Raw genomic sequence first — 72089 nt, 5'->3', positions numbered from 1 at the left:
GATACAGACTGCGGTCGAGCAGCTCCAGGAGGAAGCTGAGGAGAAGAGAAGGAAGGCAACTATAGATGCTTTTCAGCAAGTGCCAAGGAGTTAGAGGTCAGCTGCAGTGCCAGTATCAGATACAAGAGCCACTTCATCTGCACTAGCAACAACTTCAGTGCCACCTCCAGCACCTACTCCACCAGCTCCAACATCATCCACTGATGCCTTCATCCTTGGAGTTCTATATACACCACCTCCCGAAGACCAAGCCAGAGAGACGCATAGCACTATGCATTTTCGAACTTTTTGGTAACTTGTTGCCAAAGGGGGAGAAATGTATAGATCATAGGCTTCGGAAGAGAGTGTTTTTCTGCTTTGTCTCTCTTGCTTTCCTGCTTTTTAGTTGAACTTGTGTGTGTGCTCGTTTGATACTTTATGTCTGTGTGAGATACTTGTATGATCATGTGTTTGATCATACCATACTTTAACGTTTGCTTGGATGACATTATCCTTTATATCCTTATATGATCATTCACTTTGCTTGGTGATGACTGCATGTTTTAATTCATATCATTTTGAGTGCTCCACCAAGATGTATGTGACATGGAAGAGTGACCCATGATCCTAATCGATTGTGCATTTGCATTCAAAAGCAAATCTTAAATAGTGCACAAATTTAGGGGGAGCTCTTCCTTATCACATACTTCTCAAAGTGATGATGTATTAAAATCTTATTATCATTTGTCGAAGCTTTGATCTATATGCTGTCATCAATTACCAAAAAGGGGGAGATTGAAAGTGCAACTATCCTTGGGTGGTTATGGCAATTACTAACAACATATAGCTCATTGAACTAATACCATATCAAGATGATCGTTTCAGAAAGTTCAATGATTGGCATGGCATGGATTAAGAATGTGGATCCCACAAAATGCTAAGGACACACATTGGCTCAAGCTCAAGACTCTACATTTTCATTTTAGTTATCCAAGATCACATTGAGTCCATGGCAAAAGCCAATACTATTAAAAGGGGATGATGTGTTACTTAATGACTTGCTCAAAATGCTTAGTTATGTGTTCCAAAAACACTCAACCACTTTCTCATATCCACATATGTCCCAAACCAAAAGTCAAACTCGGCCCCACCGAAATGTTCAATCCGGCGCCACCGAGTTCACTTGACATAGCCACTGCCAGAAACCCTAGTCATATCGGTCTCACCGATAGGGATCTTGGTCTCACTGAGATGGGATTGTGAACTCTTTGTTTCCCTTTGTAATGTTTTGGTTCAACCGAGATGAGTGATCGGTCCCACCGAGTTCGCAATGCAAACTCTGTGTTTCCCTTTCATAACGTTTTGCTCTCACCGAAATGAGCGATTCGGTCCCACTGAGTTTGCCTGACCAACTCTCTGCTTAGCTTATTACCAAAATCGGTCCCACTGAGTTTGTGTAATCGGTCTCACCAAGATTACATTATGCCCTAACCCTAATAGAATCGGTCCCACCGAGTTGACATGTCAGTCCACCGAAAAGCCTAACATTCACATTTTGAACTAAATCGGTTTGACCGAGTTTTCTAATTCGGTCCCACGGAGTATGGTGAATTGTGTGTAACGGTTAGATTTTGTGTGGAGGCTATATATACCCCTCCACCCTTCCTTCATTAGTAAGGAGAGCGATCAGAACGTGCCTACATTTCAGCATTCATTTTCTGAGAGACAACCACCTACTCATGTGTTGAGACCAAGATATTCCATTCCAACCATATGAATCTTGATCTCAAGCCTTCCCCAAGATGCTTTCTACTCAAATCATCTTTCCACCAAATCCAAATCAGTGAGAGAGAGAGTTGAGTGTTGGGGAGACTATCATTTGAAGCACAAGAGCAAGGAGTTCATCATCAACACACCATTTATTGCCTTTTGGAGAGTGGTGTCTCCTAGATTGGTTAGGTGTCACTTGGGAGCGTCCGAAAAGATTGTGGAGTTGAACCAAGGAGTTTGTACGGGCAAGGTGATCGCTTACTTCATGAAGATATACCCTAGTGAGGCAAGTCCTTTGTGGGCAATGGCCATGGTGGGATAGACAAGGTTGCTTCTTCATGGACCTTTCGTGGAGCCCTCCGTGGACTCGCGCAATTGTTACCCTTCGTGGCTTGAAGTCTCCTTCAACGTGGATGTACGATAGCAACACCTATCGGAACCACGCCAAAAATCTCCGTGTCTACATTGTGTTTGCTCCCTCCAAACTCCTCTCTTTACCTTCATATGAAAATGTTTTACATTCCGCTGCTATACTCTTAGAATTGCATGTGTAGGTTGATTGCTTGACTTGTGCTAAGTTGCTAAAATCTGCCAAGACTTCAAATTGGGAAAAGGATGATTTTTATTTGGTCAAGTAGTGTAATCACCCCCTCTAGACATACTTTTGATCCTACACCAACCATCCTTGCCGGGACCTTGTTCACAGCAGGCTCAACAACCTTTGATCTCTTGCTAGTCGAACTTTCTGGCAAGTCATCGACAGGCGCAGCGCACTCCAGAGAAGCACGCTTCCCAGATTCCTTGCTGGTATCCTTGCTAGCGTTTCTCCCTTGTTTGTTTTTCTTGGCGGGGATTGCAGCTTCCGCAGCCTCGGCAGTGGCCACCTCCCGGGACATCTTATCCACGCGTATAAATGCGCCTTTCTTGTCTGACGGGATAGAAATGACGCCCATTTGTACTGGCATCTTCAAAGTGTTGTAGGCATAGTGGGATGTTGGCATGAAATTTGCCAGGGCAGGTCGCCCGACTATCCCATTGTACAACAACGGAAGCTTGACCACGTCGAACACAATTGATACGTCTACAACATATCTATAATTTTTTATTGTTCCATGCTATTATATTATCTTTCTTTGATGTTTTATGGGCTTTAATATACCTTTTTATATTATTTTTGGGACTAACCTATTAACTGAAAGCACAGTGCAAATTGTGATTTTTTTGCCTATTTCAGTGTTTCATACAAATGGAATATCAAACGGAATCCAAACGGAATGAAATCTTCACGGGGATCTTTTTTCGAACAAACGTGATCCAGGAGACTTGGAGTGGACGTTAAGGAAGCAGCGAGGCGGCCACGAGGTAGGATGGAGCGCTCCCCACCCTCGTGGGCCCCTCGCAGCTCCACCGACCTATTTCTTTCGCCTATATATACTCTTATACCCTGAAACCTTCGGGGCAAGCCATGAAACACCTTTTCCACCGCCGCAACCTTCTGTACCCATGAGATCCCATCTTGGGGCCTTTTCCGGCAATCTGCCGGAGGGGGATTCGATCACGGATGGATTCTACATCAACACCATGGCCTCTCCGATGATTTGTGAGTAGTTTACCACAGACCTTCAGGTCCATAGTTATTAGCTAGATGGCTTCTTCTCTCTCTTTGGATGTCAATACAAAGTTCTCCCCGATCTTCTTGGAGATCTATTCGATGTAACTCTTTTTGCGGTGTGTTTGCCAAGATCCGATGAATTGTGGGTTTATGAACTTGATTATCTATGAATATTATTTGATTCTTCTCTGAATTCTTATATGCATGATTTCATATCTTTGCTAGTATCTTCGAATTATCAGTTTGGTTTGCCCTACTAGATTGGTATTTCTTGCAATGGGAGAAGTGCTTAGCTTTGGGTTCAATCTTGCGGTGCTCGATCCCAGTGACAGAAAGGGAACCAACACTTATTGTATTGTTGCCATCGAGGATAAAAAGATGGGGTTTATATCATATTTCTTTAGTTTATCCCTCTACATCATGTCATCTTTCCTAATGCGTTACTCTGTTCTTATGAACTTAATACTCTAGATGCATGCTGGATAGCGGTCGATGTGTGGAGTAATAGTAGTAGATGCAGAATCGTTTCGGTCTACTTGACACGGACGTGATGCCTATAATCATGATCATTGCCTTAGATATCATCATATCTATGCGCTTTTCTATCAATTGCTCGGCAGTAATTTGTTCACCCACCATAATACATGCTATATTGAGAGAAGCTACTAGTGAAACCTATGGCCCTCGGGTCTACTTTACATCATATAAGTTTCCAATCTACAATTCTAGTTTACTATCTATGGCCCTCGGGTCTACTAGATTATCTTTCTGAGGTGTTTTCTTGAAATTCATGAATCTAAAAATTGTGATGAAGTGTTGAAAGAGGAAAGTTATAAAATGATTCGCGATAGATCTTTGAATAAGAAGCATGATTGCAATGATGTTATTATAAATTCTATTAATGCCAATTGTGTTAATGATATGCAAAACCCTAAGCTTGGGGATGCTAATTTTGCTATGTCTACTACTTGTTGCAATGATCATGATTGGGGTGATTTTTCTTATGATCTTGAAAATTTATTTAAGCCCCATGATGAATATGAGATTGATAATAATGTTTCCAATAATATTGAAAGTGGGTTTGGAAGAGTGTCAACTTTAGACCCCACATATTTGATTAATGTTCAATCTTATGAAGTTTTTGATAAAAGTGGGTTTGCAGAGGTCATGACTTTAGTTAATGTTAATCCCACTATTTTGGAAGAGTGTCAACTTTGCATGCATGTGGATCGTGTTGAAAATATTTTATGTGATAGCTATTTTGTTGAATTCTCTTATGACCCCACATGTAATTATTATGAGAGAGTAAAATATGATTGTATAAATTTTCATGTTACTAAATTACCTCTCGTTATGTTGAGATTGCTATTGTTTCTTTCTGCTTCCTTGCCTATGCTAGTTTTTGCTTGTTATGATAATTTGTTTACCTATAAGATGCCTATGCATAGGAAGTATGTCAGACTTAGATGTTGTCACGTGTTTCATGATGCTCTCTTTGTTCTTCAATTCTTGTCTTTCATGTGAGCATCATTGAAATTATCAATGCCTAGCTAGGGGCATTAAACGGTCGCGCTTCTTGGGAGATAACCCAATTTTATTTTTGTTCTTTACTTTTTGTTCCTGTTTAGTAATAAATAAATCATCTATCCTCTGTTATGACTGTGTTTTCTTATGTTTTAATTAGTGTTTGTGCCAAGTAAAGCCTTTAGGATCTTCTTGGGTGATTGTTATTTGATCTTGCTGAAAAAAACTGAAAGTATGCGCTCACGAGAATAATTTTCATTTTTTTACCAGAGAGCGATAAAATACGTATTCCAACTGGAGAAGATCAATATAAAAATTAGTTAGGTCATCCTCATTTGGTAGAATTTTTGGAGTTACAGAAGTATTCGAAAGCTACATATTACTACAGACTGTTCTATTTTTGACAGATTCTGTTTTTCGTGTGTTGTTTGCTTATTTTGATGAATCTATTGCTAGTATCAGGGGGTATGAACCATAGAGAAGTTGGAACATAGTAGTCTTAACACCAATATAAATAAAGAATGAGTTCATTACAGTACCTTAAATGGTGATTTGTTTTCTTATACTAACGGAGCTCATGAGATTTTCTGTTGAGTTTGTGTTGTGAAGTTTTCAAGTGTTTCGGTAAAGATTTGATGGATTTTGGAACAAGGAGTGGCAAGAGCCTAAGCTTGGGGATTCCCAAGGCACCCCAAGGTAAAATCCAAGGATAACCCAAAGCGTAAGCTTGGGGATGCCCTGGAAGGCATTACCTCTTTCGTCTTCGTCTATCGATAACTTTACTTGAGGCTATATTTTTTATTCACCACATGATATGTGTTTTGCTTGGAGCGTCTTGCATGATTTGAGTCTTTTCTTTTTAGTTTACCACAATCATCCTTGTTATACACACCCTTTTGGGAGAGACACACATGAATTGGAATTTATTAGAATACTCTATGTGCTTCACTTATATCTTTGGTGGTAGATAATTTCGCTCTAGTGCTTCACTTATATTTTCTTAGATCACGGTGGTGGTTTTATTTTGTAGAAATTATTGATGTATCATGCTTCACTTATATTATTTTGAGAGTCTTTTAGAACAGCATGGTAATTTGCTTTGGTTATGAAATTAGTCCTAATATGATAGGCATTCAAGATGGGTGTGATAAAAACATTCATATCAAGTGCATTGAATACTATGAGAACTCTGATTCTTTATGATTGTTTTGAGATATGAAGATGGTGATTGTCAGGGGAAACTGATCCACGAACAACTATGGGGCCGGCGGACCGGGCCCCTTTTGGTTCGGCGGGGGGCGGAGATCGCACGAAGAGCAGATCGAGGCGAAGCACACGAGCAGTTTACCCAGCTTCGGAGCTCTCCGGAGAGATAAAACTCCTACTGCTACTTGTTTGATTATCTTGTGTTCTTGCTCCAGAGAGATAGAGCGTAGTGTTTTTCTGGGTTACGAATGAGTCGAACTTCGCGAACCAGTCGAACCGAAGCCCAGGTAGGGGACAAGGGCATTAAATGCCCGTCTGAGTCGCCCAAATAGTGCAGAAAAGGACCGTTAGGGGCGCCACCGTTCGCCACGATGGCGATCTTGTCAGCTTCGCATGCCACTGCGCACCGCTGGCTGCACAGCCTCCCGCCACGCGCGCCTGGAGAGGCCCCCAGAGCGACACGTTGGAGGATGCGCTGGAGCGTGGGCACAGAGTGGCCGCCTGCCGCGGCAAGCGCCTTGCCGCTGCTGTTATCTTGTCGGGTCCGGAGGCTTGTTGCTCACCGGGCCTCGAGGTACCTTGGTTGGTCTTCCCGGCAAGCTCCTCTTGTCGGGGCCTTGTTGCTTTGCCGGAGAGCGTGGCGCGTCGCGGCAAGTTCCTTGGAGTGCCTCGGTTGCCCTTCCCGGCAAGCTCCTCTTGCCGGGGCCTTGTCTCCTGAGCTTAAATACTTTGTTCTTGAATGGCTGCAAGGGAACCACGGAGGATCTTGGTGTTAGCCCGGCAAGCCTTGCCGCAGTGTGCTGCAACTGCCTGTGCACAAGTTCGGGGTACTAGGGTACCCCTATTCTAGTACACCGACAGGAGCCCCCGGGCCTGGGCCAGACACGGTGCCGAGCGCTGTTGGGCCAGGCCCAAGACAGGGCACGGGCACATGTGGACTGGGCCACGCCGAATCTCGCTCCGTATCCATCGCGCTCTCCCCTAACGGCACGCGTTGAATGTGGCATCGTGGGAGAGATCGTGGGTGGTTCTTTATTCGGAAGGGCGAAACGTCCGCCCCATCCCTCTTTATAAGCAGAGGAAACAGGGGCATTTCGTTCCCCCTCGCTGGTTGCTACTACTCCATCTTCATGAACCTCCGCCGCCCCCCCCCTTCTTCTCGAAGCCGAGAGAGCAGCACTCCACCCCCCATTGCCACCAGCATCACCAATGCCGTCGACCTCCCCCACCACCTCCGCCATGGCTCCGAAAGCCGACAAGGGAAAGGGCGTGAAGTCGGCCGAGGCGCAGCGGCTCGCGGTGCTGCGGAAGGAGCAGGTGATCTTCTCCCCCCAGCTCGGCGTTGGGAGTACTTCTACCTATTTTGGGCGACGGAGACGCGGGCGCATCCGCGCACGAGGGTACTCCCGGCCGCTGCTTCAGAACTGGCTCCAAACGGGTACCCATTCTTCGCGTTGTTCTTCTATTGCGGGCTCTTCCTACCCTTCTCGGAGTTCTTCTGCGATATCATGAACACCTACGGCTTCCGCCTCCTTGACTTCACCCCCAACGCCGTTCTGACCATGGCAGTTTTCGCACATTTGTGTGAAAACTTTGTCGGAGCCCACCCCAATATTGCCCTTTTCCGCCACTTCTTCATACCTCGGGTAGAGAGAGGAGAGGCGCTTGCCGGAGGGATCGCCTGGATCTCGAGAGTCGGCAAGAAGGAGGCGTACTTGGAGGGTGAGCTCCGCAGCAAGTGGGAGGAGTGGAGAACGGAGTGGTGCTGGATCGTCGAGGAGAATCCGCAGCCCTTCACCGCCGTGCGAAAGCTCCAATAGTGCGCGGCAATGACTGGAGCAACGTGGCCCCGGAAGACGAGAGGCTGAAGATCGCCATTACTAGGATCCTTCACCTCAGGCTTGCCGGGCTCACTGTAGGCGTTGTAGGCGCAGATTTCCTCCGCCGCCGCATCGCCCCCTGCAGGAGAGGGGGAGGCCCGCCTGGGAATTCAAGAACTCGGCGGACATCATGAGGCTGCGACCGGGCCTCAACTACAACTTCACCGTCTTGGAGCTGGATGCAATGCTCCTGGAGTTGTTCAAACGTGACCCCCAGCACCCATTCACGCTGCCGAGGGGGGTCGTTCCATTGTGCAACAATTCTTCGCTTGACCGGATCCGCGCCATGATGCCGTTGTGCGATTCACATGGAATCGTTCCAACTTGGCAAGAGCCTGCGGATGACGTTGTGCAAGCGTTCTTCGACAACTTGGAAGAAGTGCCGGTCCACACTGACGAGCAGAAGAGCCTCCCCCGTGACACCACCGACGAGGAGCTGCAGCGCATCGCCACTAGGGCGGAAGAGGTTGCGGCCGCAGCTGCCACAGGCGCGTTCGGGTTCACTGTGGAGGAGGCGGAGGCTGCAGAGGCGGCAAACCTCGCCGAGCGCGCGGAGTTCATTGGCGAGGAAGAGCCTGCCGGTTCTGAAGCTGAGCCGAGCGAGGCCCGCGAGGAAGAGCCCGAGCCTTCAGAAGGCTTGCCGCAGGCGGAGCCCCCGGCCCCGCCAAGAAGGCGTCTTCGCAGGGCCGCGGACGTAGCGGGGCGGCAGCCGGGTCAACAGCCGCCAAACCATGCGACATGCTCTACCACGGCAAGCAATGTTGCCGCGGGAGCGCCCCACGCAGCAGCGGCAACTGGAGCGGGATCTTCCCGGGCCACCGCCACCGCCCCCGCCAAGCGGGCAAGGGATCCTACTCCTTCGTCTCGCCGCACCGGAAGAAGAGTAAGTTTCCTTGGTGCTCTTGTAGTTCTTCAATCTTGCTATTTTTATCTTGTATCTGACTTGCTTCAATCTGGACTCCTTTCTTTTCAGGACGCTGGCCCAGAGAGCGGCGAAGAGGGCCAAGGCCGCGGTGATTGTCATCGATGATGACCCCACCGTGTCAGCAGGGGGTGGGTCCGAGACCACCTTGACGGACCCGGCAACCACTCCTCAAAACAGCCCCCAGCGCAGCCCCCAGCGTAAGTTCATAGTTAGCTTTCTGCTGTCAGGCGCGCATGAGTGCTTTTTCCTTTGTTGATATCTTGCTTGTTGATTTGTGTAGGAGCAGAGCAGCCATATCAGGAGCGCCCGGAAGCTGGTCCCGAAGTGCCATCTGCTTCGACTACGCCGCTAAGGGAGGAGTTCCCGGTAAGGGAGCGCTCTCCGGCAAGGGAGAATTCTCCGGCAAGGGGCAGCACCGTCGATCCTGCGGCGGCCGAGACCGCAACTGCAGATCTTGGCATAGGTAATTCACTTGCCCAAAAACTTTCCCTTGGGTTCTTCTTCTTCTGATTTTCTTCTCTTGGATTTTTGATTCATTTTTCTCCCTTCTTCGTTCTTCAGACCCATCTACTGCTGAGCCAATGGAGACAGAGGGCACCGGCGAGGAAGGGGCCGGTGCTGATGAGACTGCCGGCGAGGAGGCCGCCAAGGCTGCCGCTGCAGAAGCCGGCGAGGGGTCAGGCGATCGCACTGACGACCCTAAGGCCGCAGGAGCGCCAGGCGCTCCGTTGACCGCCGATCCCTCTGCTGCTTCTGCAGAGCCGGGCTCCGAGGAGCCCCAGCCCGGTGCCTACTTGAAGGCCGGTGACGATATCTTCATCAAGCTACCCTGGGCGTCGAGCTCCAGGGCGCCGATCGAGGGGGAAACTTTTGATGAGGAGGTGCCCGCCTCTGCTGGACTGTCATTGGTCGACGCGCCCAGCGGCAGCAGTGGCGAGCCTGAGGAGGAGCAGCTGCTGTGGAAGCTGCTGTCACTCTACCGCGCACGGCAAGCCAAGCTGGCTTCCCGGGAAGCGCTTGTCGCGAAGGCGGGAGTTGACATGGAGAAGCGCGCGGAGGAGCTCTGGGGCCACAATCAAGAAGCTCTCCGGTCCCTGGCACAGGAGTGGGAGCGACTCGACGAGGAGCGCACGGCCTTCCTTCTCAAGAAGGCCGAAGCTGAGGAGGAACAAAGGCTGGCCGCCGAGAAGCAGTCCGCGCGAGAAGGCGAATTGGTGCAGCGGAAGGCCAACCTCGACAGCTACGAGGAGGAGCTCGCCGAGCGCGAGCAAGCACTTGGCGGGGCGCTCAAGGAGGCAAAGGACGCTGCCACAATCGCAGAGGCTGCCAAGAAAGAGCTGGAGGAGAAGGTGGCGCAGCTGGAGGCCAACATCGGGAAGAGCGGCGAGGAGCTTGCCGCGCTCAAGCGTGAGCGTGAGAAGGATGCTGCCGCCCACGGTGAGCTGCAAGGTCTTCTCGCTTAGAGGGGCAAGGAGCTCAGCGCCGCCAAGGATTCCAATGCGGTCCTGGAGTTGAAGCTGGCCACGCTGATGCAGACGCTGGAGGCCGCCAAGGAGCGGGAGAAGACCTTGTCGGAGAAGGTCAAAGCTGACAAGGCGCTGCAGGAGAGCATCGCAGTTACCCAGAACTCGTTCAGATATACTATGGAGCACTAGACGAGGGTCTGGTGAATATTGCCGCAGTCATCGACGAGGAGCTGGCGCAGCTGGGGATGGAGGACTTTGGGTATCCCTCCGACGAGAATCTCCAACCCAGCGCCAAGCTTAGCCTGTTCTTCAAGGGCGTGGCGACAGCACTCCAGCGGCTGCGGGAGAGGATCCCAAAGCAGCTGGCCGACGAGTCGCGCAGGATTTGCGCGGGGGCTCTCCAGAAGGTGCTGATGAAGATGGCCTTCCGGAACCCAGGCCTCAACCTTACCAACGTCCTCAGGTCCTTGCCGCCTGACGCTGATCTGGATGCGCTCAAGGCCCTTGTCACACCCATTGTGGACAAGGTGAGCGAGATCAAGAGGGTTGAGGGCGATCGCGTAGACTAGGCCGCCCGTTTTCTCTTTTCCCTTGTCGCTGCTAATCATGTTATGAAAACAGTCTGTTAGAGCTCCGACAAGTTATCTTGTAATATAACTTTATTTCTGTTATCAATTGCTATGTTATTTCCTCTACTAGATTCTTTCCTTTGTATGTTTTTACCCTACGCTTCTAGGGAACTTGTCGGCGTAGGCGCCCGAGCCGCGAGCGCTGAGTGCGGAATGTCAGCAGCCTGCTGGCGGCGCTGCTTCCGACAAGAAACCTTGTCGCGACTAGATGCAGCACACTGGCGCAACTAGCCACGAGTTGGTTCCTCCATGCACAGGTTTTCCATACAAAGCAGGGTCGTTCGAGGAAGATAACTCAAAAAATTTAAAAATTGATTGCTCAAACTTTGGCAACATAGCTTTTCTGTCATTTGCTTCCCGCCAAGGCAAAACTTTGCTTCAACGATGCCTGGTCCATACCACAATCTTCTCCTTCCCCCCGGCAAACTTGTGTGCGAGGGAACCTTCTTTTCCTTTGTTGAAAAAGAAGAAAGAAGATAAAATAATGATATGGAGCCCTTCGGCTCATTATTGCTTACCGGATGTAGGTGCTGCACAAAGTGTCAGATAACGCATGCAAGAAAGAAACTAATGCATGAAATGGACAAGTTGTGCGGAGCACATGGGGTTCTATTTATGCACGGGATCTGCGCCTGGCTTTGTACAAAGGATTACATGCAACAGTGGCAAGACTTGTACAAAAGGTGGTTGCTGGAACGGGTTCCGGCAACCGCGCCTTACGGGAAAAACTTATGAAGATGTTCTATGTTCCAGGAGTTGCTCACCGGAATGCCATCTTCGGTCTCAAGGCAGACAGCGCCGGGCCTTGTGACTCATTTCACCCGATAAGGGCCTTCCCACTTCAGTGTCAACTTGTTGGAATTCTTGGCGGACTGAACGCGCCGAAGAACAAGGTCGCCTTCCTCGAAGCTTCTGGCTTTAACTTTGCGGCTATGGTAGCGGCGCAAAGCTTGCTGGTATTGAGCAGCTCGTACAGCAGCCTGAAGACGATCTTCCTCAAGGAGCAGCGCGTCGTCTTGTCGCAGCTGTTCTTGCTCAAGCTCATCATAAGCGAGCACTCGAGGCGATCCGTATATGAGTTCCGTGGGGAGAACTGCCTCTGCTCCATAGACTAGAGCGAAAGGCATCTGGCCAGTGGCTCGATTTGGCGTCGTTCTGATCGACCAAAGAACCACCGACAGCTCCTCGATCCAGTTTCTTCCGCACTTGCGCAGCCTGTCGAAAGTTCTGGTCTTGAGCCCGCGCAACACTTCAGCATTTGCCCTCTCTGCTTGACCGTTGCTTCTTGGATGAGCAACAGAAGCGATGCAGACCTTGGCGCCAAGGTCTTGGACGTACTGCATGAAGGTGCGGCTCGTGAATTGCGTGCCGTTGTCGGTGATGATCCTGTTAGGGATCCCGAAACGGCAAACAATTGACCTGAAGAACTTGACTGCTGACTGTGCCTGTCACCTTCCTCACTGGCTGCACTTCCGGCCACTTTGTGAACTTGTCGATTGCGACGTACAAGTACTCAAAGCCCCCGATAGCTCGGGGGAAAGGGCCGAGGATATCGAGCCCCCAGACCGAAAATGGCCAGGATAAAGGGATCGTCTGGAGAGATTGAGCTGGCTGGTGTATCTGTTTGGAGTGGAACTGGCATGCTTCACACTTGGTTACTTGTGCAGTTGCATCCTGGAGGACTGTCGGCCAAAAGAAACCTTGCCGGAAAGCTTTGCCGGCAAGTGCTCTTGCGCCAATGTGGTGGCCACATATGCCTCCATGTGTCTCTGCCAACAGCTTTTGTCCATCTTCCCGGCAAATACACTTCAATTTCACACCGTTGAGTCTTCTTCTGTACAGTATGCTATCGACAAACTGGTACATACTTGACTGCCGGGCTACTTTTTCCGCTTCTTCTTGCTCTTCGGGAAGTTCTCCTGTCTGAAGGAAATGGACAATCTGTTGTGCCCATGCTGGAGCTTGTGGCTCGACAACAAGGACTAAAGGCACATCTGCTGCTGCGGAAACATCCGCTGCCACGTCAAGGACCTGCGGCCCTGCCGGAGCTTGATGTTCCCCGGCAAGCTTGCCAGAGCAAAACTTGTCGGGAGCGTCTATTTCAACGGAACAAACCATAAGGCTTGCCGGAGCAGACTGCCCCTCAGCAACCTTGGTGTTGATCTTGGGGACTTTCTTGGCGGCGGCTTCGGGGAGCTCTGCCGGAAAGTAGTCACCAGAAATCAACTTCCTCTTCTTGCTTTGTCCAGTTGATGGTGTTACGGATGGTTGAGTCGACTTGAGCACAAAGATCCCTGGTTCCACAGGTAACTTTAGTGCGGCGCACTTTGACAGGCCATCAGCTATGTCATTCTGAGCTCTTGGGATATGCTCCATCTGTAGGCCGTCAAAGTGCTCTTCTAGCTTCCTCACTTCATCAACATATGCTTCCATCAATGGACTCTGGTAGTTCTTGTTCACTTGGCGGACGACAAGCTGTGAGTCACCCCTGACAATGAGCTTCTTGATCCCAAGGTCTGCTGCAATTCTGAGACCGGCAAGCAATCCTTCATACTCTGCAGTATTGTTGGTTGCTTGCTCCTTGGGAAAGTGCATCTGGACTACGTACTTGAGGTGCTCTCCGGTGGGCGCGACAAGCAGCACGCCCGCACCGGCGCCTTGCAGCGAGAAGGCACCATCAAAGTACATCAGCCACTCTTTGCTTGCCTCTTTGACGGGGATGCTCGTCTCTGGAATTTCTTCATCTGGTGTTGGCGTCCATTCTGCTATGAACTCTGCCAATGCCCTGCTTTGGATAGTTGAAGTGCTCTCAAACTTGAGGCCAAAGCTTGACAGTTCCAGCGCCCACTCGACAATCCTGCCTGTCGCTTCTGGATTTTGCAGTATCCTCTTCAGCGGAAAGCGAGTGACGACTGTGATCTCATGTGCTTGGAAGTAATGGCGCAGCTTTCTCGAGGCCATGAGGAGGCCGAAAAGCAACTTCTGCACACCAGAGTACCTTGATCTAGCCCCCTGTAGAAGGGAACTGACAAAGTAAACTGGACGCTGCACCATTCTCTTCTGCATCTTATCATGCTCCTGCGCAGATCCATCTCTGTCGGGACCAGAGCTTGTCGGCGAAGCCCCCTGCTTGTCGCTGGATGCATCTGCCGTGGTTGCTGGCTCATCATCTGCCTCCCTCTCCGCCACTAACGCAGCACTAACCACTTGATTGGTTGCCGCTATATACAGCAGCAACTTCTCTTGCGGCTTAGGTGCGACAAGTATTGGAGTGGAGGACAGGTATCTCTTCAAGTCCTGCAGCGCAGCCTCCGCCTCCGGAGTCCATTTCATTGGACCTGCCTTTTTCAAAATTTTGAAAAATGGCAGGGTGTGCTCAGCAGATCTAGAGATAAACCTGCTGAGAGCAGCCACGCAACCGGCAAGCCTTCGTACATCCTTGACGCGCTTTGGTGCTTCGATCTGCTCAATGGCCTTGATCTTGTCGGGATTGGCTTCAATTCCCCGCTGAGACACGAAGAACCCGAGAAGCTTGCCGGATGGGACTCCAAACACGCACTTCTCGGGGTTAAGCTTGAGGTTGATCCTGCGCAGATTTGCAAATGTCTCGTCTAAATCTTGAATCAGGGTCGCCCTGTTCTTGCTTTTGACCACTATGTCATCCATGTAGGCTTCCACATTTCTGTGCATCTGCGGCTCAAAAGCGTGGTGGACTACCCTTGCGAATGTTGAACCAGCATTCTTCAAACCGAAAGGCATCCGTATGAAGCAGTACGTGCCACACGGGGTGATAAATGCGGTTTTCTCTTCATCCTCTTCTGCCATGAAGATCTGATGGTATCCTGAGTATGCATCAAGAAATGAAAGCAAATCACATCCGGCTGTGGAGTCAACAATCTGGTCAATGCGCGGCAAGGGAAATGGGTCTTTGGGACAAGCTTTATTAACATCAGTGAAGTCAATACAAAGCCTCCATTTCCCGTTAGCCTTGCGCACGACAACAGGATTGGCCAACCATGTGGGATGGAGCACTCCTCTGACAAGGCCTGCTGCTTCCAACTTCTTGATTTCTTCTGCGATGAATTCTTGGCGCTCCACTGCCTGTTTCCTGACTTTCTGCTTGACGGGCCGCGCATGAGGACAGACGGCAAGGTGGTGCTCAATTACTTTCCTGGGAACACCGGGGATATCAGACGGTTGCCACGCAAACACGTCGACATTCGCCCGCAGGAAAGCAACGAGCGCGCTTTCCTATTTGGGGTCAAGAGTGGCGCTGATGGTGAAGGTACCACCAGCGCCGTCCTCCTTGGCGGACACCTTCTTGGTCTCAGGTGGAGCTGTCATTGCCTTCTTACACTTGCCGGTGGAGCTCGATGGTGCGTCCTCGACGGTAGCGCAGCACTCCGAAGAGGTGCGCTTGCCGGAGTGGGCATCAGAACTCTTGCCGGACTTGGTCTTCTTCTTCCCCCCGGGAGCTTCAGCGGCAAGTGTCTTGCGTTCTGCTGCGGCTGCTGCTTCCCGGTAGATCTTGTCGGCACAGATAAGAGCATCCTTCTTGTCGCCAGGGACAGAGATGACACTTATCGGGCCTGGCATTTTCAGTACGTTGTACGCATAGTGAGAGGCTGCCATGAACTTGGCGAGTGCCGGACGGCCAAGGATTCCATTGTAAGGTAATGGAAAGTCAGCAACATCAAATGTGACCCTCTCAGTCCTGAAGTTCAGCTCGCTGCCAAATGTTACCGGCAACGTGATCTTTCCCTTCGGCTTGCTTCTTCCCGGGTTGATTCCTTGAAATGTACCGGTCTCTTCGAGCTCGCTGTCAGGGATCTGGAGTTTCTGGAGCACCGCGGAGGAGATCAGGTTCAAGCCGGCCCCGCCGTCAACTAGCATCTTAGTGACCTTGAGGTTGCGGATTGTTGGTGAAACCAACATCGGCAAGCACCCGACCGCAGTTATGCGATCAGGGTGGTCCTCAATATCAAAGATGATAGGCGTGCTGGACCATTTCAGAGGCTTGCGTGACTCGACGGGTGGTTCTGCTGCATTAACTTCCCGCACCCACTGCTTGAGCTGGCGGTGCGAGGTGTGCAGAGAAGCACCACCGTCAACGCACAGGACCTCTGTGGCTTTCTGGAACTCCTGCTCATCAGTCTCCTCATCATCCATGTCTTCATCGTCGTCGTCATCTTCATCCTTGTCGCGGCCGCGAGGAGGTCTGTCTCCTTGCCGCTGCTTGGCCTTGCCGCGGCGTCCTCCTCGGCCGGGACGTTTCTTGCCGGATCCCCCAGCACCTTCCTGGGCCTTCTCCTTGTCGCGCCGCTCGTATTCAGCTTTCTGTTGCTCAACAAGCTGCTCGACTTTCTTACAGTTCTGGAGATCATGGCCCTTGGTGCGGTGGATCTTGCAATACTGCTTGTTGGTGCCGTCCTGCTTGTCGGCGACCGCCACCTCCGCGGCAACCTCCTTGCCGGAGTCACCAGCTTTGGCTTCCTTGGCGCCACCACCGTTGCCGGACTGCTCAACAACTAGCACCTCTTTGCCTTTCCTCCTTCTGTTGTTCCGCCGCCGGTTTTTCCTTGCCGGGGCAGCATCTTCACTGTCAGATCCTCCCGCTCCTACATTCTCTCCGGGGAGTCTCCTCCCTTCCTCAGCACGTGCACACTTGTCGGCCAGTGCATATAACTCACTGACGTCCCTGATCTTGCACATCGCCATTTCCTCCCGCATCCTGCGGTTTCGCACGTTCTGATGGAACGCGCTGATCACCGCGGCAGGGTGGACGTCTGGGATGTTGTGCTGCACACTGCTGAATCTCTGAATGTACTTGCGCAGGGGCTCTCCTTCCTTCTGGGCGAGCAGATGAAGATCACTCTCCTGGCCATGAGGCTTGTGTCCGCCTGTGAAGGCGCCGACAAACTGATGGCACAGATCAGCCCAAGAGGATATGGAGTTGTCCGGCAAGTGCATGAGCCAGGACCTGACGTTGGGCTTGAGTACCAGCGGGAAGTAGTTGGCAAGGATCTTGTCATCCCGTCCCCCAGCAGCCTGCACCGCAATGGTGTAAATGCTGAGGAACTTCGACGGATGCGTCTTGCCGTCGTACTTCTCCGGTACGTCTGGCTTGAAGTTCTTCGTGCTGGGCCACTGGACTTGCCGCAGCTCACGAGTGAATGTAGGGCAACCTACCACGTATGGCAGATCGCCTGGTTCCCCTGGCGCATGCATGTCAACAGAGGGCCCAGCGCGCTTGTCGGATTGACGTCGTGCTTCTCTTCGGCGCTCGATGCAAGTTCGAGCGTCTTCTTGTTGTCGATCATGAAGAACTTGGCGCTGATCGCGACGAGCTCGTGGATCCGAAGATGCGGTGGAGTCGCTGTCGAGGTGGATCCGGCGAGTCGGCGATCTTGGCCTTCGGGGTGGTGATTGCATGGTAGTTGCACCTCCACCCGTTCCATCGCCACCGGCTCGCGCTCGGCAACCCTGCCGCGGCGGCGACGCGCTCGGCCGCCGTGGAGTGTCGCCGTTGGCGTAGCCGATGAGACTCTGAATGGTGGCCCTCCATTCGTCGATCTTGTCCGACGTCGGAGGGTAATCTAGGATAAGTTGAGCTCGCGCCAAAGCTTCTGCTGGAGTGGTGGGTGGCAGTGGCGGACGGCGCGAGGAGCGGGACATGCTCGGACTTCTAACTATGTTAGAAGGAGCAGTATCCCGTCCAGGCGACCGTGCCCCGCTCGTGCCAGCACGCTGGCGTGCATGCTGGTCTTGAGCGCCCCGAGATCCACCAGCTTGGTCTTGTCCTATCATGCGTATGGCACTGCAAGTGCCATGATGCTGTTGGTCTTGCGCCTCCTGAGAGTGGCGTGGAACATGTACAGTCGCCGAGGTTTCTGCAGCCTTGTTCTTGGACCTTGCAGCATCATGAGCTTCCTCGTCGACGTCCATTCTTCCGCCGGCATCCATTCCACCACCCGTTTTCTCCAACGGTGGCGGAAGTGACGTGGACGGAGCGGCTGCCGCCGAAGTCTTCTTCTTCGGTGGCATGTTGATGAAGGGAATGAAGATCTAGCTCGTGTGAATGCCGGATCAGGTTCACACAATCTCGACGCCCCCCTACCTGGCGCGCCAAAGATGTCAGGGGAAACTGATCCATGAACACCTATGGGGCCGGCGGACCGGGCCCCTTTCGGTTCGGCGGGGGGCGGAGATCGCACGAAGAGCAGATCGAGGCGAAGCACACGAGCAGTTTACCCAGCTTCGGAGCTCTCCGGAGAGATAACACTCCTACTGCTGCTTGTTTGATTATCTTGTGTTCTTGCTCTAGAGAGAGAGAGAGCGTAGTGTTTTTCTGGGTTATGAATGAGTCGAACTTCGCGAACCAGTCGAACCGAACCCCAGGTAGGGGACAAGGGCATTAAATGCCCGTCTGAGTCGCCCAAACAGTGCAGAAAAGGACTGTTAGGGGCGCCACCGTTCCCCGCGATGGCGATCTTGTCAGCTTCGCATGCCACTGCGCACCGCTAGCTGCACAGCCTCCCGCCACGCGCGCCTGGAGAGGCCCCAGAGCAACACATTGGAGGATGCGCTGGAGCGTGGGCACAGAGTGGCCGCCTCCCGCGGCAAGTGCCTTGCCGCTGCTGTTATCTTGTCGGGTCCGGAGGCTTGTCGCTCACCGGGCCTCGAGGTACCTTGGTTGGTCTTCCCGGCAAGCTCCTCTTGCCGAGGCCTTGTTGCCTTGCCGGAGCGCATGGCGCGTCGCGGCAAGTTCCTTGGAGGGCCTCGGTTGGCCTTCCCAGCAAGCTCCTCTTGCCGGGGCCTTGTCTCCTGAGCTTAAATACTTTGTTCTTGAATGGCTCCAAGGGAACCACGGAGGATCTTGGTGTTAGCCCGGCAAGCCTTGCCGCGGGGTGCTGCAACTGCCCGTGCACAAGTTCGGGGTACTAGGGTAGCCCTATTCTAGTACACCGACAGTGATATTAGAGTCTTGCTAGTTGAGTAGTTGTGAAATTGATAGATACTTGTGTTAAAGTTTGTGATTCCTGTAGCATGCACGTATCGTGAACCGTTATGTGATGAAGTCAGAGCATGATTTATTTTTTGATTGTCTTCTTTATGAGTGGAGGTCGGGGACGAGCAATGGTCTTTTCCTACCAATCTATCCCACTAGGAGCATGCGCGTAATACTTTGTTTCGATAACAAATAGATTTTTGCAATAAGTATGTGAGTTCTTTATGACTAATGTTGAGTCCATGGATTATACGCACTCTCACCCTTCACCATTGCTAGCCTCTCTAGTACCGCGCAACTTTTGCCGGTACCATAATCCCACCATTTACCTTCCTCAAAACAGCCATCATACCTACCTATTATGGAATTTCCATAGCCATTCTGAGATATATTGCCATGCAACTTCCCACCATTTCTTTTATTATGACACACTCCATCATTGTCATATTGCTTTGCATGATCATGTAGTTGACATCATATTTGTGGCAAAGCCACCATTCATAATTTTTCATACATGTCACTCTTGATTCATTGCACATCCCGGTACACCGCTGGAGGCATTCACGTAGAGTCATATTTTGTTCTAAGTATCGAGTTGTAATTCTTGAGTTGTAAGTAAATAAAAGTGTGATGGTCATCATTATTAGAGCATTGTCCCGGTGAGGAAAGGATGATGGAGACTATGGTTCCCCCACAAGTCGGGATGAGACTCCGGACCAAAAATAAAGAAAAAAAAGAAAAGGAAAAGAGGCCATAAAAAAGAAAAAAGAAAAGGCCCAAATAAAAAAATGAGAGAAAAAGAAAGAAGGGGCAATGCTACTATCCTTTGTCCACACTTGTGCTTCAAAGTAGCACCATGATCTTCATGATAGAGAGTCTCTTATGTTGTCACTTTCATATACTAGTGGGAATTTTTCATTGTAAAACTTGGCTTGTATATTCCAATGATGGGCTTCTCAAAATGCCCTAGGTCTTCGTGAGCAAGCAAGTTCGATGCACACCCACTTAGTTTTTTTTTGTTGAGCTTTCATACATTCATAGCTCTAGTGCATCCGTTGCATGGCAATCCCTACTCACTCACATTAATATCTATTGATCGGCATCTCCATAGCCCGTTGATACGCCTAGTTGATGTGAGACTATCTTCTCCATTTTGTCTTCTCCACATACACCATTCTATTCCACCTATAGTGCTATATCCATGGCTCACACTCATGTATTGCGTGAAGATTGAAAAAGTTTGAGAACATCAAAAGTATGAAACAATTTCTTGGCTTGTCATCGGGGTTGTGCATGATTTAAATATTTTGTGTGATGAAGATAGATCATAGCCAGACTATATGATTCTGTAGGGATAGCTTTCTTTGGCCATGTTATTTTGAGAAGACATAATTACTTAGTTAGTATGCTTGAAGTATTATTGTTTTTATGTCAATATTAAACTTTTGTATCGAATCTTTTGGATCTGAATATTCATGCCACAATAAAGAGAATTACATTGAAAATTATGTTAGTGAGCATTCCACATCAAAAATTCTGCTTTTATCATTTACCTACTCGAGGATGAGCAGGAATTAAGCTTGGGGATGCTTGATGCATCTCCAACGTATCTATAATTTTTGATTGTTCCATGCTATTATATTATCTTTTTTGGATGTTTAATGGGCTTTAATATACCTTTTTATATTATTTTTGGGACTAACCTATTAACCGAAAGCCCAGTGCAAATTGCTATTTTTTTGCTTATTTCAGTGTTTCGCAGAAAAGGAATATCAAACGAAATCCAAACGGAATGAAACCTTCGCGAGGATCTTTTTTGGAACAATCATGATCCAGGAGACTTCGAGTGGACGTCAAGGAAGCAGCGAGGCGGCCACGCGGTAGGAGGGCGCGCCCAGGGGCCAGGCGCGCCCCCACCCTCGTGGGCCCCTCGCAGCTCCACCGACCTATTTCTTTCGCCTATATATACTCTTATACCCTGAAACCTTCGGGGGGAGCCACAAAACACATTTTCCACCTCCGCAAGCTTCTATACCCGTGAAATCCCATCTTGGGGCCTTTTCCGACGATCTACCGTAGGGGGATTCGATCACGGAGGGCTTCTACATCAACACCATAGCTTCTCTGATGATGTGTGAGTAGTTTACCACAGACCTTCGGGTCCATAGTTATTAGCTAGATGGCTTGTTCTCTCTCTTTGGATTTGAATACAAAGTTCTCCTTGATCTTCTTGGAGATCTATTCGATGTAACTCTTTTTGCGGTGTGTTTGCCGAGATCCGATGAATTGTGGGTTTATGAACTTGATTATCTATGAATATTATTTGATTCTTCTCTCAATTCTTATATGCATGATTTGATATCTTTGCAAGTCTCTTCGAATTATCAGTTTGGTTTGGCCTACTAGATTGATCTTTCTTGCAATGGGAGAAGTGCTTAGCTTTGGGTTCAATCTTGTGGTGCTCAATCCCAGTGACAGAAAGGGAACCGACACGTATTGTATTGTTGCCATCGAGGATAAAAAGATGGGGTTTATATCATATTGCTTGAGTTTATCCCTCTACATCATGTCATCTTGCCTAATGTGTTACTCTGTTCTTATGAACTTAATACTCTAGAAGCATGCTAGATAGTGGTCCATGTGTGGAGTAATAGTAGTAGATGCAGAATTGTTTCGATCTACTTGGCACGGACGTGATGCCTATATTCATGATCATTGTCTTAGATATCATCATAACTATGCGCTTTTCTATCAATTGATCGGTAGTAATTTGTTCACCCACCATAACACATGCTATCTTGAGAGAAGCCACTAGTGAATCCTATGGCCCCTGGGTCTACTTTACATCATACAAGTTTCCAATCTACAATTCTAGTTTACTATCTATTTTGCAATCTTTTTTTCCAATCTATATCACAAAAATACCAAAAATATTTATCTTATTATCTCTAGCAGATCTCACTCTCGTAAGTGACCATGAAGGGATTGACAACCCATTTATCGCGTTGGTTGTGAGGTTCTTGTTTTTTGTGCAGGTACTAGGGGATTTGCGTGTATACTCCTACTGGATTGATACCTTGGTTCTCAAAAACTGAAGGAAATACTTATGCTACTTTGCTGCATCACCCTTTCCTTTTCAAGGGAAAACCAACTCATGCTCAAGAAGTAGCAACAATCTTCGGCGGCGGCGTGATCTTCCCGTTTGTACGACTCCTGCTGGGGTTGATACCTTGAAAGGTGTGAGTAACCTTGAGCTCTTCTTCTATTATCTGCTACTTGTTGATGACCTTGGGAGAAACTAGATTCTACCCAGCCCTGCCATCAAGCATCATCTTTGTGACTTTTAGGTTGCGGACTGTTGGCGAAACTGACAATGGCAAGCACCCTACCGCGGTGGTGCGGTCAGGGTGGTCTTCTTCATCAATGTTGATGGGCGTGCGGGACCACTTGAGTGGCTTCCGGGAATCTATAGCTGGCTCGACAACATTGACCTCACATGCCCACTATTTAAGCTGGCGGTGAGAGGAGTGCAAAGACGCACCTCCATCAATGCACAAGGCATTAGTGGCCTTCTGAAACTCCTGCTTCCTGGTTTCCTCTTCATCCCCTTCATCGCTCTCATCATCACGTTCCTTCTTCTCATGGCCTCTAGCAGGTCTTTCCTAGATGCTGAGGGGCCTTGCTAGGGCGGCCTCCTCTGCCACCTCAGCCCTTCCTGCCAATGCCATCTTGGTCTCTTGTCATGCTTCTCGTACTGAGCTTTCTGTTTCTTGACGAGTTGCTCAACTTGTTGAAACTCATGGAGATCATGGCCCTTTGTCCGATGGATCTTGCGGTACGGGCCGTCAGCCTGCCTAGCCTTCTCGACCGCCGCAACTTCTCGACAGTCAGTGCACGCGGCAACTTCCTTGCTGGGAGCTTCGGTCTTGTCCTTCTTCCCAGTACTAGGAATGCCAGGTCCCTCGACAACCAGTATTTTTTTCTCCTTGGGCTTCTTGTTGCATTTCTTATTCTTCTTCTTGTTCTAATTGGTGGCATCGTCGTCATCTTCTGAGACAATGTCGATGCCATCTTCTTGTCCGGGGAGTCACCTCCCCTCCTCTATTCGGTAATACTTATCTGCCAAGGTGTACAGCTCATTCACAGTCTTCTGAGTCAATGTCGATGTGCATGTTGGACTGGAATGCATCAATCACAGCTGTCGGGTGGATGTCTGGAATGTTCCTGTGCACCCGACTGAATCTCTACATATACTTTTGCAAAATCTCTCCTTCCTTTTGTGGGAGGAGCTGCAAGTCGCTGGGCCACCATGGTTCTTGATGGCCGCCCGTGAAGGCGCCAACAAACTCATTGCATAGGTCAGCCCAGGTTGAGATGGAGTTCTCCGGCATGTGCATCATCCATGACCTCACGTTTGGCTTGAGTGCCAAAGGGAACTAGTTGGCGAACACCTTTTCATCTCTTCCTCCGGCAGCTTGAACGATAATGGTGTACATGCTCAAGAACTCTGCCGGGTTCAATCTTCCACCATACTTTTCTAGAATATCTGGCTTGAACATACGGGCAGATGGCCAACAGATTTGCCATAGCTCACGAGTGAAGGTGGGACACCCAACCACAAAAGGCAGGTATGCGTCTCCATCGGGCACGGGCTCGTCGACGTCAGGGCCATTTCTCCTATCATACTGGTGGCATGTTTCACGGCGTCGTTCTATGGTGATGCGTGCGTCTTCCCTTCGCCTGTCTTCCAGGACCTGTTGCTGGTCTCAACGGGCTCGAGGATTAGATGAAGCCATCGACACCTCGTCGGGCTCTTGGTCGTCTGGCTCTGGTTGCGGCCCCTGTGCTGGCTGCCATGGAGGGGACTCCATCTTAGGAGTGACCCCTTCAGCACGGCCATCGGCTCGGGCCATTGTCACTGCCTATGGAGGTCGTGGCGGGCCTACCTGCTGTGATCCTCCTGCCTCGGCAAAACCAATCAAGCATCGAATGGTGGCTTTCCACTCATCCATTTGATTGGCCGCTGGTGGGAATCTCAACAAGAGCTGGGTTCGCGCCATGGCTTCTGAAGCGGTGCTTGGCATGGATGACGACGCAGACCGCGACATCGCCTGACTTCTGACGGTGCCGGTAGTGGCGGTGTCGTGTTCTTGTCGATGCGAGCTAGTTGCCAGGGTGGCGTTGCGATGAGATGGATGTGATTGGGGATTGACGACCCCATTCGGGGCATCGTCTTGGTTAACTTGCCTTCGGGAAGGCGCCTGCCCTATAGCTACACCCGCAGCATGGGCAGCTAAAGGGTTGTGAGTTGCACCAGAGCAAGCGCCATCGTTGTGGTTGCGTCCTTCAGTGAGGTGGAGGGGCGGAGAATGGATATTCCCCCTCCCGCATCTTGTGGAGCATGGTCGCTAGGGTGTTGTTGATGATGTCCTCCTCCGGTGCCTCCAGCTCCCACTTCGGCCGTAGGGGGAACAGTGATGGCGCCGCCTGCGCCGGTCACGTACCCAGTGGCGTCCATGTCCCCATGCACCCTCGTAACCCCCACGACATCAGTGGCCACATGCAAGGGGTACTTTGAGGTGGACGGGTGAGCCGTAGCGCCAGACTTTTTCATGGGCTCCATAGATGATGAAGCCGTTGATGAAGAAGATGATGGTGAAGATTGACGCGCTGCTTACAACCTCGGGATCTAGCAAGCGCCTCCCCCTACCTGGCACGCCAAAGATGTTGTGGCAGAACATGGTCACCTATGGGGCCATTGGCCCCTTGAGGTTCAGCAAGGGGGAGGGGCACGTTGCACAAATAGCGGAGACCGTAGGGCACCACGACAATGGTGACGTGGGGGTTTTTACCTAGGTCTGTGCCGTTGCGAAGTGTGAAACCCTACTCCTGCTTTGGTGGATTGGAAGGAGGACCACGATGTACATGCAGGGCTCAAGACCGGCAAGGTCGCCTTGGGGAGAGCGACTACACGCGTAAGATTATACAAAGGTCTGAATCCGATTCAAGGTTGCCATGGCCATCCTTTAATAGGCTAAGGGGTTACCAAAGTTGCAAATCTATCATTACACACTGATTGGATAGCATACAGTGCTATCGTACCTAACTCTGCTGATAGGACAAGGCGCATTAAATGCACCAGATAGTGTCACGTCGTGGATGTAGCCTAGAAGCCTTGCCGCGCCACTTTAGCCGTCTCCCTCCTTGTCTGCCTGACACGCCTCTAGAAGGGTGTCATGCAGGGTGAATCTTCTCCCCAAGTGGCTGCCACGTGCGAGATGACAACCACTTATTCACTTGGGGGCTCGACACCGCACTGATAAGTGACTCGGGTCACTATGCGGTGGAGTGGTGGTGCCTTGGCGGGGTGATCCGCCCTCGGTGTCCCCGATAAGCATGTCGGGGGAGTCTTGGAACTTGTCTTCGGTGTAGCCTCGACCTGACTGGGCTCGCCTACCCAATAAATGTGGTTTTTCCTTAGGGATATCTTGTTGTTCTGTCTTGCCTTGGTCTTTCTTGATCTGCCCTTTCATTTCTCAAAGAGCTATCTTTTCAGCTTGGTCTTGTCTTGCTGCTGCAACCTTGCCCTTGTGCCTGTGTACAGTCCGGGCAATACATGTCAAGGTTTGTTGCACCAATAGATGGGCACTTGGTAGGCTTGATGTAGAACCTCCCCGACAATGGCGCCGAAAATAGCTTGATGTCTAATACGCAACCTTCTTCTTGTAGAGTCTTGTTGGACCTTCAAGTGCAGGTTTATCAATCCATGGGAGGTGTGGGATGAAGATGGTCTCTCTAAAACAACTTTGCAACCAAATAACAAAGAGCCTCTTGTGTCTCCAACACACCCGATACAATGATAAATTCTATAGGTGCACTAGTTCGGCGAAGATATGGTGATACAAGTGTAATATGGATAGTAGATATAGGTTTTCGTAATCTGAAAATATGGAAACAACAAGGTAACTAGTAAGAAAAGTGAGCAAAAACAGTATTGCAATGCTTGAAAACAAGGCCTAGGGTTCATACTTTCACTAGTGCAAATTCTCCCATCAATGATAACATAATTATATCACATGGCAATCCCTCAACGTGTGACACAGAGTCACTCCGAAGTTCCTACCACGGAGAACATAAGATGAAATTACTTGTAGGGTACGAAACCACCTCAAAGTTATTCTTTATGATCAATATTTTGAGCTATTCCTATATGTGTCACAAACAACCCTAGAGTTCATACTAAAATAACACCATATCATACACATCAATCAACCCTAATGTCACCTAGATAGTCCAGTGTCACCACAATTATTCGTGGGTCAATTATACAATATGCATCAAACAAATTTAGATTAATGATATTCAATCCAGCACAAAGAACCTCAAAGAGTGCCCCATGATTTCTACTGCAGAAACAAGGATGAAAACGTGCATCAACCCCTATGCATATATTACCTCAATGTCGCCTTGGGAATTGCGAGTTGAATGCCAAAACATACATCAAGTAAATCAATAAAACACCCCATTGTCACCACGGGTATCGCATGCATGACATACATCAAGTGTTCTCAAATCCATAAAAGTATTCAATCAGATAATAGTGAAAACTCATAGGTAAAACTCAATTCATCACAAGAAGAGAGAGAGTGAGGAACACCATATGATCCAACTATAGTAACAAAGCTAGCGGTACATCAAGATCATGCCAAATCAAGAACATGGGAGACAGAGAGAGAGATCAAACACAAAGCTACTCGTACATACTCTCAGCCCGATGGTGAACTACTCCCTCCTAATCATGGTGTCCACCGGGATGATGAAGATGGCCTCTGGTGATGGCTTCCCCCTCCGACAGGTTACCGGAATGGGCTCCCGATTGGTTTTCATGGCTACATAGGATTACACCGGCAAAACTTCCAATCTAGGGTTCTTTTTGGAGGTTTGGGTAAGAATTTTTGGCGTCGATCTCACATCAAGGTGGTTCCCGAGGGGCCTACAAGCCTGGAGCTAGTGCCCTGGGGGGTAGAGCGTGGCTAGGGGGCTTGTGGACTCCTCGTCCACTTCCTGGCCCAGCTCTGGTGCTTCGAGGGTCTCTTTTCATGCACAAAAAAGCACCATAAATTTTTAGCCCATTCCGAGAACTTTTATTTGTACACAAAAAATGACACCACGGTAGTTCTGTTGAACACAGCGCTAGTCCGGGTTAGTTCTAATAAAATCATACCAAAATCATATAATATTGTTGCAAACATGGCATTAATACTTCATAAATTATAGGTACGTTGCAGACGCATCAGCAACTATGAAGTAACATCCCTTCCCGGGCATTGGTAATAGGGGAATTGGATTTTCTCCTACCCCATGATACTACCTCAAGGTCAAGCTCGATATCCTACGTGTTCAAGGTGGAAAGAAACTACTAATGCAATAAAACATGGATAACTGAAAACATGATCGAAGTGAAGTTGCCTAGTATAGTTGACAAAGTGTACAACTCTCCCAGAAAAGTTGATAGGACTATTCGTCACTCTCCAAAGAAATCTATTAAGTCAAACATATCATTCATATAAGCAATCATCCTAGCAAACAATACTAGCAATCAAAAATAACAAAAAACAAAGAAATCAATAATAAACACTCAAATAAAATCCAAGGAAAACATCAAAGAAAAACTACAAAGGAAACTACTAAAGAAACTATGAAGAAAACTAATAAAGAACCAAAGTTTTTCCCTAATTAAACTTAACATCAAATAAACTCAATGCTAGAAAATTAACAGAAAAGAAATAAAGTTTTAATTACAATAAAAGAAAGAAAATTTCCTACAAATTTCTATACAAAATAATAAAATTAAAATCAAAATAATAATAAAAATGCCTATTGTTTACTAACACAAACTAACTAAAACTTCTCAAAAGTGACAATGTAAAATAATTTAAAATAATTAAAACTAAAGGAAACATCACTATTCCTATATACTACTAAAACAATACTGTTTTTGCAATAAACCTAATTTAAAACAAGCTAAAAATAAATCACTAAATGCTACTAGATAAATAATAATAATAAACTAGCAGCAAAAAGAATTTCTTGAAAATATATTTTAAAACTGAAGATATAGCCAAAATAGTGATTTGAACAAATTTCATCAAATGCAAATTAAAGATTTTCAAATATGGTCCAACTTGGCATCTATAGAAAGTTCATAAAATTCTAAACCTAATGCAAAATAATCAACTGAAAACACTCAAAAACAAAAGTTATTAAGAATCTAGACACAGTAAGTCAAATCTGAAAACTAAAAAGAAAATAGAAAAGAAAAACACTATCGGACGACCAGGGAGATACGTCGCTATTTGTGACTGGCTAAGGGGGGTGACTGTGCATGTGCTACGAGCTGGCAAGTGAATCTACAGAATAGACGTTTACGCAAATAAAAAAATAGAAAATAAACTGGGCCATTGGATCTCGACCGGACGAAGGGGGAGCTCACCGCGACGGCGAACGGCGGCGATGGAATCAAGGGCGATGCGCGCGGCATATCTAACGGTCTTTGGTGTTAGAGGAGTGCACGAGGTGACATGGCATTCAACGTCGAGTCCAGCGGTGGTCGGGGCAGCATCGGAGGTGGATGGATGAGGACGACGATAAGCTCGAGGAGGCGATGGCTTTGGTGGTCATCGTCGGCAGCGGCACTAGTGTCTTTCGGGCTTAGACGAGTGAACCAGGAGATGTGGACGATGGTGGGGAGTGCAGGGGTGGTCTCCGGAGGCGTCGAGGCGGTCGAGAGAGGTCTCTATTGCGGCAATGGCGCGGTGGGGCTCGGTGTTCTCCGGTGAGCGATTTCGGTGTCGGGAGGGGAGCTAGGAGGGGGCTATGGTGGAACTGATCGAGGGGCGAGGGGTATATATACAGGGGGTGCTGGGAGCAGGGCGCGAGGAAGCGAGGGGGATTCACGATCTCGACCAATCTGGGATTCGGCGGCGGCGGTCTCTGGCAAAGAAGGGAGAAGAGAGGCAGGTGGGGATCGGGCGGTCAGCGGGTCCCACCTTTCATCGAGAGGGGGAAAAAGGAAAGAGAGCGGGCGGCCGGCTGGAAAGATATCAGCGGGGCAATCGAGCTGGGTCAGCCTGGTAATGTAGGTCTTAGTAGACTTCGGTCGTTTTTTAAATAAAACACAATAGAGAAAACATACATAAAATCGAAACAATAAGACTTTTACATAGGCATATTATATATCAAAATGATTAGAGAAAGGTTTCATAAAACATGAACTATTTTTCATGTTCAAATATAATCTAAAAAAATCAAATAAGGCAAACAGTGCTACCCTGATTTAATGCTACTTTTGCATTTAAAATTCAATAAAAATATTTTAAAATACCAAAATGATTTCAAATTTATTTTCTCTCAATTTTCCATTCACGGGAATCATTTTACCCTGATTTCATTTTATTAAATGACTCCCAAGTGAGTTTGAATTTGCAATTCAAGGCACTTTCAAATATTTTCTGGTTTTCCTTGGCCAAATATATTTCAAATGCCTCTAAATTTTTAAGTATCATATTACTTCTCTCATTTTGAATAACTTTGAGGGAATTTGAAATCTGGAAAACTCAAAGGACTTCAAAATGGAAAGTAAGTTTCAGAAAACTTCAAAATGACTTTCAGAATGTTTGTTTGAAACTTCCAACTCTCCTTATTCAATTTCTTTGAAGAAGTCATCTTATCTTCTCTCATGAAACTCATTGAGTTGCACAAAGTTTCTGAATTTCAAAATTTCCCAAATGGAGTTCAAATCTTGTCAAATCCCTTTTCATTTCTTTAATGGTAGTAGTCATATTATCTTCTCTCTAGGGTTCTGTGATCAAATGAATTTGAATTCATCGAACCAAATGCAAAAATAAAAGTTTGTGAAAGTCCTTTTATTCCCTCTCATTCAACTTTCAAACAGTTTCAAATTCCAGTCAATTTCACACAATCAATCACACAACAATCAAACAAACAATCATAAATATTTATTTAAGATAACATTCCAAAATTCGGAATTTTGGGATGTTACACTTATCCTAGTAATGGAGAAGCATCAAATAATTTTAGTGGAGCTAATAGCAGCAATAGAAGTATTTTTGAAGAAACTCTTATAAGTTTTATTACTAGTCAAACTGAGCAGAATGAAAGCTTCAAGAATTTCTTGAAGAATCATGATAACTTACTTTGTCAACTGACTAGTAAGGTTGTTGGACTAACAAATGATCTGCACATACTTGAAGGAATATCCAAGAATATGGAAGCACAAGTGGATAAAATTGTAGATAGCCAAACATTTATCCTAACCAAGTTTGCAAGTAAACTGGAACCTAACCCAGTTGGAGAAGTTAAAATGGTGAGAAGAAATAAAGAGAAGAATAAAGAACAGGTGCCACAATATAATTATACCATTGCAGATTTTGTGAAGCAACCACGAAGCATATAATGTCTTTGTTGAGCAAGTTGTAGCCAAGGTATGTGAACTTGATGCTCAAAGGAAGAATATTTACATTAAGTTACCAGCTAAGCAGGAATATGCTTTTTGGCCTAATACAGAGATTGAGGGATCAAATAAATTATGTGCTTTATGTGATCTAGGGGCTAGTGTTTCCTCTATCCCAAAATGTGTGATAGTCTCAATCTAGGTCCTTAGGATGCTCCCAATGCATCGGTGGTTAGATGAGGTGCTAAGCACATTAAATAGCTTAGCAACAATACTCTCCAATGCACAGGTGCTCAGCTCTTGTAGCTAAGCTTCCTTCCTTTAATGATTTAGAAACTATAGTTCTCCATGCATTGGTGGATTTCTTTCATTTAAATGTTTTGCCTAGGTTCACGTGCTTGGCATTGTTTCTTCCTGGGGCACCACACTCATCTCTCTCCTCTTGATTAACTTACCGCATCATATTTTTTTCCTACATGTCAAGCTTAGCATCTGTACAAGGTGGAGCATCGGGAGGGGACTTATGCTACTACTGAGATTATATTAAATATGGCTAATTCTACTTTTACTAAGGCCGTAGGCATTAACCCTGGAGTTGTATTTCTAATTAATGATTGCCATGTCATGATTGATCTTGTGATAGTAGATAAGCTTAAAGATCCTATTGCTCCTACAATCCTCAATAGATCTTTTCTAAGGACTATCAAAGCTGTGATAAGTGTGTTTGAGGGGAATGTAAGATTTGACTGGCCCACTAAAGATCCTTTTGTGAGATATTTCACTAGGGAAAAGAAAGTGAAGAGCTATACCGGAGAAGGCGTCATTGTGAATGCCAGAAGCTATGGTCTAGGTGTGTTTGCACCACCTTGATCACCACTACGGTCGAGCTAACTGACCGAAAACAAGCGCTTCGTGGGAGGTAACCCATGTGAATAAAGTAGACAAGTAAGTTTTTATTTTTGTTTAATAAAAGAGTGATTAAAGTTCTAGATAAAGAAGTAAGTTTGAAAGAGTTGTTCTAATGAAGGCTTTGCTCTGTGTAAATTAAATTATATGTTGAATTGATGTTGGATGCCTAGAAATATGTCTATGTATTGTGTTGGAACTAACCCCGTAAGAAAACTAAGGAAAAAGAAAATTTTGAAAGAAACTGATCAAAAGACTTCCTTTAAAATGACCGCAATAGTCGTATGGGCGGTCGCATGGATTCCTGGAGGTTCGAACACAAAACAACCAAGACAACAAGGTGACTAAAAGCGTTCTGAACGGGCACACACATCGTTTGAGCGGTCGTTTGGGATCTCTGTGGAAACGAGAAAGAGTCCAGAGCATTTTGTCGTTGTTCCATATGGGCTCTCCCACCCGTTCGAGCGGCCATGTAACATCCTCGACCAGAAGAAGAAAAACCTCAGGACGTTTGATGATGTTACATGCCGGTGCCGCCTCCAGTTTTAGTGCTCATAAGAGGTAATGCACAGACGCGGGTGAGCTATCAGGATGATCGACGGTGTTTCATATGAGTGCTTGTGCTCGTATGGGCAGTTGGATGGACCCCTCACTCATGAAGTGACGTGCTATATAAACAGTTTTTAACCTCTTTATCCGAAATAGTTTTAAACTGTCACCTTGCCTATGTGTGCGATAGGGGGGTCCTTCCCACACAACCTAGAAACCATCGGCGATAGGGAGTACGAATGCATACATTTTGCAGAACTAAGCGTATGTGATGCCCGCATCTATCCCAAAAGCGGGTCATCACACAACTATTTTTGATATATCGAATAAACCAAACATTCCATCCTTGGTACTCGTGTGGGTTGGCATTGCCATTGCACACGCTATTCTATGGTGCAACCTTTATGATGGCCCCCCATCACAAACATTTCGTGATTATAAAGCGTGTATGATAAGGAGATTATCACACACATTCACTTTTCCTGAACCATATGCGATATATAATTAAGAAGATAAGTTAATCATCATATGAGTGTTGGATGAGTTAACGAAACATCCAACTGTCGTACTAGTGTCAGATGGCATAACAATCACACACACTATTCCGTGGTGCAACATTTATGATGCATGCGACATCACAAACAGTTCATGATTGTAAAGCATGTACAATAAGGTCACTATCACAAACATTTCGTTTTGTCGCACAGTTTGTGATATTGTCACATGACACATGCTTTGCAAATGGCAATTGTGTCCACGGTCGCACACATTTTCTCTCTGCGAAACATGTTGGATTATGAGTTATATCACACACGTTATGCTTTACAAACCGCGTCCGACATAATGACATGCACAACATATTTTCTCCCTAATTTAATAGGTGCAATTTAAATTTTGTATAATTTGAATTTGAAAGTAGGCAATAACTTTATTCATATCCATTAGGTTCAATAACCAATGCAATATTTGATTGACAGGTACATATGTTCAAGAATTACATCAAAAAAGGAACTACATAAGCACCGAATAAAAAAGGATGAACCAGGGTTGTATACTTGTACTATATATGGTAAAGAAAGAGGCGAAAGACATTCTGGTTGCTAAACAGGTGGAGAAGAATGCCCATATTGTGCCCTCCTCCATGCCAAATGCACGCATGACTAGTGATTGCCGACCGCCTATCCTTCACTATCTTCATGAGGACTTCTAGATAGTCATTGTAGTCTAGTAGAAATACTTTAACCTTTGCAGGTCCACCAATCATGTAGTTTGAGAAATAATCTTGAGTAAACTGCTTTTGGAACCACTTCAAAGGAAAAAAATCACACATTGTCATCAAACAGCTCAATATGGGCTGTAAAAGAAGGCTACAAAGTTCTTACTCACCATCCCGCGGTTCACTGTTGTCTTGGATAAAGTGTAAGCAAATAGTGTAATTGGCATCTTTTGACCCATTTTACTAAAAATCTTTAGCAGTTTCCTCACTTGATGCTGGTTCATGAATATCTCATTGCCCCATACGAAAATGGGTCGAAGTGCGGATCTTTACCAATGACATATGTACCTACAAGCACCAAGTTAATATTAGAAGCTAAACTGCAATTGCACAATGATGTATTACAACACTCCCTCTGTCCCATTATAGAAGATCTTATTACATCAAATATAATCACATATTGGACGTATTAACATTTTATATTATGTGGTGGATGGAGTATATATAATCCACGGGATGAAACTAACCTTGATCAAAAACAACAATCATTCCCAATATTGACCTGTGTAAGTACATAGAAAGCATGTAAAGCACAACAAGCTAAACATCAACCAAATATATCCATGGTAGACATCATAATCTCCAAATGTTAGCTTCAGTGTGCAGGTTTTAGCATGCTAGTTAAGCAAAAAAGAAGTGGAATGCTGATACGTCTCCAATGTATCTATAATTTTTTATTGTTCCATGCTATTATATTATCATTCTTGGATGTTTTACAATAATTTTATAGAAACTTTATATCATTTTTTGGGACTACCCTAATGACATAGTGCCCAGTGCTAGTTGAAGCTTTTTGCTTGTTTTTCACTTCACAGAATATAGTAAACGGAGTCCAAACGCAGCAAAAGTTTTTGGATATTTTTTTGGACTAGAAGACAACTTGGGAGCTAAGGAAGTGTATGAGGGATGGCCTGCGGGGCCCATGATACACCAGGGCGCGCTAGAGAGCCCAGGTGCACCCTGATGTATCGTGGGGCCCACGAAGCTCCGATGCACCGCCTCTTAGCTCTCTAAATACCCAAATATTCCAGAACCCCTAGGGGAGTCGACGAAACACAATTTCAGCCACCGAAATTCCAGAACCACAAGATCCAATATAGAGCCCCATTCCAGCACTCTACCGGAGGGGAACACGATCACAGAGGGGTTGATCATCCTCATTGGTGCTCCTCCGATGATGTGTGAGTAGTTCATCATAGACCTACGGGTCCGTAGGCAGTAGCTACATGGATTCTTCTCTCTTCTTGATTCGCAATACAATGGTCTCTTGGATATCTATTTGATGTAATGACTTTTTGCGGTGTGTTTGTTTGGATCCGATGAAGTTTGAGTTTATGATCAGATTTTTATCCATGAATATTATTTGAGTCTTCTTTGATCTCTTATATGCATGATTGTTTATAGCCTCGTATTTCTTCTCCAAATATTTGGTTTAGTTAGGCCAACTAGATTGATTTTTCTTGCAATGGGAAGAGGTGCTTTGTGATGGGTTCGATCTTGCGGTGTCCTCTCCCAGTGACAGAAGGGGCAGTGAGGCACGCATGTATCGTTGCTATTATGGATAACATGATGGGGTCTATTCCTACATGAATATATCTTTTCTACATCATGTCATCGTTCTTATTTCATTACTCTGTTTCTCCATGAACTTAGTACACTAGATGCATGCTGGATAGCGGTTGATGTGTGGAGTAATAGTAGTAGATGCAGAATTGTTTCAGTCTACCAATCTTAGACGTGATGCCTATATATTGATCATTTCCTTGGATATCGTCATAATTATTTGTTCTTCTATCAATTGCCCAACAGTAATTTGTTTACCCATCATATGGTATTTTCTCGAGAGAAGCCACTAGTGAAATCTACGGCCCCCGGGTCTATCTTTTATCATATTTGCTCTCTGATCTATCTTTTGCCACATTTATTTTTAGATCAATATTTCCAAAAAACCAAAAAATACCTTGCTGCACTTTTTTTATTTCACGTTTTATCAAGATCCATTTATCCAAACTCATATAAACTAATCTATGTTTTTACCGAGGAGGGATTGACAGCCCCTCTTACGCGTCAGGTTGCAAGTATTATTTGTTCTTTGTGTGTAGGTACAATTTACATAGTGTTGCTTGGTTCTCCTACTGGATTGATACCTTGGTTTCACAACTAAGGGAAATACTTACCGTAGTTGTGCTGCATTATCCCTTCTTCTTTGGGGAAATACCGATGCAGTCTCTAAACACGTCAAGATTTGTGTCAACTACAACAGGCCTAACATTTAACAACAACCAAATAGTCATGCACAATGGTCTTGTGTAGGTCTAAATACACAACTTATTGCCAAATAAAAATGGAAAGGCGTGTTAACTACAATAGGCTTAACAACAACCAAATAAAGTCATTCATAGTGGTATTATTGCAACTGGTATTGATGAAATTGAGCTACACAGTCATACTTGCACATATAGAGCACCACCTTGTGAATAACTGAAATAAACAAGACATCCTACGGACAACCAAATATAGCAATTGAAACTGCACATTGCAGGATGCTGCTAAGGTGACACTACAATCAGAGACCCTTGAACGAAATTGTGTGTGTTGAATTAACCGCAAATGGTGATGTAAAATAACCATAAAAAGATACAAAAATGTTTGCGATGGCAGAGACATCAAACATGATTCGTATTATAGTTGCGTGTGCGATGCGTGGCGTACAGTTCACTTGAAGGAAATGTTTGCAATAAGCATAACGGCACAAATGGTCCGACAGATGAAGGTGTGTGCAATATATACAACATACAGTTCACTCGGATGAACTGTTTGTCATTAGGCAACACAACAGTAACGGTCAGCCAAATAAATGTGTGTGTGCGATTGACAGCATAAGGTTCACTCGGATGAACTATTTGCGATTAGTCAACACAACAGAAATGGTCAGCTAAATCAAGGTGTGTGCGATTGACAGCATACACTTCTCGCGGATGAACTGTTTGCGATTAACCACAACAAATAGAAATGGTGAGACAGATCGAGGTGTGTGTGATAGACGGGCACACATTCTAATTAAAAGAAGTGTGCGCGATGGTAATAACAAGCTCGCACGGTTGATGGAACAAGTCGTGTGCTGACGTCGCCTATTGCGGTGCACCCTATGGTGCAAACACCACATACACATTCGAGAACGTGTGCCCACGTTACGCCATCCGCGAATCATGCCACACATCGAAAATAGAACCGTCAATAAAATTCGAGCTTGCGTCCCATCACATTCCAAATTACTACCATGCTATATTTAATTGCAAACCACTTCACGCCGTTCAAAATCTAAACGGTTTGACACTTGGGAGCATATTAGTACTCGGTTATAAATACTACCTACTCCAAGATGACTGCACATTCCTCCTCAATTCCTCATCCACAAAAACAAACAAGTCATTCATCATCGTTCCATTGTGTCTGCCATGGCCCGCATCAGCTCTGGGTCGAGAAATTACTACCAAGAGAGGCGAGCATGGAAGAGGAAGCATGATAGATGTCCCGCCTCATTGCGAAAGAAGCTGACATGTCCCGCCGCGCCGCTGTATCAGCACAGAGGTCCTGTCGGGCCACCGCGGAAGCAACAGAGATGTCCCGCCGTGCCGCTGAAATAGCAGAGAGGTCCTCCCGTGCCATGCCGGCCAGGGAAAATGTCTTGTAGGCAGTAGAGGACTCTCACAGGTGCATGCACTCTATGCTTGATAACCTGATGGATCGGATCTATGGCCGGATGAAGGTGCAGGACGAGATGAATGCCTCGTTTGAAAATGCTACCAGTGTCATTCAGGGACTAAGGGAAGACAAGGCGAAGCTCTGTACCAAGCGCGACCTGCTGAGGGCGAAGATAGCCGTAAGGGCGAAGTAGCAGAGGCAGACCACTGCCTTGTTGAAGAGAACGGGCGTCATCATCAAGAAACTTACGGACGAGACTGCCATGCTCCGCATCGAGCGTGAAAGGATGGTGGAGGAATCCATGGATGCCGCCAATCAGCATATTGAGGACATGAAAGAGATCATTGCCGCTAGCCGCGAGAACTAGTTTCCATGCCCTGCAGCAACCCATCAAGAAAGGAGAGATCAACGAGCCAAATCGTTGTCTATGTCTTCCTTCTTCTTTTGCCCTTGTGTATTTCGGGCATTGTTGCATGTGCCATTTTTAATTATCTTCCTAAATTTGTATGTCTATTATTATCCACTGTCATCTTTATTATATTTATATCCGTCTTGCTATAATTCTTTGTCGATGCTATAAATGCCCGTCAGATATTACATCAAGATCCGCGCAAATTTTTTCCTATCAGGTTTTCTTTTTTCTCTCTTAAATCTTAGTCGAGTGAGACATAGACACACCATAGAACAGGGGCTCGGGCGGCATTAAAGGAGAAGTTGGGAGAGAGGTGGGCAGCGGATGGAGGTCAAAGGGCTCGCCTCCCGATAAGCACATGCAGGGGTCTGATCGCATGCCTCCCGTACTCACATAGCTACTCTGCACGACACCTCCTAGCCAATAAAAAAGGGGACGCGTGGTGGCACGGAAATGGTTAGTAGAACACCCATGGTTTCAATAATATTTGTGTTTCCTATTGTAACGTGAGAACACTTGTTCTGAAATGACTTTGTTGGTTGTTAATGTGTGTGGCTTCGCAAACCGGACTAAAAATTTAGCACAACGTGTTGGTACCATGTGAAGGCAACATGTTGAGTTTCATGATTTTCAGGCGAGTTTTGGATTTACAAGAATTTAAAAACCAAGTTTCTCTATGTTTCCGGCCGAGCCACGGCGCCCAGATGTTGAAATTCATTCCCATTTCCTGCATGGGACCTAATAATTCACCCAAGAAACATATATGATTTTTCTACACATCTTGGCGCACTGGACCATATGCATGTAGCTCGAATTTGAATTATGCACATTAAATTCCTAGAAAACTCAAATAATGTATAAAAAGGCAAGACGAACCCTGAATAATTCCAAATTTAGCACAAAACTCATGTTGGTCTATGTTTCCTTTGTAAAAAATCAAGTAGGGAAGAGGGGTGACCTAAGTTGTTTCGCACACAGAGGTGACATTTCCCCTCTCGGGACCATGAGGTTTCTTGAGAGAAGCTCCATGTTGTAAATAGCTGACACCAAAACTTGTCCCAAATCGGACAATTTTTTTACGAAATCATGTTGCTGCCATGTCATGTGTGGTACTCCGGCTCAGAGAAACTAGAACGCCCCGTATTCCATCGCAGAGATCAAGGAGAAGTCTTCTGGAATACGACACTGCTTAGCATAGAAGAAATCAGCTCTTTATTACAAGCTATGTGGGTACAAGGGGGATTACATCGGCATGGCAACACTACACCTGGGACGGTTGCTCCATGCAAGCAGTAGAACAACACGATGCAACGGAATAACTGTAGCAGTGGAACGGCGACAATGGTGATGAACTCCACTCCGCAGGGACTCTGGCCGGAACGCTTATCCTAGCTTGCAAAAAAGGAATCCATGGCAAACAAGCAAAAGCAAACCCGGTATGACCTGCAAACTGGCATAACACGCGAGGTCAGTACATTGAATGTACTTGCAAGCTCACAGCAACCAAGAGCAATCAAGACAGACAACAGCATGGCAATTATAGCTTAACAAGAATTAACATGATACTATCAGATCAATCTTAGCATGGACAAGATGAACATAATACAGTTAGAACAATATGAGCATGGCATAAACATATAACCATGATGATACTAGCATGCAACATGATGACACTACCATGCACCAACATACTCTTTTCGGGTTACCTTGTAACCATCACATGCATAAGCTTACCATCATGAACATCATTCGATCATCTCAGGATCCAATCAAGCTTGGTATTACAATACCGTAGTAATCATTAATGACCAGAAGGAGCTTGACCTTAACCCTTGACTCTCGCATAACACCACAAATATCCAACAACTCGGTATCCTTGATACCACGATGATCATCTCACTATCACAACCAACCGCTTTCTCATCATTGAACCATGGTTGTTATTAAGCACATTATTATTATTACTGTTGACCCATGGTGTGACCAACTATGAACTGGGCCCATATCCGCGAGCGTGGCTATCGATAGATTTAACACACATTCTGCAGAGCACACTGTACCCACACCACATAACCCATGGCCTCGTACTCCCATTCGGGTGGACCAACGGCGTTCCGACCAAACCGATCTACTTCCCATGACACTCTCCCGACCACTCCGACCAACTCCCCTTTGGGCTAAGTCATGGGTAGCCCCGTGCCTACCAAAGGCATCAACAACCACCGTCGTGGCAAAATATGGCAAAATATAAGCGGTCCCAAACGGGGACAAAAGCGCGCAAACAACTCGGGCACACAAGGCTTATGCCGTCCCGGCCAAGGTAGCGCCCGCACATAACCTTCCCTCGCTGGAGGCACCAGTGAGAGGCATGACAATAGTCTCAGTTAGGACCTTCCCATAAAAGGCAAATGTGGTTACACTGGTCAGCTCGATATGATGGCACCATAACTCAGCCAACAGTTGTTCAAGTTCATTATTATCCGGTTAAACTTGAATGCAATAATCCAAGTCATATTAAAATAACATGATGCAACTATGATGCATGAGCATGATATCAACGTAATCATGGGGGTGCAACATAATCAACCAGCATAACAACAACATTAAAACATCTATCTAGATGAGCACAGAATACTAGCGGGCATGTATATCACAAGTAAAACACTACTCATAGCATAACTTGACCACTAGCATCAATAATGAATACTATGCAAGAACATATCAATAATACTACCATGCAAACATTTGATCAACTAGATGCAAAGGAAACATGCATAACCAGGGTACTCGATAACAGACGATAGTCATGCGCCGAAGAACATGACAAACACCAACAGGTACTGCTACCAAGCATGTCATACGAATGTAATACTAGCATGATAACCAGATGCTTCAAATCAAAGCACGAAGGTGAACATGGAACTATAAGTAGTACCGAAACAATGATAACAGTTGCAGACAAACAGGCAGAGATTTATTAAATATTCAAGTTGAAAAGCATGGCTACTGCATTCAATCATGCAAGTGGTTGTCGTAGCTTGCCCCGGGATGAAGAAACCACCGGGAAGAAGTGCGGAAAGCTCGTGGAACGAAACACCGAGAAAGATTCTCCCTTAGAGGGGGATGATTAGGGAAAGGGCATCAAGGTCATTTTCAGTATTTCAAACCATAGTGAAAATGATGGGAATAGAATGGGCTCGACGAGATGAAGACGTGGGCGTTGGACTCACCTCAATCGGAGTTACGAGTGAAAAGTTTTGGCCGTTCACTTTTTAGTCAGAAAATCAACTAAAGCAGTGAACGTTCCCAAAATAGTAGATTCGGCCGGCTGCTGAAAAACAGAAAGTGTATTTCAGCGGATGAGCCTTCCAACAGGGAAAATGTAGACTAGGCAGTAGAAGTGAAAGAATACGCCTTCGAAGGGAGAAAACGTACTCTGGGATTTGCCGTGTCCACTTAAATGATGTGGCAGCAGCGAGACCGGGCCTTCTCTCGTTGACTGGTGGGGCCCGCTCAATCTCTCTCTCTCCTTCGCTGCATCTCTTCTACCTCCTGACGACGCCCGTATGGCAGTAAGAGGGTGTTGGTGCCGGCGCCTGCGCTCGCCTGGCTGACTCCGGTCATCCCCCGAGGCGCTCCGGCCACCGACATGCTCAGGAGAGTACGGTGCCTCCATCCCACCTGATCACGGATGGCGACAAGGCCCTGAACAGCGGAGGCGTGGGCTATGGAAGAGGCCTCCGACCGATCTTGGCTCTAGACGAGGGATTGCCCTGAGGAAGAAAGGAAGATGGGGGAGCTCCGCCAGGATCCTGGGCTTCTACTAGTGAAGAAAGGAAGAGTAGAGGGGCTAGGCAGGGCTCCAATTTAGGAGGAAGCCGAGGATGGACACTGTGGCGAGGGGAGATGAGGAGGGGCTCTAGAGCTCGTTTGAGTAGCTAGGCGTGGTTCAGGGAGTGAGAGGATGTCAGTGGTGAGGTCGAGCGGCCTCGGGTGACCTTAAATAGGCGGGGGCGAGGTGTCGAGCTCGGGTGTCACCGTGGGGGTTCGACCAACGCTCAGGCGATCCTCAACGGTCATGGGGAGGCATGGGAACGCGACGAGGGAGGGAGCGGATGAGCTACAGAGGTCACGGAGCAGAGAGGTCCAAGGTGGCACGGGGAAGAACCGACGAGCGACGAACAGAGCCGGTCATGCCCAGTACGTCCATGGACATGCTCTGTTCATGATGGGGACGGCTCACCGGGGAAGCAAACGAAGGTGGAAATGGCTCCAGCAGGACGGCGATGATGAGGGGGGGGGGGGGCTAGGGGACATGCCTGTGCTCGCGCAGACATCAAGCGGAGAGCGGGAGAAGAGGACAGAGACGCTAGAGCACGTAGATGCCATGCCAAAACGGTGGTCACCGCGTAGACTATCACGGAGGGGCCTCTAGAGGAAGACAAATGCTATCTAAGACCTTCTCCCACGAGCAGCCATGAGGTGATAGATCAACAAGGCAGGCTCTAGATCGATGGGATTTCTCCACTGAAGTTTGATGTTGCAAACTTGGCGGTGCACAGATGATCAACAGGAAAGTAATTGAAGCCAAAGATGTTTTCTAGGAGGTTTAACTAAGGAAGGACTACGATCCTGGGGAGTCTGAGGATAAATGGACCAATAATTAATATAGTTGCTTTGCAACTGACCAAAATGGTCCAGAAAAGAGATTATCATGAGGCACTCAAATGATGAAGCCACTTGAGCTAAAATTTGTCAAGACAGGGTTATTGGGACATAAGAAGATTCTATAAAAATTTCATACTAAATGGACTTGCCAAAATGGTACTTCCTTCACAGCTATCCTCTCTGTCCAGAAACTTGGGAAAATTCTAGAGAAATAAGGGCTTAATGAATTGGTCCAAAAATTGGTGGAGAGAGGTTATATGTGTAGTAGAAGGTCCTGGAAAATTTGCAGCCATAATGGAGTAGTATAAAATATACTTGCTTCACTAACTGGTAATTTGGACAGAAACAAAGAATTGAAGCTCATCTCACATGGATGCATTGCATGAGCTGAAATCTTGAGGAGGGCTTTTATTTGACGATATCAAGGACCATGCAAAATGTTAATTCAATTGGGTTAACCTAGCTAGTACTTCCTTCACAAACAATTCCCACATACTGGAATTTGAAAAATTGCTCAGGAATATGTACTAGGCAAATTAAGTTGAATTATGGCATGAGGCAATTATTTGGACATGAAAAGGTGTCCAAAAAGTTTGGGGTCAATTGGGCAAAGGTAAATGGCACTTTCTTCACAAACATCCATTCAGGACAAAATAGGAAAGGAATTAATTGAGCATGATGAGGAACATGGCAAATGAAATATTTTGCCATATTTGAGGAAGATACGATCCAACCAATTTATGAGAATTATTTGGGAATTTTGGGAGTGATGGAAATATAGGTTGCCTCACAACCTAGGGCAAATTGGGTTATTCCTTTAATAGAAAAACGAATATTCTCAAGGAAAAGAATATTGGGGTTGGTCCAACATTGAAATGGAAAGGTCTAGGAAGGGTTTTGAGGATGAGAAGCCACCCTTGAAAAAAAGAAGAGGTCATCTTCTCCAGTTTCCAGACCACATAGCCATGGAAAAAGAAATCTCAAGCAAAAATCTCAGAAAATCAAAAGAAATATAAAGGGCCAAAATCAGGGTGTGACATCATGAGACCATGCCAAGTTTCATGATTTTCGGGCGAGTATTGGATTTACAGGAATTTAAAAAACCATGTTTCTCAATGTTTCTAGCCGAGCCACGACACCCAAATATTTGAAATGCATTCCCATTTCTTGCATGGGACCTAAACTTTCACTCAAGGACACAATTATGATTTTTCTACCATATTTGTTGCACTAGAGCATGTGCATGTAGTTCAAATTTGAATTATGCACATTAAATGGCTATAAAACTCAATTAATGTATAAAAGGCCAGATTAACCCGGATTAATTCCTAAAATTAGCATGATACTTCTATTTGTCTATGTTGCCTCTCTAAAAAAATCAAGGCGGGAAGAGGCGGTCTATGTCATTTCGCACAAAGAGGTGACACGTCCCCTCTCGGAACCATGAGCCTTCCTGAGAGAAGTTCCATTTTGTAAGAAGCTTACACCAAAACCTTTCCCAAATCGGACAATTTTTTTACCACAACATGTTGATGCCATGTCATAAAACCATGCCAAGTTTCATGATTTTCGAGCGAGTTTTGGATTTACAGGAATTTAAAAACCAAGTTTCTCAATGTTTTCGGCCTAGCCACAATGCCCAGATGTTTGCAATTCATTTCCATTTCTTGCATCGGACAAAAACTTTCATTCAAGGACACACATATGATTTTTCAACCAGCTTTGGTGCACTAGAGAATGTGCATGTAGTTCAAATTTGAATTATGCACATTAAATGCCTAGAAACTCAATTAATGTATTAAAAAGGCCAAACGAACATTGAATAGTTCCAAATTTTAACACGACACTCATATAGTTGCATGTCCACAGCAGATAAATGTTCTAGCAATTCAAACACCATCCTTTCCCTCTGTAACACCATTTTGTCATTAAAATCAAAATGAAGAATCTAGGTACACCACAAACAATTTACTAGCAAGAATCTTGTGTGATGCGATATAAAATATCTGGGTGCACCGTCTTGTATGGCTTACACCGTAAGCTTTGCCATCTACAGTCCACCGCCCCCGCTTCAACCACACTTTGCGCAAGAAAATTTGGCAACCACGGAAATTTCTAGCTCCCCGGCCCCTCCCCCTGACCAGAAGCCACATTTCCACTATTCCTCCTTCGTTTCCAAGCTCAAACCTTCACCGCTAACTTGAAGTGCTGCCTCTGCGCCAGTGACCCTTCTTCTTGTTGCGCGGCCTCGTCGATATAGTTAGGTAATCCACACCCCATCCCCATCCTCCTCCTCCTTCTCCATCCCACATGCCCTACCAACGGCGTGACACCTTCCGCCCAAATCACTGCCCCGTCCTCCAAATAATCACTGCCCACAACCATTTGGCATGCAATATAGCGAGGAGCTCAGGAGCATCGGACAGTGAAGAAGCAGATCACAGCCGCACGCGCGGATGAGGTCGCGATGGCTGCCATGCGTGCCGACCACCAGATCTTGGATGAGCACCTCGCTTTCGAGGCCACTTTCGATGCTGCCACGCGGTTAACTACTTTAATATATAGTTCATAGTATTTTCTCGATGCCATCGCCGGTGCCTTCTAGTGAATTGTCCTCTGTAATGTTAATATGCGATCTGATCTTCTGAAATGTAATGTTCAGTTAACATGTTGGTCCAACAATTGCTTCACTTCCTAATAGTTATCAAGCATTATTGGTTTGGTTAATTGTATTATCTTCTAGTATATGGTTGTTTGTGCAATGTGATGCTCAGTTAACTGTTTGGTTCATTTGTTCTGTTGTCTAGTTAATTGTTTGGTTCCATTCTACAGTCTGATGTTCATTTGTCGTGGGTATAGTTTGTATTGTTATGCATGTGAGAAATAAATCGAGTTTGGTTGTACTAAATACATGAGAAACATATATAATTGCGCTATTTCCAAGTTGTTTAGCAAGGTCTGTGTTATCCTTGGGTCTTCGTAGTGTTGTAGAGGTCTTCGGTGTTGGTGTGTAGCGGCTTGGTTTCACAGTGATTTGCCTCACCTCCTATGGCATGAGGTTGCTCTAGGTCGAGTTAATTTGTTGGATCTGCAATTTGTCTATTTTTCATTGACATATTCTACTGATAGTATGCTAACTCTTAGATAACCTGATCAGTATCTGCCTTATTTGTGTTGTAGAGAAACAATGGGAGGCAATGAGGTTTACCATCGAGGTTTGCACATGCATGGTCCTTTGGCTAATATCACATTACTATGCAGTTGCAGGAATCATTCTAATATTTAGTTTTTTAATAATTTAGTCTTCTAGATGTAGGTCATGCCGTAAGTGGTTTAGACCCACTGTTTAACCCATTTTGCATATGGGGAAATGAGATGTCCATAAATATCAGTCAAGTCAAGAAACTCAGAAAGATTGTTAGGATAATGAAACTTGTGAAGAATAACAACAACATCTTTCTTTGAACAATGAAGAAGACATCAGTTAACTATAGGATGGTACTAACTCTTTTACCTTGTTTTCCCCTTGTACCATTTCAAAATTTATAAAAGTTATTTATGCATATCTTTGTTTTCGGTCCTTTCCAAAGCAGTTCACCAATGATTACCTCTCGAACCACCGGCATGGTCAAGAGGCGAGGAAGGTATTCATTCAACACCCACGGTACAATATTGAAGTCTTCCTCAATAGGACAAAGGTTGGCCGGGAAATTATCGATAGCCACTAGCCTAAGCTTGTAAGGACATTCAACATCACTGAAGGCTCAATATTTGCCTTTCGCTTCTATAGTTTCCCAGATAAGATTCATCTGTCTGTTTACCGTGTATGATGCTACTTTCCAAAGGTTTCCGATGTTGCCTGTGAAACTTGACGCGATTGTGTAATGGCATAGCTAGCTATATGCCTGTATGGGGTAACTGGGTGCTGAAGCTATCAAATGTAATTCAATTATGAAATCCTGGTTTCCATAATACCGATATGAAATGTATGGTGTGTTTTATAAGAAATATCAATTTGATCACTAAATGGATTATCAGTAATAGACCAATTAGCCTGCTTATTGGGTTTTTGTATTGCAGACCATTTCTTTGACAACACCATGGGTGATGAACTAAACAACCCACACGGTTTCTAGAAAGTAGGTGTGTTGTATCAATGAAGAATCACACACGACTTCCGCCAGAGAACGGTTTGCGTTAGGCCACCTTGAAAAAATGTTTCCCCGTAAAAAATCACGTGTGCTATATATACAAACATAAACATTTTTCTGTGATTCACTATGTGGGATGTACATACTAACGGAAATGACTGGGCCTGCATAATTGTCTCTGATGCCTCGCCCGATCACACACGAGCTCATTTGCCCAGCGTGTGTGATTGAAGGACCTATCCCCGACGGTTTCGGGGTCATCTGGGAAGGACCCCCTGTCGCACACACTAGCAAGGTGGCGGTTTAAAACTCTATCATGGAAAGGGGGTTAAAACCATTTGGATAGCACATCTCTATGCAAGTGGAGGCATATGCTCACTACTACAGGCTTAACACCAACCAAATAAAGTCATTCATAGTGGTATTGTTGAAACTGGTATTGATGGAATTGAACTGCATTGTTCATACTTGCACATATCTCTACTCTTATAAAAAACAGAGTTGGTGATGATGGTGTGCCTGCCATCCTGCAATATAGGCCGTCCGATTTATATTTGACGGATAGGAAGGAAACTCTGACAATTTTGCAAAAAGACACCCACACCCCTCTCCACATTTGCAAATAAAGACTTTCCTTGTTCATCCTTTTCTCTCACAAGATAAACTACTCATACAAATGCATCTTGATGTTCCGTGCAACGCACGGGCATCTTGCTAGTATATAGAACATAACATTGTGTATAGCTGAAATAAACAAGGCATACTATGAACAACCAAATATAGCAATTGAAACTAGACATATGCTAACTACAAGCAACCAAACAACCAAAAACTGTTAAATGAGGCATATGCTTGCTACAAAAATCTTAACAACAACCAAATAAAGTCATTCATAGTGGTATTGTTGCAGCTAGTATTGATGAAATTGAACTGCACAGTTCATACTTGCACATATAGAACACTACATTCTGAATAATTGCGATAAACAAGGCATACTACGAACAACCAAATATAGCAATTGAAACTGGACATATGTAACTACAACCAACCAAACAACCAAAAACTATTAGAAGAGGTATATGCTCGCTACAACAGGTTTAATAGCAAGAAAATATAGTCATTCATAGTGGTATTGTTCAAATTGCATAAAGCATAGCTTGTGCTTAAACTTCAAATTGTATAACTGAACATCAGAATGTGAAAAACGGGGGGCGTATTACCTAAACCAGACTTTTTGCGAATAGCGTACACCAGACCTAATAGGAAACAAATGTGGCCGTTGAACTGGTATTGATGAAATTGTACTTCATAGTAAATAGTTGCACATCTAGAGCATCACATTGCGACTAACTGAAATAAACAAGGCATACTGCAAACAACCAAATATAGCAATTAAAACTGGACATATGCTCACTACAAAAGGGGCTCAACAAAACAAATCATGGGTTTCAACCTATGAAGAGGCATGGCAAAACAAATCATGGGTTTGCTCACTTGTCACAAATGTACTGTCGCTTATCCAAGGAAGTTTATACTTTTTGTTCTTTATGATGCAACTAGTTTGCATGATGTACAATGCTTTTTTTGTTTATTTTGACTCATGTGCTGCCATTTTAAACTAAAAGTTACCAGTCATTGGCTTCAACCCCTTGTAGATACTTCAAAGGGTGTTTCTTCCTTAGCACTATAAACCTTAGCTGATGCCTCGGTGCCCGGAGGTAGTAGTAAGTAAGGGAAACGAGGCAATTGGACTATGCAGCTTTAGTGCTTTCACTTAGCCATAGGAGGTTGACAGCGGGAGCAAGTGACTAGCCCCCAGTGGTTTGTGATATTTGGTTGTCCCGAGGTTAATACCATCATCACTTGGTTGTTGTGACAACAAATCCTTCGTATGACACAGAATAACTTCCATTGATTTTTAGTTTGATAGTTTTCATCGGATCGCTGACCAGTTCTCGCTTATTATGACAGTCAATTTTTGGCTTTCTCCACTGAGGTACTTAACCAGACGAGCTGGAAGTACAATCGCAGTGGTTCTCCCTTTACCCTCCTAGCCGAAGCCACGAGCTGGCGAACACACAAGTCGGGCAACTGATACGTCCATTTTGCATCATGTTTTCCTACTGTTATTTATAATGTTTTTATGCATAATAATCCTTTATGGAGTAATTCTGATGCCTTTTCTCTCATAATATGCAAGGTTACACAAAGAGGGAGAATGCCGGTAGCTGGAATTCTAGACCTGGAAAAATAATGTCAGAGTTACCTATTCTGCACAACTCCAAATGAGCTGAAAATTTATGGAGAATTATTTTGGAATATATGAAAAATACTGGAGTAAATAACTACTAAAGGGGGTCACCTGTTGACCACAGGACACACCAGGGCACGCCAGGCCCCTCAAGCGCGCCCTGGTGGGTTGTGGCCAGCCCAGCCCACCTCCGGTGCCCATCTTCTGGTATATAATTCATTTTGACCTAGAAAAAAGGAGAGGACTTTTGGGACAGAGCACCGCAGTCTCGTGGTGGAACTTGGGCAGCAGAACTTTTGCCCTCCGACGGAGCAGTTCTGCCAGGGGAACTTCCCTCCCAGAGGAGGAAACCGAAGCTATTGTCATCACCAACAACCCTCTCATCTGTGGGACGATAATGTCCATCAACATTTTTAACAACACCATCTCCTCTCAAACCCTTGTTCATCTCTTGTGTTCAATCTTTGTACCGGAACCTCAGATTGGTATATGTGGGTGACTAGTAGTGTTGATTACATCTTGTAGTTGATTACTATATGGTTTATTTGGTGCAAGATTATATGTTCATATCAATTATGCTATTTAATACCCCTCTTATGTTGAGCATGATTATCATTTGTAAGTAGTTACTTTCGTTCTTGAGGCCACGACGGAAATCATGTTGAAAGTAATCATGTGAACTTGATATGTGTTCGATATTTTGATGATATGTATGTTGTGATTCCCTTAGTGGTGTCATGTGAACATCAACTACATGGCACTTCACCATATTTGGACCTAAGGGAATGCATTGTGCATTAGTTATTAGATGATGGGTTGCTAGAGTGACAGAAGCTTAAACCCTAGTTTATGCGCTACTTCATAAGGGGCCGATTTGGATCCAAATGCTATGGTTAGATTTTATCTTAATACTTTTCTCATAGTTGCATATGCTTGGGAGGGGGTTAATCATAAGTGGGAGGGTTGTTCAAGTAATAACAACACCCAAGCATCGGTCCACCCACACATTAAATTATCAAAGTAGAGAATGCGAATCAAACCAACATGATGAAAGTGACTAGATGGAATTCCCGTGTGCCATCAAGAACACTTTGCTTATTATAAGAGACCGATTTGTCATGTCCTTTCCCACAAAAAGATTGGGCTACCTTTCTGCACTTTATTTAACGTTACTATTACTTGTCCGTTACAAATTATCTTGCTATCAATCTACCTTTTACCGCTTATTTCAATGCTTTCGGAAAATACCACGCTGAAAAACACTTGTCATTTCCTTCCGCTCCTCATTAGGTTCGACACTCTTACTTATCGAAAGGACTATGGAAAATTAGGTTCGACACTCTCCTCATCAAGACTCTTTTCTGGTTCCATTGCCGGGGAGTGAATCGTTCTTGGTAACTAGAAATTGGCAAGGAAAATTGTATACTACATGCTAAAATTTATTGTCACTTGCTACTATGGAAAACCATCCTTTGAGGGGTTTGTTCGGGGTATCTTCACCTTGATTGGAAGCACAATTAGTTACCCCTCAACCCACTGCACCTACTGAAAATATTTGTTATGAAATTCCTTCGGGTATGACAGAACAACTGTTACATAATCCTTATGCAGGAGATGGAACACAACATTCTGATACACACTTGATCTATGTGGATGAAATTTGTGGATTATTTAAGCTTATAGGTTTACCCGAAGATGAAGCTAATAAGAAGGTTCTCCCTTTATCTTTGAAGGGAAAAGCATTGGCACGGTATAGTCTATGCGATGATATTGGATCTTGGAACGGGAACCGATTGAAATTGGAATTTCACCAAAAAAGTTATCCTATGCATCTAGTTCATCATGATCGGAATTATATATATAATTTTTGGCCTCGTGAAGGAGAAAGTATCGCTCTAGCTTGGGGGAGACATAAGTCAATTTTATATACATGACCAAATCATGAATTCTCGAGAGAAAAATTATAATTCAGAACTTCTATGCTTGGCTTTCTCGTGAAGATCAATCCATGCTCGATACTTCTTGTACTGGTTCTTTTATGAAGAAGACTATTGAATTCAGGTGGGATCTTTTAGAAAGAATTAAATGCAACCCTGAAGATTGTGAACTAGACGAAGGTAAAGAGTCAGGTATTAAGCTTGAGTTTGATTGTGTTAAATCTTTTATGAATACCGATGCTTTTAACAAGGTTAGTACTAAATATGGACTTGACTTTGAGATAGTACACTACTAGGGAAATCCTTGTACACAGAATCTTAGCAGTAGCGCAGGTCAGGAATAGACGCTACTTCTAATAAGAACTAGCGTGGGCCCCAAGTAGGCGCTACTGCTACCAACTTAGTAGTAGCGTTGCTCGGTAGAACCACGCTGCTACTAAAATTGCCTGACCGTTCCTGCCACCCTAGGTTTAGCAGTAGCACGTCTGCGCAAACTGCGCTACTACTAAAGTAATAGGAGTAGCACGCTTTTTTGGCAGGTCGCTACTGCTAATTTTGAACCTGGCCACATGGCGGGCCCCGCTTACCAGTAGCGCGTATGCCAGAAGTGCGCTTCCGCTATCTTATTAGCAGTAGCGCGTTTTACACCCAGCGCTACTGCTAAGTCGCAGCCATACCACCTTTTTCCTCCCCCTCCCCCTCCTCCATCATCTCTTCCTCACTTTCCCCTAGCTCCCACCTCCTCTCTCCCTCACTTTGCTTCTTCTTCACTAGTTCTCCCCCCATTAGTCTCATTCTACCAACCTTTCTCTCTCTTTATTACTCCTAGATAACTACACCACCTCCATTAATGCATCTCCTTTCTCTTTTACTTTCCCCCTCCACTACTTGAACTTGTCTCCTCCCAAACTGGCTAGCTAGGTAGATGTAGCATTTAGTGAAGTGACCTATGTACCTCCCTAACTAGATCTAGCCTTGTCAAGAAGAACTTTTTCCACTTTTGATCTCCCTAACTATATCGATCATCATCACCGCGCTCGATCTCAAGATAGGTGATTAAAAATTTATGCTTTTGCAAGAATGGAAATATGTGTATGTGTGTGCGATATGAAATAATCACGCGATATGATGGAAATTGTGTGTGTGTGGCATGAGTTGACGCCGAATTGTTCTTGTGAGTTGCCTATGTTTTGCCGAAATGTCGATTTATATCTGTTTCGTCAAATTCCGGGCTAATTCTATATGTCCTATTTTTAGGGAAGGTCATGCCGAATTTTTGAATGACTTTGATGAATTCATGCATTTTTATAATCAATTTGTTTATTATTACCGTGCAGGAGTTCATGATGGTTAGGGGAATGATGGTGGATAGATGGTTGCGGTCGGCGGTGCAGGGCATGAAAGAAAATAACCTGACAGAGGTTTTATATCCGTGTCAAAGATGCAAAGGAGGAGTTTGGCTCGACCCCTATGATGTGATGGTGCACCTGCTCATGACTGGTTCTATACTTGGTGGATAATTGAAGATGAGGATGAGGATGTTGAGGATGCCGACGGGGCAGGCAATGACAACACGGAGCAAGATGAAGAGATGATCGATAATGGCAGCGGAGAAGGGGGTGGACATGGCTGCGGAGAAGGGGCCAGACATGGCGGCGGAGAACGGGCCGGACATGGTGGCGGAGAGAACATGTACTCCACACCGCATAATTCATCGGTACTAAGCTCAATCGTGCGGGACCCTCATGTTCCTCCTTTGCTATCGTATCAATTAATTCATTCTTTTAAATCCTACTAGTGGTTCATGAAGACTTTCCCATGGTCGCGCTATATCCCTCTTAATCTTTTCCAGCACGAATAAGTAGTATGCAAATCCATTGCTTCTCATCAATTTAATTGGTGGACAATAAGCATAACATAATTCTTATTCGTCTTTCATCAAGTTTTTTAATCTCTTATTTCAGAGTTTGTTCATCATATCACATTCTCGGTTCGAAGTTTTTTCATCTTTTCTTTTCCGGAGTTCTATGTTTCCTCGGCCATCTTATCGGCAATTACATCTAAATCATCCCAAGGCTTTAATCTTATTCTTTTCATCCTTGAATTCTATCTCATCATCCTTTTGTTACTGGAGTTCTTCATGGTGGTTCATAAGGATTTGATTCATTCTTCAAGTGTTCATAAAGATTCTTGTTGGAAGAGATCAAGTATCTTTTCTTCTTTCCTCTCTAAGTGCAATTAATTCTCTCTGTTCTTTTGAAGTGGAGTTTTGCATTTGTTTGTTTTTCTCAGCTATTGAACCATTTGGTTGTGGCATAATTTCACCTCAAGTTTTGAGATGTTTTTCCATAAGCCCACAACAAGCTTATTATTTTCGTTGTTGAATTTCCAACAACTCTGTCTAATCCTTCCTTGCAAGGATCCCTCTCAATTCAAATATGGTGGAAGTTATCTTTTGTTCGTCCTTTTCTTTTCCTTTCAACGATTTAGCTTCTATTCTTCCGTCCCGGAGGCAGTGTGATCTTTTCGCCCATCATCTAGTTTAATCCTTGCTTATCCATTTTACTGGAGTTTCAAGTCCTCTTTTGAAGCCCTTTTTCTTGACAATCTCTTCTTTCCTTTTCTACTCGGACGCTATCCGAATTATTTCTTTCTTATTCCTTTTCTATCTTGTTCTAACCAGAGTGGTTTCAGACTATATCTTGTTCCTTGAGCTATTGATTCTCGTCATATTCGTCATTCCTCTTTTGTACCCGAGTGCTCGCGACTTTGTTAATCTTCTCTCTTGCGTTCTTATTTCACCTCATCCTCTTTTCTTCCATCTCACTACTAAGATCTCGGGACGAGATGTTCTGTTAATGGAGGAGAGTTGTGATGGCCCGAGTTCGATGTGCCAGGTGTCTTCCAGTTATTTGTCGTCTTTGCCATGTCATTCGCTTGCGTGTTGGTCTTTGCCATGTCATCATGTGCATTTCATCTCCATGTTTTTCAAAACTTGCATCTGGTCACTTTCTCTGTTGTCCGTTTCGAAATCCGACACTCTCACACACACGCATGCATCGAGCCAGGGAGAGGATCTCCCTACGCCCAATCCCCTTGCCGCCTCCACCACAAGACCCAGCGCCCGACCTCCTCCTCGCCGCCCTTGGGGTCCTGCCACCGGACCCCCCCATCTCCCTCGTCGACGACCAGCGCTGCCCCTGCAGCCTCCCCTCCTCTGCATCATCGCCTCCCCATGGCACCGCGCTCGGCCTCGTGCGCCACCACCATCTCCATCTGCCTGCATCGTCACCTTCCCCTCGTCGGCCTCCTCTGCATCGCCCGACCTCCCTTCCTCTGCTCCGTTCACGCCTCCGACCACCCCTTTGCGCGCCCTATGCCACAGGCGCCCGACGCCTCTGCTTGTCCCGCTCATCATGGCCGCCACAGAGCTTCCAGCCTCTGGCAGCAACAGCTACAGGTCCGGCAGTCTTAGCAACACCATGGCACAACCTCCACCATCAGCTGCTCCGCCCTCAGCCTTCCCCATGACCACCATCTGCGCCACCTCTGCTTTCTATCGCCACTATCCTTGCTAGCTCCTCGTCTGTGCCTCTGCTGCTGGTCCTTGCTGTCGAGAGACTCATCGATGGCCTCCTCCTTGCCTCTGCACACCGGCACCTATTGTTGCTGGACGCAAGTTGCCCACGATGCATATGCCAAGACCCCGAGATCGACTTCACAGACTGACAACTACCCCTTAGGATTCGTCAAGACCCTCATGTACGACTACACCCGGTGATGTGTCAGGTACCTCTTCCGGTGACCCGAACATCTACGAGCCGTGTACCACTACAGCCGGTGTGTATTTCGTCAAGTCTGACTACGACACAAACGACTATACGATGACTCCGAAGAACATGGAAACGCCAAGTTCCTCTCCGAACGTGTACGACTACCAATGAGTACCTCCACCGATGTCGTGTACCACTACTTCCGTCTACACCGCTTGGAACCCGTCCGGCCCGAAACATGCGCTTCGAAGGCATAACTAGCGAGACGACACCGTGAATGAATGCATGTGTGTTGTATGAGATGCCCGTGTTTGCATCGTGTCCGAGTAGTCATTGCGTGTTCCTCCTCATTTGCCATGCCGTCGACCCGTGGGAACCAGGTAGCCGGGATCACCCCACCTTCTTTTGCATGTTCTGTACGTCCACACTTTCTTTTGCCACCGACATCTCAATCGAGTTGTCGGATCATCAGAATGTTGCCGTGGCACCATTTCCATATTCACCGCCGTGGCACCATTTCCGTTTCACCGCCGTGGCACGATTTTCCTTCCGCCATGGCGACAAATGCCTCGTATCATATTATACGAACATTTTCATAAAATTGCATCCCACCATGAATATGTCATCTGCATCATGATAACAACATTTAAATGCTTAAAATTGTTGTTTGCATTAATTGCTTACTTGGCATGTTAAAATGGTTTATTTCATAACCAATTAACCATAACTCCGAATTAAATGAACTTTATATGTAACTTGACTAGAAAGACGCGTTGATCAACATGGTGCACTTTCACTTGTTGTTTAACAAATTCAACATAATCTGTTATTCAGATATGGAGCAATTTCGAAATTTGCATATGAGGACTTACCAGAATTGTTATATGTTGTTTCCGGCCTCATTTAAACTTGCCTTGATGTGGTGTTCTTTCATGCATCTTCTCTTGCCATGAGTAGCGTCATATAGCCTTGTCATGCATCATACTTGGTTGAGCATCTTGTCATGTTTTTGTGTTGTGTGTTTACCGTGCTGTTTGCTTCTTTCCGGGTGTGCGTCTCTCGATAGTTCCTGTTTCGTTGCGATGTGAGGATTCGTTCGACAACGCTTGGTTCATCTACATGGGATTGTCTTCTTCATGGACTCATGCATCTTCCCTACTATCTTTGCTTTGCTAGTTGTCTCGATGCTATCGCTATGTCGTGCTACCTACCACTTGTTTATCAAGCCTCCCAAATTCCATGTGTAACACCCATGATGCGGCTATATCTCCCACGTGTCGGGGCACGACTTAGAGGCATAATCGCATGGTAGGCATGTCGCCAGAGGTGTAATCTTTACACATCCCGTGTACTGAATAAGAAAGGGATAAAGATTCGGATTACAATCGCCACTTCACACAATACATAAATATAGCATACATCATCCATAATACAATCAAGGTCTGACTATGGAACCAAAATAAAGAAAGACAACCCCAAATGCTAGATCCCCGATCGCCCCAACTGGGCTCCTCCACTGATCATCCGAAAAAGAAACATAGTAACGGCCCGAATCCTTGTCGAACTCCCACTTGAGTTCGATAGCGTCCCCTGCACTGGCATCATCGGCACCTGCATCTGTTTGGAAGTATCTGTGAGTCATGGGGACTCAGCAATCTCACACCCTCGCGATCAAAACTATTTAAGCTTAAGGGTAGGAAAAGGGTAGTGAGGTGGAGCTACAGCAAGCACTAGCATATATGGTGGCTAACTTGCGCAAATGAGAGCGAGAAGAGAAGCAAAGCACGGTCAAGAAGCTAATAATGACCAAGAAGTGATCCTAAAGCTACTTATGTTCAAGCGTAACACGAGACCGTATTCTTCCCGGACTCCACCGAAAAGAGACCATCACGGCTACACACGCGGTTGATTCATTTTAATTAAGTTAAGTGTCAAGTTCTCTACAACTGGACATTAACAAATTCCCATCTGCCCATAACCGCGGCACGGCTTTCGAAAGTTCAAAACCCTGCAGGGGTGTCCCAACTTAGCCCATCACAAGCTCTCACGGTCAACGAAGGATATTCCTTCTCCCGGGAAGACTCGATCAGTCTCAGAATCCCGGTTACAAGGCATTTCGACAATGGTAAAATAAGACCAGCAAAGCCGCCCGAATGTGCCGACAAATCCAGATAGGAGCTGCATATATCTCATTCTCAGGGCACACCAGATTGTCCAAGATTCCGGTAGGCCAACCCAGAGTTGCTCCTGGTGGCCACCGGCGGCTGACAGGTTGGACCAACACTCAGAGGAGCACTGGCCCGGGGTTTAAAATAAAGATGACCCTTGAGTCCGTGGAACCCAAGGGAAAAAGGCTTAGGTGGCAAATGGTAAAACGAAGGTTGGGCCTTGCTGGAGGAGTTTTATTCAAGGCAAACTGTCAAGGGGTTCCCATTATCACCCAACCGCGTAAGGAACGCAAAATCAAGGAACATAACACCGGTATGACAGAAACTAGGGTGGCAAGAGTGGAACAAAACACCAGGCATAAGGCCGAGCCTTCCACCCTTTACCAAGTATATAGATGCATTAAAGTAAACAAGATATAATAATGATATCCCAACAATAACCATGTTCCAACATGGAACAAAGTTCATCTTCACCTGCAACTAGCAACGCTGTAAGAGGGGCTGAGCAAAGCGGTAACATATTCAAACAACGGTTTGCTAGGAAAGGTGGGTTAGAAGCCTGACATGGCAATATGGGAGGCATGATATAGCAAGTGGTAGGTATCGCGGCATAGCAAAAGAGCGAACAACTAACAAGCAAAGATAGAAGTGATTTCGAGGGTATGGTCATCTTGCCTGCAAAGTTCTCAGAGTGGACGAAAGCTTGATCCTCGTTAGCGTACTCAATAGGTTCCTCGATCACATACTCGTCTCCCGGATCTACCCAAAGCAAGAACACAACTAAAGGAACCAACAATCAATCACGGTGCAATGCGCAAGCAACATGATGCAAAGCGTGGCATGATATGCGAGATGTGATATGCAATGCATATGCGTGCTCCGGAAGGAAAAGATTGAACCAGGCAACTTGGCAAACCAAGTGTGCCGCTGGAAAGATGATATGATTTCGGTTGAAATTGATATAAAGATCACCGGAATGCCACCTCCACCTAGAATAGCACAATTCTGCGATTAACAACACAATGCCACCTATAAGGAAACAAGAAACAAAGCTAATGCACTCCAACATAACAACAAAGCACATGGAAGTGATCTACTCAAAATGCTTGACAAAACATGAACGCTGAGCTATGGCTAAATCACACAAGAGCAGGTTCAAACAAGCATGGCAAAAGTGCAAAAGATATCAGCTTCACAGACTTAGTGAAAATACTAACATGCCAGGAATAACATCAGCAAGCCATGTTTAGAGCAAGCTAACAACAAGCTACAGGAACATATTGTAGCAAAACAAGGCATGGCCTGAATCTACTAAATGCATAGAACAAAAGTCCCTTACTGATCATGATCCAAAAAGGCACATAAGATATGATGGCACCCATGTAAACATAGCAAGTTTTATTAACAGATTCAGACTTAGGAGAAAACTGAGCACGACATAAACAGAATTATGAAGGCATCTTTGCAAGCGCAAATCACTCATCACAAGGCTTTTCATGACAATCTAAGCATACCAAAAGCAAGAAGACATGTTCATGAAGCTAACCACGGTAAGAGCAAGTTCATAGCATGCATGGATCAACTACAACAACCATGGAAAAATTGATTAACATGTAAACAATCTGCCAGGAACATTTTATAGCAAAACTAGAGCAAGATTAAGACATGCTAGGGCACTCCATAATTGAAAACAGGGACATGGATATATAGAGCATAACCATATGTACAAAACATCCTTAATTAAGCAACTCAAAACATGCATGGATCTCACTTTAGCATCTAGTTTACATGGGAAAAAAATAACAACAGGAAAAGGACATAGCAAAATCCTAAGTCCCTGAAATCAGCAATATCATGAAGGCTACTTTGCATGCTTGTGCTAGTCACCAGAAAGATCACAAAAATACATGGCAAGCACCCCTGTAAAGATGGCATGGCATAGATCATAATGCATGTAGAGCTCATGCCCATACGCATCACACAAAAAATGTGACAAAAAAGACAAATCATCATAATCTGCTAAGTAACTGGAGCAAACATTTTATAGCATATCCCAATGAACATTTTGGTATATCATCTGCATGAAACGGAGCTACGGTCATGGAGTTATGATGCAATAAACACGACATTAAAATGTTAGGGGAAACCGGGGACTTAGAAGAAATAGACCTCGCCCAGATCTAGGGTTGGCATGGAATTCAAGGCGCGGACGGGGTTCTCACCGGAGCATGGCCGGAGACGGAGGCGATGGTGGCCGGGGACGGCGCAGCTCACCGGAGAGGGCTCGGGGAGCCGGATCTGGCCGGATCTACGAGGAGGCGGCGGCGGGACGAGGTAGTGGCCGAGGTGCGCGGCAGTGGGATGATGACCGGCGACGAGGCACCGGCGGAGGAGAGCGGCGGCGCGGGCGACGGGCGCGGTCGCCGGCGAGCGAAGCCGCGGGCGGACGGCGGCGCACGGGCGCGGCCCGGTTTGGGACCGGTGGGGGCCGGATCTGGGCCCGCGGCGGGCCAGCGCGGGAGGTGGCGAAGTGGGCGCGGGGGCGGTGATGTGTCACGCTATGGTTGGTCATGGGTGGCGGCGGGTTTCGTCCGGTGGTGGCGGGGGCGATTTGATCTAGGGTTTGGACCCGAATTTGAGGAGGGGTGCACATATTTATACCTAGAAGAAGGTAGAAGTGTCCAAATGGGGTGTAGTTTTCGACCACGCGATCGTGATCCGACGGCGGAGGACATGGAGATGGTTTGGAAGGGTTATTGGGCCGTTTTGGAGGGGTGTTGGGCTGCAACACACACGAGGCCTTTCTGGTTACCCGGTTAACCGTTGGAGTATCAAACGGACTCCAAATGGCACGAAATTTGACAGGCGGTCTACCGGTAGTGTACCAAGGCCACTTGGCAAACTCGGTCCATTCCGAGAATGTTTAACACCCGCTCACGAAAAGAGAAAAAAGGGAACACTGGTGCACGTAGGAGTGTCGGATTGCAAAACGGACAACGGGGAAAATGCTCGGATGCATGAGACGAACACGTATGCAAATCAGATGCCCAATTTGACATGATATGAAATGCATGACATCAACAAAATGCAAAACGAAGACAAACCCAACCATGAAGGGAGATCTCATAACTTAAAGCCGAAAATGGCAGAGTCGGAGTTACAAATATGTCAAGTTACATCCGGGGTGTTACAACACTCCACCACTATGAAAGGATCTCGTCCTAAGATCTAGGACTGAAAGAACTCCGGATATTCGGAATGGAGGTGGTCCTTGCGTTCCCAGTTGGCTTCTCGGTCGGAATGGTGTGACCACTTCACTTTCAGGAATTTGATAGACTTGTTGCGAGTCTTGCGCTCGGTTTCTTCAAGAATAGCAACGGGATGCTCATGACAAGACATGTCTTCTTGGAGGTCAATCTCTTCGAAGTTGATGGTGCGCTCAGAAGTCTTGAAGCACTTGCGAAGGTGTGACATGATACGTCTCCAACGTATCTATAATTTTTGATTGTTCCATGCTATTATATTATCTGTTTTGGATGTTTATGGGATTTATTGTCTACTTTTATATTATGTTTGGGACTAACCTATTAACCCAAAGCCCAGTGCCAGTTTCTGTTTTTTCCTTTTTTAGAGTATCGCAGAAAAGGAAAATCAAACGGAGTCCAATTGACCTGAAACTTCAAGGAACTTATTTTTGGACCAGAAGATGCCCACGGAGTATCGGAGATGGACCAGGAGAGTCCTGAGCTCCCCACGAGGGTGGGGGGCACGCCCCCCTACCTCGTGGACAGCCCGGAGATCCACCTACGTACTTCTTCCTCCCATATATACCCATATTGATGTGGAGCATCCCATGATCATCCCCATGGACCTACCATCGTCGCATCAAGAGCCAAGAGGACCCATGACACGAGCTAGAGCTAGAGCTCTCGAGAACGAGGTGACTTCCTTCCTTAGTGATATCACATATGATCCACTCGAGACATCGCTACTACCTAAGTCTGATATGCTATGCTTGATCAGGTGTCAAGAGGAGCCTCCCGAAGATGCACGTGAAGACGGACAAGCCGCCAAGTCCATCAATGAAGAGAACCATCGGAAGGAGATGGAGACAGCTCCAGGGCCCGGACATCCGGCCCCCAGCCCCGGACATCCGGCCGCTGGAGACATGCCAACACAGTAGCAGACCAGCCACACAAAAACTACAGGGCCCGGACATCGGGCCTCCAAGCTCGGACATCCGGCCTCCCACGAAGCCCCGGACATCCGGCGCCCCAGCCCGGAAATCCAGCCTCGCCTAACCAGAGACTACGAAAGTTTTGCACTTCAGCACGGACATCCGGCCCGAGCCCCGGACATCCGGCGCCTCGGGAAGCCCCAGACATCCGGCGCCTGTCTGTGCACAGTGAACGGGCCAAGGGCCCATGTACCCCTCCAACTCGCCCCCAACTTGTACTAGCACTATATATACTCCTACCCCTCCTCCTAGTTAGGGTTAGCGTTGGTTTAGCTCATTTGTGAGATAGAGCTTCGCTCATCCATACCGGATCGTCTCTTCGAGAGTGACTGCGGCCCCTCTACGAGAAGATCCTCTTGGATTCAAGACCCCCTCTTGGGTGGCCCCATCAAGACCTCCTTCTAGGAGAAGAACGGGTTACTTTGTATCGTCCTTTGTTGACCTTGGATCATCGTGTATCTTCCTTTGTGTTCATCGATCTAGCGCATGTGTGATCTATTTCTTGTTGGTTGAGTGTTTCTCTTGTGTTTCCCCTAGTTTTCCCCCTAGTGATCTTCGTGTTCATCGTTGGGATCCGCTCCTTTCATGAAAGATCGACCATCTAGGGTTCCACCCTACATCATCTTGGTATCATGAGCCACGTTGATCACGATTTCGGAGCCCCCCCTCTCTGTGTTTTCTAGCTTGATTTTGTTGTTTTTCGTCCTAATCCGAAAATTGCCCCACAAAAATAGCCCCAAATTTTTTTTGTGATTTGTTGGTGTGATGAAGTTTTGTTGGATTTGATCCGCGGATTTCGTGTGTTGCAGGTAGATCTAGCATTCCCCCACCTTTTCCCCAATTTCCACCCACAAAATTGCCCGAATTTTGCCCCGGATTTGACCTCTCCACGCGGTGTTCTTCGAATTCGTCCACGGATCCTGATCCCGGACATCCGGCCCGAACATCCGGCCCCTAAACCCTGGCCCCTGGCAGCAACACTACCCATCCACCATCCGTTTCTCGCCTAAATTTTGCCAAATTTTGTCCCGGTGCCACATACATTCCCGCATACATCCACCACTTCCGCATAGCACCACCATAGTCCTTCCCGCTCCCAACCCTGACAATTTTGCCAAATTTTGCCTTGAGAATTTGAGTTGTGGTTTCCGTGTCCTTTTGTGTTTCGGCTATCTAGGTACGGTTCAACATCAACATCACCACCGCTCATCTTCGCCATTGACTACTACGAACGGCTACATCAACATCACTTTGGTATCACCTTAACCTTGGACATCAACTTGGTATCATGATATCATCCTACTCTTCTGCAATTGCATTGATAACCCCATGGCCTTACTTTTGCGTCACTTACCCATCGATACTAGCCCTTGAGTATTGTCGGCAACGTGACTTGTGCACATTAGTGTTCATATTTCCCATAGCATACATACTATCACCATGTTGCATATCTTGGCATCATCACTTGTGTCACAAAGTTGTTGTCGCATACACAATTGCTATCTTGGTTCGTGAAGCCATGCATGAGAAAAGAGCTCCAACATCAAAGAGCCAAACAAGCTTTTAAGCAAAAGAGGAAAGATAAGCAAAGAGCTTATAAGAAAGAACCATAGCATCATACAAGATTAAGATTGTCATACTCGATCATCTTGGATCAAAGCATAGGAACATCATACATATAGCATACTTGGGATAGAAGTCGTTGCATTTTTGCTTAGTAGGTCGTGCACAAGTTCGTATCCGCCTATTGTGCAATTGTGCTAGCGTCTCTCTAGTGTTGTGCAACAAGAGCATCTTGGTGAATTCCACATTTTGGCTCATCCTTGGTTGCATAACCCCATCTTATCATTTGCGTGTGTGTTTCCGTGTACCATATCTTGCTATTGGTCTATTTGTTGCATTTCCAAATTTGTGAATTTTTCCAACATTATTGAGTCTCACTTACAATTGCATCAAATTTTGTGCCACCATCCTAACCGAGCTCCACCATAAGCTTTACTTGTGTAGGTGTGAGAACCGACAAGAATTGGTACCAATTGTGCTATTTCCTTGCTACACATTGGAGTCATCTTTGATCCATTGTCAACATCGGTCAAGGTACATTGGATATTGGTTCTTCCCTTTCTCCCACTCACATATCTTTGTTTGGAATGATGGATAGGCCAAGCACTTCTACCAACCCACTTTTCTTGGAACAAGACGACGACATGTCTTCCTTCGTCACCAAGAATCAACTATTTGGTGCACAACGGGCTTTGAATCAAGAACAACTTGCTTTGGGCGACCGCATCAACAACCTCGCCACCGACTTACGACAATCCGAGCAACGTACAAGGTACTACTTCGACACATCTATGAGTTCCGTCAAAGAAGATATCCGAACCATGATGGTCCGCTCTTCTACTTCGTCATCATCAAGACGGAGCCACTCAAGTCGACACTCCGACGACACCATCTCTGGTTCAAGTACACTGACATCGAACACTCTTCGTCGTGCCGCGCGTCAAGACCGTCAAGCAAATCGCAATCCTCTACACGACACCGACTCTCAAGAGCATCGACATCGCCAAAACCAAGCCGCTTTCGCACAAGCACAAGAACGGCAACGCCAACGGCAAAAAAAAACAAGAGGAACGAGCGCGACAACATCAAGATGAACAAGACGCTGAGGCGGAACGCCAACAACAACAACTCCGTGAAGCTCAAGCACTTGAGGCGCAATGTACCCTTCATGAATCAACTCGTGCCGTAGCCGATCGAGGCCGACAAGCTCGACTACATCAAGAAGCACTTCACGATGAAGCTCAAGAAAGAATTTACCAAAGACGTGTGCATCGAAAAGCTCCTCATCAAGATAGACAAGCTCCCCCTCAAGAGAGACAAGAACATCAAGTCCATCGAGCGCAAGAAGACAATGGACCCAATCCTCGCCAAGAGCAACATGAGGAAGACATCCAACTTCGCCAAGAGCACGCTAACAATGTCAATCCTCAACGACATGGGCGTCCTCATCCCCGACCCCAGCACAATGAAGAGCAACGTTACGGCAAGCTAAAGTTCACCATACCCAAGTTCAATGGCACCAATTATCCCGAAGAGTACATCTCATGGGCATTGAAGGTTGACAAAATCTTCCGCTTGCACAACTACGAAGAAGAGAAGAAGATCGCAATGGCATCCCTTGAATTCCAAGACTACATCCTCATTTGGTGGGAACAAATCATTGAGCGCCGAGCGGCAAGAGGTGAACCACCCATCACCACTTGGAGACAAATGAAGGATGTCATGAGAGCACGATTCATGCCAAACTACTACAACCGCGACCTCTTCAAGAAACTTCAACAACTCAAACAAGGAACCAAGAGCGTTGAAGAGTACTGCAAGGAAATGGAGATTGCCATGATACGAGCCAATGTCAAAGAAGATGATGAGCAAACTATGGCACGGTTCTTGAATGGACTCAATCATCCTATCAAGAAAATCGCCGACTTCCAACCATACTCGAACCTCATCGAGCTAGTGCACCAAGCTACCAAAGCGGAATGACAACTACAAGACGACTTCAAGTACGCCAAGTTCTCATCCAAGTCCTATGGCCTCTCCAACAATCAAGCTTCGACGACTCAAACACCTTCTACCTCAACCAAGCCCTCTACAAGCAACGGCGACAAGTCAAGTTACAAGAAAGTTTCGACAAGCACAAGTCGTCCTCCTACTACAAGCAACTTCAAGAAAGCTTCATCATCATCTACTCCACCCGATGAGACTGTCAAGACAAGTTCTATCAAATGCTTCACATGCGGAGGCCGAGGCCACAAGTCCTTCGAGTGCACAAACAAGCGCACCATGATCCTCAACGACGACGGAACCTACGACTCCATGAGCGAAGGAGAAATGGAAGCTCTTGAGCAAGTGGCCATGCACCGACAAGTGAACAATGAAGATGAAGATGACCAAGTCTTTTGCGATGAAGACTCAAGTCCCGCTCTTGTTGTCTCCAAGGTCTTGGCTCTTCAACATCAACAAGACGAAGATCAAAGATGCCATATCTTCCACACAAAGGCCAGCATCAATGGACGTTCCGTCAAGGTCATCATCGATGGAGGTAGTTTTCACAACTTAGCAAGTGAAGAACTTTGTTCCAAGCTCCAATTGGTCAAGATGAAGCATCCTCACCCATACAAGGTTCAATGGCTAAGCGACACCGGCACCATACAAGTCGAGCATAGAGTACAAGTCTCTTTCAAGATCGGCACCTATGAAGACACTTTGGAGTGTGATGTCCTTCCGATGACCGTGTGCCACCTCCTCCTTGGACGGCCATGGCAATTTGACCGAGGTGTCATTCACAATGGGCGTACAAATCACTATAGCTTCAAGATGAAAGGGAAGGAGTTTGTGCTACGCCCTATGTCTCCAAGCCAAGTGCTCGCCGACAAGCAAAACACCCATCGTGGAGAGAATAGTGAGAGAGCGAACCACCGAAAAGAGAGTGAGCGCCACAAGCCCAAATTGACTGCCTCCACGATGAGCGACAAGAAAAACTTAGTTCTCTTTGCCACCAAACGTGAGATGAGAGAAGTGTGTGAGAACCCATCAAGTGTCCTACACTATGTCCTATTGTGCAAGGACGAGGTCACAAAAGCTAACAACTCTTACGATCTACCTTTGGTGTTATCTTCTCTATTGCAGGAATTCCAAGATGTTTTCCTCGATGAGCTACCTCCGGGTCTACCTCCACTACGAGGCATTGAGCACCGAATTGATCTCATCCCCGGAGCGCCGCTTCCCAACAAAGCTCCATACCGCGTCAACCCCGAAGAAACCAAAGAAATACAAAGGCAAGTAAAGCATCTCATAGACCATGGACATGTGCGTGAAAGTTTAAGTCCTTGTGCCGTACCGGTCATCCTTGTGCCAAAACGTGACGGTAGCTTTCGCATGTGCTCCGATTGTAGACCTATCAATGCTATCACTGTTAGATATAGGTACCCCATTCCACGCCTTGATGATATGCTTGATGAACTTAGCGGTTCCACTATCTTTTCCAAAATTGATCTTAAAAGTGGTTACTATCAAATCCGCATACAAGAGGGTGATGAATGGGAAACCGCTTTCAAAACAAAGTTCGGTCTATATGAGTGGTTAGTCATGCCTATGGGTTTATCGGAAGCACCCGGTACTTTCATGCGTCTTATGCATTACGTGTTTCGCCCTTACATTGGTGAATTTGTTGTTGTCTACTTTGATGATATCCTTGTGTTTAGCAAATCTCTCAAAGAGCATGTCACCCACCTTCGCACCATTCTACAAACTCTTCGAAAAGAGCAACTTTATGCTAATATGGAAAAATGCCTATTTGGTGTTGACAAGCTTGTTTTCTTGGGTTTCGTAGTTTCTTCTAAGGGTGTTCATGTTGATGAAACTAAGATCAATGCTATTAAAACTTGGCCCCAACCAACCAATTTGCAACAAGTGCGTAGTTTTCTTGGTTTAGCCGGTTTCTACCGTAGATTTGTGAAAGATTTTAGTACCATTGCTTCACCTTTGCATGCTTTGAGTAAGAAAAATGCACCGTTTGTTTGGGGAACATCTCAAGATATTGCTTTCAATGAGCTTAAGAATTTGCTTACTCATGCTCCCGTGCTTGCATTACCCAACTTTGACAAACCTTTCGAAATTCATTGCGATGCTAGTGGTAATGGCATAGGAGGTGTGTTAACGCAAGTGAAGCGCCCCATTGCATATTTTAGTGAGAAACTATTCGGAGCGCAACTCAATTACCCGATCTATGACAAAGAGCTATATGCTTTAGTGCGAGTTTTACATGAATGGGAACATTACCTTCGCTCACATGAGTTCATCATCCATACCGACCATGAAACACTTAAATACCTTAAGGGTCAAACTAAGTTAAACAAGCGTCATGCTAAATGGAGTGAATTTATTGAGTCATTTCCTTATGTCATCAAGTACATTAAGGGCAAAGAAAATGTTGTGGCGGACGCGCTTTCCCATATATGCATGCTTGTCACTACACTTGAGTTGAATGTCATTGGTTTTGAGCATATCAAAGACTTGTATGAGCATGATCCTACATTTGCTATTCCCTATGCCAAGTGTTTGACGCATACTTCTTGGAATCGATACTACATCAAAGAGGGATATCTTATGAGAGCTAACAAACTTTGCATCCCCGAGTCCTCTTTTCGTTTGTTGCTTTTACAGGAATCTCATGGAGGCGGACTCATGGGACACTTTGGACACGACAAGACATTTGCTATGCTCTCCAAGAATTACTTTTGGCCCAAGATGCACCGCGACGTCAATCGCTTCACCAACCGATGTTCTACATGTCGCAAAGCTAAGTCTAAAGCCCAATCTGATGGCCTCTATATGCCGCTTCCAATTCCGTATCAACCATGGGAAGATATTAGCATGGACTTTGTGCTTGGTTTGCCTAGAACTAGAAATGGCAAGGATTCCGTTTTTGTTGTTGTGGACCGTTTCTCCAAAATGGCTCATTTGATTCCTTGCAACAAGATAGACGATGCTTCACATGTTGCAAATTTGTTTTGTAGGGAAATTTTGCGCCTTCATGGAGTGCCAAAGACGATTGTCTCAGACCGCGACGTCAAGTTCTTGAGTTACTTTTGGAAGACCTTGTGCACCAAGCTCAGAATCAAGCTCTTGTTCTCTTCGGCATACCATCCACAAACCGACGGCCAAACGGAGGTGACCAACCGTACGCTCTCCACCCTACTACGTGTGTTGATAAAGAAGAACATCAAGGAGTGGGAAGAGTGCCTACCCATCGCCGAGTATGCCTACAACCGAGCAAGACACTCAACCACCAGCAAGTCCCCCTTCGAGGTCGTCTATGGCTTCAACCCATTGTCCCCATTGGACATTCTACCTCTACCGCTTCAAGAGCGCACAAACATGGACGCGAGTGCCCGAGCAAACTTCCTCAAGAAGATGCATGAAGATACAAGGAACACCATCGAGCGCCAAGTACAACGACTCGCGACCAAGCTCAACATCAACAAGCAACACATGATGTTCCATGTTGGAGATCTTGTGTGGCTACACCTTCGCAAGGATCGCTTCCCCAATGAACGCAAGTCCAAGCTACTACCCTGAGCGGATGGACCCTTCAAGGTGCTTGCACGCTACAACAACAATGCATAAAAGATTGGCATCCCACGCGACAAGTACTCCTTGAGCGACATCTTCAACATCAAAGATCTCTCCCCGTACCATGGTGATGAGGATTTCGATCCGAGGTCGGATCTTTCCCAAGGGAGGGGAGATGATGCGGGGCATCCCATGATCATCCCCATGGACCTACCATCGTCGCATCAAGAGCCTAGAGGACCCATGACATGAGCACGAGCTAGAGCTCTCGAGAACGAGGTGACTTCCTTCCTTAGTGATATCACATATGATCCACTCGAGACATGGTTACTACCTAAGTCCGATATGCTATGCAGATCAGGTGTCAAGAGGAGCCTCCCGAAGATGCACGTGAAGACGGACAAGCCGCCAAGTACATGGATGAAAGAACCACCGGAAGGAGACAAGACAGCTCCAGGGCCCGGACATCCGGCCCCAGCCCCGGACATCCGGCCGCTGGAGACATGCCAACAGAGCAGCAGACCAGCCACAGAAAATCTACAGGGCCCGGACATCCGGCCCCCAAGCCCCGGACATCCGGCCTCCCACGAAGCCCCGGACATCTGGGCCCCCAGCCCGGAAATCCGGCCTCGCCTAACCAGAGACTACCGAAGTTTTGCACTTCAGCCCAGACATTCGGCCCGAGCCCCGGACATCCGGCGCCTTGCGAAGCCCCGGACATCCGGCCCCAAGCCCGGACATCCGACGCCTGTCTGCGCACAGTGAACGGGCCAAGGGCCCATGTACCCCTCCAACTCGCCCCCAACTTGTACTAGCACTATATATACTCCTACCCCTCCTCCTAGTTAGGGTTAGCGTTGGTTTAGCTCATTTGTGAGATAGAGCTTCGCTCATCCATACTGGATCGTCTCTTCGAGAGTGACCGCGGCCCCTCTACGGAGAAGATCCTCTTGGATTCAAGACCCCCTCTTGGGTGCCCCATCAAGAACTCCTTCTAGGAGAAGAACCGGTTACTTTGTATCGTCCTTTGTTGACCCTGGATCATTGTGTATCTTCCTTCGTGTTCATCGATCTAGCGCATGTGTGATCTATTTCTTGTTGGTTGAGTGTTTCTCTTGTGTTTCCCCTAGTTTTCCCCTAGTGATCTTCGTGTTCATCGTTGGGATCCTCTCCTTTCGTGAAAGATCGGCCATCTAGGGTTCCACCCTACATCACATATACCCTAAAAACATCGAGGAGCACAATAGATCGGGAGTTCCGCCGCCAAAAGCCTCCGTAGCCACCGAAAACCAATCTAGACCCGTTCCGGCATCCTGCCGGAGGGGGGAATCCTCACCGGTGGCCATCTTCATCATCTCGGCGCTCTCCATGACGAGGAGGGAGCAGTTCTCCCTCGGGGTTGAGGGTATGTACCAGTAGCTATGTGTTTGATCTCTCTCTCTCTCTCGTGTTCTTGAGGTGATACGATCTTGATGTATGGCGAGCTTTTCTATTATAGTTGGATCTTATGATGTTTCTCCCCCTCTACTCTCTTGTAATTGATTGAGTTTCCCTTTGAAGTTATCTTATCGGATTGAGTCTTTAAGGATTTGAGAACACTTGATGTATGTCTTGTGTGGGATACCCGTGGTGACAATGGGGTATTCTATTGATCTACTTGATGTATGTTTCGGTGATCAACTTGCGGGTTCCGCCCATGAACCTATGCATAGGGGTTGGCCCACGTTTTCGTCTTGACTCTCCGGTAGAAACTTTGGGGCACTCTTTGAAGTACTTGGTGTTGGTTTGAATAGATGAATTTGAGATTGTGTGCTGCATATCGTATAATCATACACACAGATACTTCAGGTGACATTGGAGTATCTAGGTGACATTAGGGTTTTGGTTGATTTGTGTCTTAAGGTGTTATTCTAGTACGAACTCTATGATAGATTGAACGGAAACAATAGCTTCATGTTATTTTACTACGGACTCTTGAATAGATAGATCAGAAAGGATAAATTTGAGGTGGTTTCATACCCTACCATAATCTCTTCGTGTGTTCTCCGCTACTAGTGACTCTGGAGTGACCCATTGTTGCATGTTGAGGGATAGTTATATGATCCAATTATGTTATTATTGTTGAGAGAACTTGCACTACTGAAAGTATGAACCCTAGGCCTTGTTCCAACGCATTGCAATACCGTTTGTGCTCACTTTTATCATTAGTTACCTTTCTGTTTTTATATTTTCATATTACAAAAACCATTATCTACTATCCATATTGCACTTGTATCACCATCTCTTCGCCGAACTAGTGCACCTATACAATTTACCTTTGTATTGGGCATGTTGGGAACAGAAGAGACTCTTTGTTATTTGGTTGCAGGGTTGCTTGAGAGAGACTATCTTCATCCTACGCCTCCTACGGATTGATAAATCTTACGTCATCCACTTGAGGGAAATTTGCTACTGTCCTACAAACCTCTGCACTTGGAGGCCCAACGACATCTACAAGAAGAAGGTTGTGTAGTAGACATCAAGCTCTTTTTTGGCGCCGTTGCCAGGGAGGTTAGCGCTTGAAGGTATATCTTTAGATCTAGCAATCGAATCTTTTTGTTTCTTGTTTTAGCACTAGTTTAGTCTATAAAAGAAAACTACAAAAAATGGAATTGAGTTTACCTCATACGCTTCATCTTTTTAATATCTTTCGTGAGAATGATGGAAAGGAAAATTGTGCTCAAGTGGAAGAAGAATGCATTAGAATGTTTGGCACTAAATCTTTGGATGATGAGCATGATTGCGATGTTGTTAGTATGAATTCTTTGAATATCCATGATGCTAATGATATGCAAAGCCACAAGCTTGGGGATGCTCTGTTTGATGAAGATGATATTTTTGTCCCCCAAGTTTTGATGAACAAATTTATTATGATGAAAGCATCCCTCCTATCTATGATGATTATTGTGATGACATGTATGCTATAAGGAATAATGATATCCATGAAACTTGTCATCATGATTTTAACTTTCAATTGGATTATGCCTCACATGATAGTTATTTTGTTGAGTTTGCTCCCACTACTACTCATACGAAGAATTTTGCTTATGTAGAGAGTAGTAAATTTTCTATGCTTGTAGATCAAGAAAAGAATGCTTTATGTGATGGTTATATTGTTGAATTCATTCATGATGCTACTAAAAATTATTATGAGTGAGGAATATATGCTTGTAGGAGTTGCAATAATATCAAGTTTCCTCTCTATGTGCTTAAAATCTTGAAGTTATCCTTGTTTTGCACTCCTATGCTAGTTGATTATTTTTCTCATAATTTGTTTGCTCACAAAATCCCTATGCATAGGAAGTGGGTTAGACTTAAATATTCTAGTCATATTCTTCAATATGCTCTCTTTATGTTACAATTCTTATCTTTTATGTGAGCATCGTTGAAGTCATCATGCCTAGCTAGGGGCATTAAACGATAGCGCTTGTTGGGAGGCAACCCAATTTTATTTTAGATCCGTGCTTTTTGTTCCTGTTTAGTAATAAATAAATAATCTATCCTCTGTTATGATTGTGTTTTTTATGTTTTAATTAGTGTTTTTGCCAAGTAGAACCGTTGGGAAGACTTGGGGAAAGTCTTGATTGATCTTGCTGTAAAAAACAGAAACTTTAGCGCTCACGAGATTAGCTGCCATTTTTTACTGGAGAGTGATATTTAGTTAATTCTTTTTGCAGATGATTAATAGATAAATTACTCACGTCCATCAATTCAGTTTAGAATTTTTGGGGTTCCAGAAGTATACGTTTGATCCAGATTACTACAGACTATTCTGTTTTTGACAGATTCTGTTTTCTATGTGTTGTTTGCTTATTTTGATGAATATATGAGTAGTATCGGAGGGTATGAACCATAGAGAAGTTGGAATACAGTAGATATTACACCAATATGAATATAGAATGAGTTCACAACAGTACCTAAGTGGTGATTTATTTTTTATACTAACGGAGCTTACAAGTTTTCTGTTAAGTTTTGTGTTGTGAAGTTTTCAAGTTTTGGGTGAAGATTCGATGGACTATGGAATAAGGAATGGCAAGAGCCTAAGCTTGGGGATGCCCAAGGCACCCCAAGGTAATATTCAAGGACAACCAAAATCCTAAGCTTGGGGATGCCCCGGAAGGCATCCCCTCTTTTGTCTTCGTTCATCGGTAACTTTACTTGGAGCTATATTTTTATTCACCACATGATATGTGTTTTGCTTGGAGAGTCAATTTATTGTATTTTGTTTTGCTTGCTGTTTGAATAAAGTATCAATATCTGAAATTCTTAAATGTTAGAGAGTCTTTCACATAGTTGCATAATTATTCGACTACTCATTGATCTTCACTTACATCTTTCGGAGTAGTTTGTCATTTGCCCTAGTGTTTCACTTATATCTTTTAGAGCACGGTGTTGGTTTTATTCTATA

Source organism: Triticum aestivum, chromosome 1A, assembly GCF_018294505.1.
Source record: "Triticum aestivum cultivar Chinese Spring chromosome 1A, IWGSC CS RefSeq v2.1, whole genome shotgun sequence".
Lineage (NCBI taxonomy): Eukaryota > Viridiplantae > Streptophyta > Magnoliopsida > Poales > Poaceae > Triticum > Triticum aestivum.
Note: the sequence above shows the minus strand (reverse complement) of the source record.